The sequence below is a fragment of the Arvicola amphibius genome, chromosome 13, assembly GCF_903992535.2.
Source record: "Arvicola amphibius chromosome 13, mArvAmp1.2, whole genome shotgun sequence".
NCBI classification, from domain to species: domain Eukaryota; kingdom Metazoa; phylum Chordata; class Mammalia; order Rodentia; family Cricetidae; genus Arvicola; species Arvicola amphibius.
In genome coordinates, this window is record NC_052059.1 from 42663498 (window position 1) to 42735586 (window position 72089).

Sequence of the window (72089 nt, forward strand, 5' to 3'; positions counted from 1 at the left end):
GCACAGCCTGAGGGAAAACGAAACTCAGGTGGTGGGTAGAGGAAGTTCTTAACTGGGAATACAGTCGCAGCTTTGGTCCGTGGGTTTGAAAGTGATTCCTTTGTTGAACAGCTGAACGCTCTGGAACGGGTTATTTATCTAAACTTTAATCACATCATTTGAAAAGTGAACCTACCACTAGGATTTATCACACACAGTTGTTCTGTTGCTTCAAACGGAAAAGAACATGAAGACTATTCAGGTCCAAGAAGGTACCTCAGTGGAGAAAGCGCTGCCAAGCCTGAGAACTGAGTTTGATCCCTGTGCCCCACATGGTGAAAGAAAATGACAGACTTCCTGGAAACTGTGCTCTGACCTCCACATCTGTACAGTGGTGCATAACTCCCAACATACAGAAAGACACACACACACACACACACATACTCACAAAACACAACATATATGCACACATATACATCCGACTTACATGTACACACACACCCAACCCATACACACACACACACACACACACACAACACACACACACACACACACACAAATAAGTAAATAACTGTGATCAAATATATTCTTAAAGTAGTATCTGCTATGTGGTGCAATTTTTGAAAAGTATATTTTCTTGAAATATCATCACTATCATTATTATCTCTTCCGCTTTGTATTACAGCTATTTGTATGCTGATCTCTAATCCCTCCTCTAAGATTGTTGCCTCTCTCTTCATGACATATGCTTTAGTCCTTACTCACAATGCCTGTGAAATGAGTGTATAGATGATCTTCTCACTGTGATGCATTTAAAGACATAGAGAAAGATTGGCGAATTGGCAAGGACACTGGGACTATGACTGAAAAAAACCTCCAGGACGGGAGAGATGGTGCAGAGGTTGAGACACTTGTAGCTCTTGTAGAGGACTCAGGTTCTGTTCCCCGCACACACATGGTGGCTTCTATAACTCCAGTTCCAGGGAGTCTGGTGCTCTCTTCTACCCTCTGTGGGCAGTAGGCATATGTGTGGCACTCAGATATATAGACAAAACAACCATAAGCATATAATAATCTAAGTCCAAAAAAGAAAGTCTCCAAAGATGGAAGTAGCCAAAAGAACGGCGCTATCCTCTTCCTCCTCCATCACTGTTCTGTTGGAAGGATTATGTGATAGGTCTCCCCGTCTTCTCATTCTCTTGAGGCATGATGGGTAATCACCTCACAGCTACTACTGAAGGTGTCAGATTATTTTCTGAACAGAATAAACTTAATAACTTTTCAAGACTCAGTGGAGCCTTCCACATCTCAGTCAATCTATTGCCTAAAAAACTGGGGTTGTAGAAAGAAGGAATTCTGGAGGAATTGGTGCTTTGGGGAAACCTAGTTGGAGTCCAATGTCATGACTCATAGAATGATTCTCAGCCACTACAAAGTTTCTTTCTCTTTTTTTTCTTTTCTCATGTGTCATGAGAGCAGATGGGGGGGTTACCAAATTCATGCATTTGGAGTAGTTTGGGGGGGGGGATTCTTTTGGTTTTCACTGATGCCCCTGAATTAAATGTTGGTATCCTACATCACCACTGGCTCGTTGCCAGTATGAAGGAACTAGAGAGCACTGGTGGTCGAAGAAACCTCTATCTTATCAGCTAGCCTCACCTTTCTGCAACTCCTGCTGTGTCCCTGAGTTGGGCCCCAATCAGTGTGACCTCGGCAGTACTACTGATGTAAAGCTCTCCTTTAATACCACTGGCCTTTTTGCTTAAATACACATGGAAAGGAAACTGTATATCATTACTGTAAATGGAAAACCAATATCATTTCCTAAAAATGGAAGGGAAAAAAAGCCAACAGTGTTATTAAATTTTTGCTTGATACCACTGCTTGCCAACAGTCTAAGCCTGAGGCTAGTGTTCTCTTCATTGGAAAGGTAAATTAGCAGACATTAGGAAGGTGTTAACTTAGTACCTGAACGGTGTTGTGACCGGAAGGATCAAACGATAATTGAGAGAATTAAGTGTAATATAATGGTATATCCATGCCCCACCTCTGAAATTATCTCCACTGTCCTCCATCTTGAAGAAAAAGTCACTGTCTTAGTTTTCCGGGGATGGAATTAAAGCAAACATAGAACAAATGTGTTATCATACCACAGACAGGTTGACACATGCTGTCTTAACTCATTCTGGGGAGACACAGACAAATGTCCATTCACCCCAGGCAGGACAACAATGACAGATCAAATGAATGCTTCCATTCAGGTCTAACCTGATGGGGCAATGGGTTCAATAAGAGTTGCTTACAGGGTTTGATTTGAAGGGTTACTTACAGAAGTACATGCAACTTGAAGGAAGTAAACTATCAAAGAAAAGGCTGATTTCCCAACAATTAACTGCTTGTATATCTTCAGAGTAGAGCAGTCCTCACGAACTTCATGACAAAATATTAATGGGCTCAGTTTTGTGTCATCTCCTGTGAGTGATTTCAGCTGCTGAGACTTCAAAGAAGACAATGGTCAAGTCATGCCCAGAGGACAGCCTTCTACAATAACATACAGAGTTCTAGTCAACCAAGGGTCACAGAGTGACCAAGACTACCACCAGCAGAGGCACATGGGCTCCACTAATTCAATAAAGAATTAGGGTTACTATTTTACCCCATTTCCCCAGAAGTTTTAAGAGATATGCAGACCCTCTTTAATTTTTAACCACATCATAGGGGTAAAAAGAGTGGCCTTGGAGAAGTCCCTGCTATTTTAAGGCTCCATGACCTGTAGGTGGCAGAGCCAAACCCTAGCACCACATTCTGCTTGCCAACATGTGTTTCTTTTCCACTAGGCACCCAGTTTCTTAAAGATGCTGACTTCACCGCCTTTTGTCTTCCATTGCTTTGTAATTGAAATTTCTACAACACGTTGATTGAATTATCTGGGAACAAGCTACTGCAGGCCCTTTATGCAGTTTTCAAGTTCACTTCATTGTTCTCTCTGAGGCATCCAAGAAAGGGAAACAAACCTTGCAGCAACTCTCCCCTTTTCTACCCAACACCAAGCACGATCAGGATACTGTAATAGTAGTTGGGAAATCAGCAGGTTCTGCCATCACTAGACCAGCTACAGTGGCCAAGTGACCATCCCGTGGGGATGAATGGGGCAGGAGCCAATGCGTGCAGCGCTACAGACTTTCCCCTATGTGGTTGGAGAGGCTCACATCCCACAAGTAGTACAGCCATGGTGGCTCTCCATTGTACACAGCATTTAGCATCTTCCATTGCCTCTTGCTTTTTTAAATAAAGTGAGTATTTCATGTCCTAGACTCATGATCACTAGCCTAGAATTCAGGTCAGTTCATAGTGTGTGTGATTGTCCCATGATGTATGGGACAATCTTTCATACTCCTCTGCCCCCTTTAGCTTTACTTGGTCTTCTACAGCCAACTCAAGCTCTGTTCACAAGAGCTTTCCTAAGGGATCTTATTAGCCTTCAGTTGATTTTCTCAGTTACAAAGGAATTGAATCTTTTCACATCTTGCTTATTTTGACTTCTGTGTATAGTTTGACCTTAAACATTTTCAAGGGGGTGACTTGATGTCTGAGGGAGCTACTACCCCGTTTTGTTCTTTGCACTGACTGCTGCCTGCCCTCTTTTGCATATGAGGAGCATGACCAGTGCAAACATAGCCTAGAAATGTCTTTCCAACTAAGATACAATAGCAAAGTGCTGGTCTGTGTATGTTCCTTTGTGATAGAGTGCTTGCCTAGCATGTAGCAGGCCCTGGTTTTGATCCTTGGCCCTGGCCCTGGCAAAAATTTAACACAAATCTACAATGTTCTTCATTTTAGAAGTCAGGAAAAGGAGTTTAGGGCTATGATTATCTCTCTTGGTCTATTATATACACTCACCCCAGCAATTATACTGGAGGAAATAGTTCGTTTCTGTTGAACCCCTTGGGTTATGGGGCGAATACTCATAGACCCATCTATCAAAACTTTGCAGTTTTCTTCAGGCCTACTGGAGTCCTTTCTGTTCCCATCAGGAAGGAAGCAGGTGAGAATCCCTCACTTCTCTCTCAATTGCTCCCCTGCTTCCTTTCTCCTTCTCGGTTGTCGCCAAGATCTGTTCCCAGTGGCCTTGAGAAAATACAGAGAAGTGGGATTGCTGCCTGGGCTAATCTCCCAGCAGGAAGGTTCCAAATGAGCATCAGAGACCCTGGTAGAGAGAAGATGTGGAGTTGCCTGAGCTGTAATTGTCGTGGAGTCTTGTTGTCATGGTGACCGTGGTTGGCACAGAAAACAGAATGAAGAGAGAGAGAGGATGGGAAACAGGCCAGAAGAAGAAGGAGGGAGCAAGGGACTAGAGACAACAGGAGGAAGGAAGGGAGAGAGAAGATGCCAGGAAGGCAGATGGGAAAAGAGAGGAAGAGAAAGAAGCAAGGACCCTCCTGGAAGGTTGGAAAGTGTTTGACTTTGGGAAGAGAGCAAGAGCTAGGTGGGTAATTGCAATCACTGAGGGAGGGAAAGCAGCCGTGAGGCCAACGAAAGGGAGAGAATACAAGGGGCTCAGGCAGGAAGGAGAGGAGGAGAGATGAGTGGAAAGGACAAGAGGAGACAAAGATGAACGAAAGCTGAGGAATGAGCAAGGCCGAGCATCAGGAGGGAGGGGAGGCAGCTCTGCTCTCACAGTAATGCCTAATTATTGCCTGGTGTTTTCTGTCTCTATCTGCTCTTTGATCTCCTGTGCTGCACATTAAATATGAGCAACCAAAAGCCCGAATCTCATGTTTGAAAAAAATGACTTCAAAGCAGGGAGAGGAACAATATGGGAGGGGGGGGGCACACCTGGCATTTTGCATCTCCAGTTTCCTGGCCCAATTAGGTTAAATGCAGTCTGCAATCACCTGCCAGTCTTTGACTGCCCAACTTGTTCCTACAATCAGCTGCCAGGCTTAATGAGATCAGCAGCTCAGACCGGCCAGTCACCGAGACCCTGCCAGGGCCTGCCTGCAAGCAGACAGAGTAGATCGGGCTCTGTAGTTGTATCTTAGCAACCTCCAGGAGATCTTGAAGATATGGGTCTTGTGAATGAAGTCCATTTTCTCAGGGGTTAGGACAACCACTTCTGAAACAAAAAGTAACGTTGAGGCCTAACTCTCATCCCCTTGTCCTGAATTTCTTCTAAGTATTGAGGTCCCAGAGGCAGCCATGCCTATGTCCTTTGTGCTGTAGATTTAAACTTGGCCTGATCTACCAACAGCAATGAACTAGTTAGCACCCCAAAGTCTCCATGTTCCCTCTTGAAACGGAGGAACCAGACACTGCTCGTGTCCTCTCATGACGCTGAAGTTTCCTGCGATGATTCCAGACTTCCTGCAAAGTACCTCTGCTCAGTACTCCTCAAGGAATCCTTAGTTCCCACAAAGTTCATTTTCTCCTGGAGCCCTACTTTTCCCTAGTCCACTCTACCATTCCAGTGTGCAAGCAAGATTTCTATGTGGGGTATGAGTGTGGTTGTGTGTGTGTGTGTGTGTGTGTGTGTGTGTGTGTCTGAGCATATGTATAGAAGCCAGAAGTCCATCCACCTTGTAATGTTATTCCTAAGATAGTGTCCACTTTGTTTTGAAACAGTCTTGCCATCAGGAGGAAACTCACCCACTGATTAGGCTAGGCTGGCAGGCCAACAATCCCCTGGGATCATCCTGCCCATCTCCCCATTGCTGGGATTAAATGTCCCATTATGGCCTGGATTTTCTTCCTTTGAGCAAGTAAGTTTTGAATTTTACCCATCATCCTCTTGAAAGCTCTTATCTTACCTGGACCATGCCCACCTAACAGAGAGAAAAGAGACACTGAATAAACACATTCACACTGAGTTGAGGGAGGGATGATGAGAATGCAGAGAGCATCCCTCAGCCAAAATGCTTGGATTCAGAAGTATTTGGGATTTGCATTTTGGGGGATTTTTCAATATTTGCATATGCATAAGGACGTATCTTGGGAGACCCAAGTCAAAACATGAAATTTCACTTTTTGTTTCATTTATACCTTATACACATAGCCCAAAGGTAATTTCGCACAATATGTGTAATAATTTTGTGCCTGAAACCAAGTTTTTTTTTTTTTTGATGCGGAATTTTCTACTTAGCACACTGTATGGACATTTGGGGTTCAGAGCTCAGCCTTACGGAATTCAGATTAGGAATGCTCAGCCCATCTAAACACCCTGACAAAACAGCCAGCAAGTTGGTAGTGATTCTCCCACAAGTGGGACACTGAAGACTCAAGTGTAGACATTTGATTCCTGCAAAACAAGAGAGTGCACTGTCTGTCAATCATCTTAATTTTGGGTGCTGGGGGTTTGGTGGGAGGTTGTAGATCTTGACTGATACCTTTGGGCATTCACATCTCCTTTACCTCGTCACTCCACAGTCTTGAACTGGTTATGAAGCTCGGTGGTATTGGCTCATGCACAGCAGGCCCAGCAGCAGGAGTGAAAGTGAAATTGAGTTGCTTGTAGCAGAAAACTATGAACAGAACCCTCTCTGCTTTGAAGCATCACAGAACGCGGGTGGGGGGGATTTCTGCCTTAGGTTGCTAGCTTCTCCTTGAGGCATTGTCCCGTAGGATCCTTTGGTAGACATGTTTTATCAGGTTCTTCCTTCCAGGAGCCACATATTAGTAGCAGAGCGAGCCACCAAGCACCAGACCCCCTGGGGACCACCACCAATGACAGCTCTTTTATAGAACACAGCCCCAAAGATGTTCCATACCTAGTCTGCTAGTCTGTAAGTATGTAAGGCACACGGCAGACAACTGGGAAGAAAGAAGGCAGGGGAAAGGAGTTTCTTGTTTGTTTTTCTCCTGCTGACTGATGGGGAGAAGAAAATGCTGGAGCAGCAATGGGCTCTTCTCTTTTGGAGTGTTTTTGAAAGCAGAAGCTCTGGCAGTACCTCAGCCTCTGAGCTCATGAAGCAATAGATGAAGTCCTACCACGGCAGGTAGACTTGGGATATTTTTTCTTATATGTGTAAATTTGACACCTCAGCTGAAGCTGCACACAGACAGAATGGGGCATCTGCTCTAGCTCATGTCTTGTCACAAGCTTCTAGGCACCATCTGAATTCAGTCCAGTGCCCAAGAGCAGGGATAGATACCATCGATCACACCCTGGGACTTCCTGAGTGAGTTGGGACATAATACTCTGTGCCTCACTTTTCTCGTTGGAAAGTGGTAGCATCAACCGATCCAGGCCGTAGTCCTGTTGTAGGGAATTACTCTAAGTGCCTGGTGAATCACATATATTATTTGCATCATTAATTTCATTTGGATATCATAGACTCTCTTACAGCCCTTTTCGTAGAGAGAGAAAAGACTGCTTTCCTCCACACATGCTGAGATTCTGTCCTTTGTCACCTTTTCTATATCTGCTACCTTTGGGTTATTATTGCTGTGATGAAACATATTATTCAAAGGAACTTGGGGGAGGAAACAGTTCATTTGACTCACACTTCCACATCACTGTTCATCACTGAATGAAGTCAGGACAGGAACTTAAACAGGGCAGGAACCATGAGATAGGAACTGATGCAGAGGCCATGGAGGGTGCTGCTTACTGGCTTGTTTAGCCTGTTTTTGTCTAGACCCCAGGACAGCCAGACCAGGATGGCACTCCCACAATGGACTGGGCCCTTCCACATCAATCACTAATTTAGGACAATGCCCTACAGGCTTGCCTACAGCCAGATCTTGTAGAGACATTTTCTCAACTGAAGTTCCCTTCTCTTTGATGACTCTAGCTTGCATTAAGTTGACATCAAACTAGTCAATACATCTGCTGTTGTGACCAAGAACAACCTTCAGTTTAGTATCAAGTATTGTGCAGAAGGCAAGTGTTCTTGAGAGACTGGGAGGAAATAGTCTGTGTGGAAGCAGACCCACATTTGGGGAGCTGTCCAGACCTGTAATTGTCTTCCGGATGTCAACCTTTGTTTTCTGGAGTGTGTCAGTGCCTCAAGGACAGAGTTTGCCTGGTTTGCCCTCTGTTCCATCTCTATGCATAGAACAAGGTGGAGAGTGCCAGCACTCGTGGTGCTAATAGCATGGAACACAGACATGTGGGACACACTGTGTCCCTGGGTTCTCCTTAGGGTATACAGTTGAGTCTCCTTCCTCTGGATATCTACGGGCACATGAGTCAGGAAGGCACATATTTAAGTAGCAGTGACTACCTACTACAGCAAAACAATGGTTCTTTCTAGAGAGCAGGATTAAAACACCCTGTTGATCCGATCAGTCAACAATCAACAAGGATTTCATTCAAGAAGAGTAAGTATTTGTCCTGGGCCAGTAAATCCCATTGGGATTCCGGCTCTAAGTCTAATAGCTGCAGTTCCTCGTTCCATCTAAAGATTTAGAAATTGAAAACTAATTTTGTAATATCAAATGTGATTTCACCTCCTTCAGGGTGACATGGAAAGGGGCCAGTTCCCTGGAGTCACAGAGCATTCTACAGTGATGTGTGGGTATGTCACTTCACTGGAGATTAGAACAAGTTGGAGGTCCTAAAGGAATCCAGGAACAGCCACAACAGATCTGAAAGCCTCAGAAGACCCAGTCTATCCCTGTTTTTCCCCAGAACAGACTCTCAGCAGAGTCAAGAATGCCACAAGTTAATAAACACAGCCTCTTCCTTCTCAGTGATCACTCCTTTTTATAGGAATGGTAATTTGAAGTCTCTAATAGCACCTCAGGACACTGGGGTGAGACAAGAAGGGAAGGTATTTGTGTTCACATTTACCAGCCTGTCTTCACTGGTGACAGCAGAGCTGACAGACACCATGATGAAAGCTACCGCCCCACTCCCCTTGCCAGGCTTTGCTGCATCTTCACAGAGACTGTGACCAGTCTGGCTGCTGCTTCCAGCTTGGGCCCACTGTGTCCTTTAACTGGCTCCCGGCTGGTTTTTAAGTCTGTCCAGGAATTCCATGAATGGTGCTGAGGAAGCATTACCTCCTCAGAAGGTGGAAACCTTGGGCGTTTATTAATCAGTGTCTCCACTGTGCAGAAGACCCCTGGTGGGAAGGCTGTGGTGTCACAGGTTACAATGGAGTTAGCAGAATAGAAAAGAACAACACCTGCCATGAATGAGGATTTTCCAGTGGCTAGAGCATACAGATTGGTAGTCAGGACTCTTAACTGAACCCAGAGGAACACAATAAAGCTGGGGCCATTATTATTGCTGTCACTCAATGCAGTAGTAGTCTCTCAAAATATTTGGGTACCAGGTCTCGAATATGCACTCAGCAGGGCTCTTTCAGAAATGCCTTCCTACTGAACACTTTCAACTGTGGGAGACAGGTATTCATTCTATCCTGATTCTGAAGATGTAAAGCTGTCATTGGGAGGAGAGAGCTGACTGACTGAAGGCCATGTGGGTATTATGTCATAGGCATGCAAACAAGTCTCATGCCCGCTAGCTTGCACTGTCACAGCTGTCACAGTCTCTCTTGGACACACCATTGTAAGTGGAGGCATGTCCTCAGAGACTGGCCACACTCCTCTTACCCATCTTGCACATGGGGAAGTGTAGTCAGACATTTCGTTGAGACTGTCAGCTCCCCAGTAATGCAATGGCAATTTATTATTAATTGTGAAAGCATGGCCAATAGCTTAGGCTTGTTTCTAATTAGCTCTTACAACAAATTAACCCATTTCTATTACTCTATGTGCTTCTCCAAGGCTCATTTATCTCATCTATGTAACTGCCCATCCTGCTTGCTCTGTGTGTCATGGACTTCTTGTGTCTCCATCCTTCTTCCCAGGGTCCTCTGTGCCTAGATATCCTGCCTAGTTATTGGCCACTCAGCTTTTCATTAAGCCAATCACAGTGACACTTCTTCACAGTGTACAAAAAAGATTATTATACAACATTTCCCTCTTTTTGTCTAAAAAAGGAAATGTTTTAACTCTAACATAGTAAAACTATATACAACAATAACAATTATTAGGTAAGAATTACTTTTATACTATCTAGTCTATTTGTGTTTATCATATTTGGGGAAAATAATCCATTATTTATTCTATCTTGATGAGTCCAAAGCTCTGTACCTAATTTTTCCTCTATCATAACCAAGGAAAACTGCAACTATAACTATCTAGTCTTCTACTCCTTCAAAGACCCCCCAAAAGGATATATTAATTGAATAGACAAGAATTACAGTGTAAGCCACTTACAAATCTATAGAAATGACAGCTACCTGGATGCCAGAATGGTCATTCTAGGTTCTTCTGCAATGTTGGGGTATCCATCTTTAGCCTACAGTCTTAGAATAATTGACAGACTTTTCTGAGAAGTAGGAGAAATTTTAAGGACTGTCATACCCAACCTTGTGAAAGTATAGCAGTCACTTTTCTTTGCGCCCTGCTTGTCCATTTTGGATAGCAGCCAAAGCAAGGGCAATTTCTTGCCCAAATGGCTAATTTTAACCACAAAGAAAATAAACTCCATATGTAATTTTTTTGATGCCCACCATCTTTTTTTGAAGTTACTTGATGCTACCAGAAACAGATGTGTCTCATTGTCAAGAAAAGTCTTTTGTTAACAAAACATTTTAAATGCTATATTCTACAGGTCTTTTATTTATTACTTTACTCTGTCTTAAAGACTTTATTATTTTTAAACTATTTATTTTTTATGACAACACACTGTAACCTGTTTAGAGGCTTTTTTTTTCTTTCCCTGCTGAATCTGTTTTTCTTTTACTGCTGTTACGTTTCCTGTCTGTACAAACAAAATCTTAAACCTCTGTTCAGCTTAGCTCATGGTTTGCTTGTTGCTGCCCCAGCCCCACACTTTCAGTTCTCTGAGAGTCTAGCCTCATAGAAGAGGTACCAACAGGAGCCACATTTACTACCCCGGCTCTGGGAAGTTTCTGGGTCCACTCTGATGTAAGCATTTCTACCTAGTCTCATGCCACCAAGTAGTGTGCCACTGACTGCTCATAAACCCCATTTAAGTGCTTAGTAGCAGGGCTCTTAAGAGAGCATAACCTCTGTGTGCTGCTAGCATTGAGTCTACCTGAGAATCCATGGTCACCTGCAGCATATGACTCTGTTCTGAACTTTAGTTTTTTAAAGCTTTCTCAGGCTTTATGTGGATATGTGTGGCCAGACATGGGGTGCCATTTTTAGGTGATTTTTTTGTCCTTTTTGCCAGCTCCCAAATCACAACATAGAGACTTATTATTAATTGTCAAAGCTCACCTGAGAGTTTAAGCTTCTAACTATTTCTTATATCTTAAATTAACCCATATTTATATTAATCTGCATTCTAACATGTGGTTTTTACCTCCACCCCATTTTGTATGAGTCGGGCTGGCCTCTCTGCCCTTCTTCCCAGCATTTTCTCTGACCCTAAAAGGTTTGTTTCTAACTATCTCTTATATCTTAAATTAACCAATACTTTTATTAATCTACGTTCTACCATGTGACTTTTACTTTTATCCTATTTTGTATGCCCGACTTGTTTTGAGTCTGGTTGGCTTCTCTGCCCTTCTTCCCAGTATTTTCACTGCCTCCAAAATCCTTCCCAGCTATTGGCCACTTACCTTTTTTATCAAACCAGCCACAGTGACAATTCTTCATACAGTGTAATGGAATATTTTATCCACAACAGCTAAGTCTTTATAAGCTGCACTTCTGAAAGGACTTACAGAGTTTGCACATTGAATGTTTGCTGTAGTTGGAGTTAAGAGCCTAACAAGAGGGCCCATGATCCAAACTTTTTAATGTATCAGGATATCAACTGATGGCCACATCTCAAACCTAGCTCTTCCAGGACCTTCCCCTTATACTTCTTTATTTTATAACTTCATCAGCCACCCCATTCCCTCCAGATTTGCTCTTTAAACTTGAAATGATTGTCACCTGCCCAACCAAGTTTGCTGTTTCTCCCCAAGCACTTCAACTGTAAGCTACAGGTAGCCTTCTGTTGCCTCAGATACGCTGTGCTAGGCTGTGCTAAGCTGTGCTAACTCTCCATTCTCTCAAAAGCTGTCTACCAATTTTCCTTTTGGGAAGCACCATTTCTTTTTTTTTCTTTTCTTCTGGTCTCTGAAACTTTTAGCAGAATGTCCTGTGTCGGTCTGTATCAGCTTGCCCAGTTCTTTCTCTATCAGAAGTCCACCCCTACAGAAGGGGGTACAGGCTGTCCTCCATCTAAACATGCTCATCACTCATGGACTTAGCTAACTATGGATTAAAAATATTCAGAAGAAAAAAAAAAAACTCCACAAAGCTCTGAATTTGCTACATGCCAGTCACTCTTCTGGATGTGCAGAAACGAAGAATAGGTACCATTCTGAGCCCTCACCACACACAGGATTTTAGTCCCTCTACAGAACTTGGTATTTGGACAGTGTTTCTTTTGTGTCTTATTCATGTGCTATGTAGTTAGACCTATTATACTCGTGTATGTATAGATTTTTATGTTATCATTCTTTCATTCTTCTCCAAATCAACCCAGTGCAACAAATACCTAGTATTGATGCTGTATTAGGTACTAGAAGCAATCCACAGGTGTTTTAAAGATGCAGGAAGATGGACAGTGTTGTTTTATAGAAAGGGCTTGTGAATTTTACTTTTTTGTGGCTTTATTGTTTTTTTAGTACACATAGTGTTTTTGTCTCTGTATAAATCTGTGTGCCTTGTTTGTACAGTGCCCACAGAGGACTGAAGAATGTGTCATATCCCCTTGAAAGCCAGTGGTCTTAACCTCTGTGCCCTTTCTTCATTCCCTGTCCTATGGATTTAGGTATCTCCAGAGAAGGTTTTGGAACCAATCCCTTGCAGATCCTAAAGGATGACTGCACTTAGTTTATCTCTACTTGTAAAGGGACCGGGGTGCCTTCCTCACCATTTGGGTTTTCGTTATCATCTGATAGGAAAACACATGTAGTTCCACACATGCAGCTCCTTAGTACATGCCTACACCCCGCAGCCTGCATGATGATGTTGCCCATCTTTGACTCTGTATTTCTGATGCCACTGCTCACTCCAGCTCCAGCATGGTACACAGCAGCATTTCACTCTGAAATGATGTTTGGTGAGGCGACTTCGTAAAATGGGTACCCTGTAGGGCAGTGTTCCTTTATGGATAAGCATCCCCAGATGCTATGACCTTGTTGTCTGCTAGGGGAAGCAGAACTACCAGGCTGGCAAAGAGCAAGGGGTGTGTGGAAAGAAAGCAAGTCTGCCTGTGGCAGTGCTGGGAAGACTGAGTTGTGGCCATGAAGCCCCTCTGTTGTCTTCGGCGTTCAGCCATATCTATTTCTCCTGCCGTTTGCTCAGAGACCCTAGGTTTTCCTCCCCCGCCCCCATCACTAGATTTCCCAGTCTCTGGGGATGAGCTGGTGTCTGTTTGCTACTGAGTCTTCCCAGACAGCTGTTCTGTTTATAAGGCTCTCTGCATTCCATTTGGCATTACTAATGGCTGGGACTAATTTTTAAGCTCCTATTTGGAGATAGTGATGAGTAAATGATTCTGTTGGGGAAACTCTGGGTTTATTATCACTGGAAACAATAAATACTCTTTAGATTGATTTTCCCCTTCCCCCCTTGTCTTGATGTAGTAATAAAAACAAGTAAGTCAACCTTGGATTGTTCATTAGGGTGCTTTTTATGTAACTACTGAGAGCTCCATGAGGTTATAAAATAAATTCCAAAAAGGAATACAAAGTTCCCGGAGGAATTAGACAAAATAGTTGGTTTTTGTCATCAGGCCACCAAATTCAGATATTAGGTAGTCACAGGAGCATGATAAAGTATATACAACATTAAGGCTGCCACTGGGGAAGCATTTGGCCATTCATTCTTATCTAATATGTATTGGTATGCAAAAGCTTCATTCTATATACCATGTTAGGCTCAGCAATTTAAGTAAAGAGCTGTCTTCATAGAATAGATAAATTACTGAAAAATAAAAGACCACTGCTATAAAGGGAACAAACTAGAAACTTATAGGAAGTCTAGTGAGAATTCATGGTACTCATGCAGGTACAGTAGTCAAGTTCTTTGAGAGAAATTTTATATAAGACAGAAGTGAGAAAATCGAGTCCAAGAAAGTTCAAGTCTACTACGAGGTGGAAGCAGCTACAGGCACAGCAGGATAGGGCTCTGGTCAAAGCATATGAGCAGTGCAAAGCAGGATGAGATTAAAACTGTCTCCATGGCTAGATTCCATTGAAGACACAAGAAGGAACCTGTTCAACGTTCCCCAAAAGATTCTTCTAACGTAAGGTACTGATCCCACTTGATGCCACCTGCAGAGAACGTTGGGAGATCAACTGGAAGGATTTGCAATGCCTTTAAAATTGGTGAGTGACATAGAAACAGATTTGTGAGAGCAATTTGTGTGTTGTCCCAGGTGACTGGTTTGAGCACCTGAGTAGGAGGTGGTTCCATTTTTGCTGAAATGGGTCAGATTAGAGCGATCGATAGTGGAGGGACACTTCAAGAGTTCAGTTTCAGACATATTAAGCCGAACAAATCATGTGTCTAATTAAAAATGCCAAATGTACAGATAAACACATATGATTAAATCTCCAAGGTATGTCTTTCCTTGGAGATGAAAATGTGGAAGTTACCAGTTCCAGAGGGCATTTCATGTGAGAAGAGAGGAGGAGATCATGGAGAAAGAGAGTTGGTGGTGGCCATAGCAATTCCTTCCCTGGCACCTGCAGACAGAACATACGCGATCATAGCAGCTGAGGAGGCTGAGATGAAGCAGTCAATGGTGAAAAGGAAGTCTAGGAGACGGTGGCACCCAAAGAAGTCAAGGGAAGAACGCTGTGTGGAGGATCTGGATTGAAGGAAATCGGGTGATAGTGATGGCATAACATGAACCAGAATGTGCTGATGTGTGGATGGGCAACTGAAGTCAGAGGCAAAATGTGAATCCACAAAGCAGTTGGGCATTGGTGTGGAGCGGAAGAATGGAGCATTGACATCATGCAAAAGGAAGAACCAACCAAATTATCTACCATGCATCAGTCACACATCTCGGTTATAAAGAGTTCATTGAGATGGGTCAAGGTCAAAGTCAGCAAACGTCATATCACATTGTCTGGTGACTTGGGAGATGCTGTACAGGAATGAGAGCTGAGCAGGGGTCAAAGCTATGAAGTCAGAGCAGGAACGTTTTAGGAGACTAAGTCTGAGCCCAAATTAGACTCACAGAGCTGGAGCTTCAGTAGCCCTGAATATTGCAGCAAGGCATATAATAGCAGAGATGCAGATTCAAAGTGAAAAGGCAGTCTCAGAAGTCTAGGAAGTCTGGAGCTGGAGAGGCAGCTCAGCAATCCAGTGTGTTTGCTAACTCCTCCCAGGACTGGCATTTGGTCCCAACACCCATATCAAGTGGTTCATGGGTAAGTATAACTCTGGCTAGAAGGAAATCTGAGCCCCCTTCTCAGTCCTGCTGGCAATCGCATGCATGTACACATAGATACATAAATACACACACACATACACAAGTTTTTAAAAGAGAGTGATGGTTTGTAAGAACAGACATGAATGACGGTCAAATGTGCTGATATCAAAAGCCTTCTGCTCAAACAGTGGCTAGCCATACAGGAAAATCTCTGATGGCTTGGTCCTAGGCAGAAATTCATTGGAAAAGTAAATGGTTATTAACCTTTGCTCAGATAATCCCACGTGGGCATACCCCAAATATAACCTGGAGCCTCCTGATTAAACTTGACTTAGAACATAAGCTCACATTGTCACTCTGTTTTCTGAATTCCTTCTTTACCTAGCCCACAAAAAACAGCACCCAGTTCACATGGCCAAGCATCTGCAATCTGGGTTTCATCTTTCTCAGCACTGAAGATCCTTAGTATGACTGTGAACACATATAGTTCTTTTCATGTCACTCAGTACATACTAAAAAGAAAGCTGGAGTTGGTCTACAAAGTGAGGTTAGAGAGGAAAGTCAGGAAAGAAACATGAAAAGAGAGAGAGGGAAGGGGTGAACAGAATGTTTAGAATGCTTACTTAGAATGACAGCCTGCCTTTCCACGTCCTCTATGCAGGGCCCTTTCATGCTGCCTGACCAAAGCTGTTCTTGTTACCCACCAGTGCAGACCCACCAAGTATCTTCATGACCTTGTAGTTATTTAGTTTGTTTAAAGTCAACTTGATTAATAATAAATTTAGATGCAGTAAAAGTTTTGTTTCCATGAGTTTGGGCATATGACATAGTCAAGTTCTAGAACATTTCTCCTTTTTAATTTGTTATTAGCTCCCCTTTCAACTCCTGCTATTCAAAAGCACACATCTGGTTTCTATACTTCTAATTTTTCTTTTCCAGAGAGTTCTTTGAGTGAACTCTCACAGTATTTCTTTAAACTAGCAAACACACTTGTGTCTCTCCTACGTCAATCCGCGTGGCAATAACTGGTTCATTTTCACTGCTGACTCCCGCTCAGATATGTGGCTGCATCACAGATTTTCCTTCATTGGCTGATGGATTTGGAGTGCCTCTAGTTTAAGGCATTTATGAATGGAACCACTGTAACTGTAATATGTAAACCTTTATGTAAACATGGCTTCTCATGTAACTAACTAGGGTCTTTCCTGGATCATATGCCATTTGTTTAACGGCATAAGACCCTGCCAAACTTCTTTCCACAGTGACTGTATCAGTGACTGTATCATTTTCTAATCCATCCAACATCTGAGAGCTTCTATTTGCCTCCATAGGTTAACTGCACTTGGTGATGTTGACCTCTTGTTTCTTTTCATGGTTAGCCTTTCTGACATGTATGTAGCAATATCTAACAGGGTTTTAATTTCAGTTCTCTAATTACCTGTGACTTCAAACACCTTACAAACGTCTTTCTTGTCTGTATATATCATTGTGTGAACTGTCTATTTGAATCATTTTCTTCTTTATTTTGTGTGTGCATGTGTTTGTATGTATGCACCTCTGTGTATAGCAGGTGTGTGTGCACATATGTGTGCAGGAAGAGGGAGGCCAGAGGTCAGTGTTGGATGTCTTCTAGCATACTCCAATCTTTGAGACAGAGATTTTCATTTAACCTGGAACTCACTGACTTGGCAAGACTAGGTGGCCCAAAAGCCCTGGGGATTGTCCTGTTTTGATCTAACCCATTCTGTGATTAGAGAAACTTACTGCAGGACAAGTGCCTCTATGAGTATGTCAAAGTCAGAGAACAACTTCCAGCAGACAGTTCTCTCCCACTACTGTGCATTCTGGGGCTAAAACTCAGGTCATCACACTTGGCAGCAAGTGTCTTTATACTTATCAGTGGTGCTCAACTTTCCTATGTTGTGACCCTCTAATATAGTTCCTCACATTGTGATGACCACCCCCCAACATGCAATTCCTCACATTGTGATGACCTCTTAAACAAAAAATCATTTTTGTTCATATTTCATAACTGTCGTTTTGCTACGGTTATGAATTATAATGTAAATATCTGATATGAAGAATATCCGATATACAACCCCCATGAAAGGTTCATTCTACCCCACAAAGGGATCATGACCCACAGGTTGAGAACTGTTGAAAGCATCTCATTTGGGCCAATATTCAACGGGGTGTTGGGGATCCAACCTCAGGTCTTGTGGTCTCTCGTTAAGAACTTTATCGATAGAGACATCTCTCCAGCCTACCTTTGCTCACTTTTAAGTTTTCATTATTGAGTGTTAAGAATTCTTTATATATTGAGAGGCAAATCTCTGATCAGATATGCACTTGTAAATACTTCCTCAAAAACATTTAATTAATTTATTTAGTATTAAATTTAATATTAAATGTGCATGGATGTATGCCCTAGTACACATCTGTGCACCGTGCACACAGGTGTGCACAGGCCAGAAGAAGGCGTCAGACCCCTGGAAACTGGAGCTACAGGTGTTGTGAGCTGTCCATTTCGAGTTCAGTCTGGGAGTCAGACCTGAAGACCTAACCTTCAGCAGGAGCAGCAAGTGCTCTTACTTGCTGAACTATCTCTCCTGCATCCCCGTACCTCTAGCAAATGTCATCTTCCCCCGCTTCTCATCATCAAGCCTGGACGAATTATGAAATTCATTTCTATTTTCTAGAAACCAGGGACAGAGGTGCAGCTCCTTCTGCACACCATGCTGTTTTCTAATGTCACGGAGGTTTAGAGCACACAGCGTCTGGGGGCTCGCCTGAGAAGGATGGCACAGAGTGCTTGATGGCGCTCCTTCTACTAAGAAGTAGTTAAGTGCGGTTAAGTGGCACCAGATTGCTTCAGAAAAAGGAAACAGGTCTTTGCCAAACATGTGTGCCACAGGTCCTACAGCATGCCAAGAGCTGGTTTGGGTCAGCAAACCACAAGCTGATTGATAATTGATTCTGACCTTGATTTAATTCTCTGCAGCTTGTGCAGTGAGGGGACATTTAAAGGTGTGCATTTGCAGTTGATGGGATGACAGGAAAATAAACTGTGGACCCTGTCCGGGGACATTTAATCTCTATCTCAAAATAATTCCACTCTCTTTCTTTAGATGTGCACTTAAGAAAATTACACTCAAAGATGACTGTTGTTGTAATCACAAGTTGTATTGTCATTATACTTCGGATTTTGTCAACAATGCATTCGCTTTCTCTCCTGTTCCACGAGGACCTACACAGTACCCTCTAACGAACATCTTCATCTACAGAACCCAGAGCTCTTGCTATCAAACCCTCTAAAGGAAACATTGTCTGTCGCTGATTTATGGAGCTACAAGTTAGCATTTCTTTAACCATTAGATTTTTTTTTTTTTTTTTGAGATAGGGTTTCTCTGTAGTTTTTTTTTAGAGCCTGTCCTGGAACTAGCTCTTGTAGACCAGGCTGGCCTCGAACTCACAGAGATCCGCCTGCCTCTGCCTCCCGAGTGCTGGGATTAAAGGCGTGCGCCACCACCGCCCGGCTTCTTTAACCATTAGAATTTGAAACAGCCTATTTTGCAGAAGAGAGAAATTGGTCTCTTTGCAAAGGCTAATTAAGTTCTGAATAAGGATTTGGAGGGTAGGTGCTGCACTCCAATATTGGCCCAAGACTAAGAACAGGACAAATAGGACTTGCTGGGCTATAAATTAAAAACAATAACAACATAGAGGAAGCAAAGTGGGTGGGACAGTTAGGGGCTAGGGAAGAAGTCTTAAAAGGTACGGGGAGGTGTGCAGAGTGAATATTACCCAAATACCGTGATAAATATAAGAAAATTTCAAAAATAATAAAATGTTATATTTTTAAAGCAACTTTATAGATGCAACTTAGGAGAAAATGAAAATAAACAAAATCAATTTCTGGGAGTGGAGCGTGCTCTAGCTTTGCCTCCAGAATTCTCCAGAATGCTTTTATTGGGCAACACATGGGCTGTGCATTGAGACTAGAGGGTCGTCAGAATAATGACAGAATTCTTGGGGACTCTCAAACAACTCCAGGAAATTCTATTTTCTTCACTCCACTTCACTAGCTGAAGTAGATATAAAATTTTTTAAAGCTTTTCAATAATGAGGTTTATACAAAAAGTATCTTAAGTAACACCCAGTGAAGCTGTTAAGTACATGAGGCATGGGACTGGAATATCTATTTCAACTTGCCACAGCTGCTCATCTTATGAGCTGTATGACCTTGGGACGGTGAAGTAAGCAGAAGCACCTCAATTTACTGTTTTTGCAACAGGACCTATGCGTAGGTATTCTAGAAAGTCCAGTATACCAGTACCGGCAGAGTCCTTGATGTAGCTCAAATACTTTATCAGCATTTATTAAACAACTAAAATAAATGCTTGGTTAAATGGAAACTTTAATCTCCAGAAATTATGTCTCTGGGTGTGTGGTTGATCAAGAATTTTTCTGCATTAAACAGGTCCAAAGGAGCCAAAGGGAGAGGAACTTGAAAGAGACACAATTGTCTCAATTTCCCCATCGTAATCAGAGATTTTTGAGGGGGGTGTTTGCTGCCACCTGTAGTCCAGCTACACACTCCCCAACCACAAGCTGCTGTTAGATACTTTTTTTTACCACTGTGGCAAAATATCTGAGTAGAAGAAATTTGATGGAGGAAGGAAGGGTTCAGTTAAGCAGATGTTTTAAGAGTGTAGTCAGCTCATCCCGGCAGGGAAGGCATGACGGTGGAAGTGGAAGGCTGCTTGCTCATATCTGCATAGACTAGGAGACAGAGAAGGGGGAATGTTACTCTAGTTATCTTTTTGTTCTTTTTAGTCAGTTCCAATCTCCAACCTATGGGGTGGTTCTGCCCATGTTCAGGGTTGGTCTTCCTCATTCTCCTTCTGCTTTCCCAAAAGGCCCGTGGGGTCAGACCCAAAGATACATCTCACTTACCCTAGGTTCCATCAAACACACTTGATAATAAATATCAGCCATCATACTGGGTCTGGCAAAAATTAGAATTATTTATAGTTACATCATCTAGTGAAGTGTTCCCTGTCGCTGACCCCCTGGCTTACAGGGTCAGAAAGATGTGTTGCTTCTTTCTGTCTTCCTTCTCCGGCTACAGAAACCCACACCCGTTTGTGTTCTCTGTTGATATTATAACCCAGATTCTCCACCTTAAATGCTCCTCTACCCATGTGGCTCCCAGCGTTGATGAAGTTGAGACAGATACACAAACAGACCCTCTCATATATTATTGAATAGGAAATTCAATTAATATAACTCTCCCAGGAACCTTAATGATATTCTTAACCAGTGAGTTTACTTCCAAGAAGCAAACTCAAAGGCACAGACACAAGGAAGGTGTTCCTAGCAGGGAGCAGATCTTATGAACCACAAAGAAAGTAAGTATTCTACGTGCTGGGAATGTTCTGGGGAAACACAAATGTATTGGAAACAAGAGACAGTAAGTGGGTGCTTCGTGTCTGAAGGTCTGTTTCCAGATAAATCTGCCAGCATGGTGGCTGTTCAAGCTTGGAAGGAGGCAGGGTCATAGGACCATGTGTTATACAGCACCAGGGCTTCCCAATACAGCTACAGTTGCTTGTGAGAGCCTAGCGCAGCCAGAGTCACCCGATGATGAGCCTCACCATGGGAATGGAGTCTGTGACTTATAGGACTCAGTGGGATGCCAGTAGAGTAGGCCCTGAAGTTTTCATTCTGGCCTGTCCCTCTTACCACGAGTCTACATGAGAAATTGTCCTAAAAGTAAAAATTTCCATATAAACATTAGGAATTATTATCTATATCCACAGGATTCCTGAGTTCTTTAATCTTCTTAGGTTAGATTCTCAGACACCCTGGGGTTTCCTTAATTTTTTGTCATATTTCAAGATAACCAATCTTCAATCACTTTAATTTAAACAAATGAGTGATTTGGCAGCTACATTTTTAAAGGGAGAGCAGTTCAAATCAAGCAGGGAACCCCCAAATCAATAATGGTAGCATTCCAAGGTGCTGAGAGTTGGGGTGTGTTTTTTTAGTTTGCTTGTTAACATACAAAGGAGAACCACACTGAACCCATGAATTGTGCAGAGAGGCAAGCTCTCCTTACCGTATCCTATTTGAGGGGCATAAGCTGAGCCTCTTATCTCAGATTAGGTTCTGTTTTTATGGAAGAACAAAGATTTGAACCCATATCATTCAACCAAAGGCCACTGTGTTTTCTCAAAACTGCCATTGTCAGATTCTGGACCATTGATGTGGGTATGTTTCTAGTAATATAAATAATTTATTCATTCTGTCAATCACAGTACAGCATGGTTGCCTGGTGGTTATTTCCTCAACAGTATTTGCTTGTTTACATCGAAAGGTATGTTTGTATGTTGGTCTCATTCTCTTGCATGAGTGCTCTGAGCTCTAAAGTTAAAGGTAGATTGTCTAGATTTGAAGGTAGCATAGGATAGCATGTAAGAGGTATTAGCTACCAATCTGTTGCTATGTTAAAATATCCTAACAAAACCAAATTATTTTGCTTGCAGTTTAAGACAAGTCCATCATAAAGCATGGCTGTAAGACAGGAGACTGGCCTTCTAGTCAAAGAGTAGACCACATCTAGTCAAGTACCACATCTCACCTGCACTCAGGAAACAGAAAGGGAGGGAGGGAAAGGGAGATGGAAAGAAAGGAAAGGGAGGGAGGGGCAGGCTATAGACCTTTAAAGCTGGTCCCTACTCACCTATTTCCTTCAGCAAGGCTCTTCCTCCTAACCATTCTATCGTCACCCCAAACAGCAGCACTAGCTGGAAACCCAGTGTTCAAATACAGCCTATCTATGGGGATCATTTCTCAAACCACTACAGTCATGGAGTGTGATGTTGAGACTCTATCTACTGAAATGATGGTTCTATCGCGCCTGGAACTTTAGACTTCCTTTTGTTACCCTAGGAAACATGAACAATGGTTTAGAACTCTCATATTCCATTTGTCACAGGATCCTATTTTGATGTTCTCTCTTAGTGGATCATAGTCTGTTCTTGGCTCAGGATCTCCCTGACACCTACTCATCCTGCCCACAAAAATCCCTTTCTATGCCTTTTCTTAAGACTTAGGAGGATGTTAAGCTTTGGTGAAACTCAACTGTATACCCCAGGAAATTACTCCAAGGAGTGAATCATGTCTGCTGCAAGAAGATCTTCAAGGTTTTTCAATCCATGTTGCCTGAATCTCTTCAATATGATGCAATCGTAACTTGGAAAAACTATGAACTTTGGAACAGGGGGTATGGCTTAGGGGAAAAGTAGGCCTAGCACACCCAAGGGTCTGATTGTGATCCCCAAACTGTAAACATTTCATCGTAATCTTCATTTATGTAAGAGAATCCAGTCATTCTCCACTTTAGTTGGCCTATGCTCCTCTGACCTCCTGCTTCTATGGGAAAGATATCATTTCTGGGTCTATCTGATTGCAGTGGTCACACCAACAAGGGGGTCTTCTCAGGGGAATATTGTGACAGCATGTTAACAATTAACTTGGAGGGGGCTGGAGTCACCAAGGAGGCAAGCCTCCAGACACACAATAATGTGACATTATTAAGCCTTGGAGCATGCTGGTGGGGGATTATTAATTGCGTTAGACTGGGAAGACAACTCCTAAAAGCAGGCAGCACCATGTCCTAGACTGGGATCTTGGATTGCATAAGGAGAAGTAAAATGAAACTAAGCACAGGCTCTATTGTTCTCTTCTTGTCTGTGGAAGATCACCCACCTCAAGCCTCTACTACCTTTATGTTCTCATAATGATGAACTGTGTCCCAGAACTGTGAGCTAAAATAAACCCTTCCTTAAGTTCTTTCTGTCAGGATAGCTACCACAGCAACAGAAAAGCAGCAGAGATAACTGGAAATCATATTCCATAGGGTCCCTGGTCACCTTCTTCAGAATCTCTATCTCCATAGTGTCTTTGAGCTGGAATGAGTAGAAGAGAGTTTGCCAACTTTTATTAAAGGCATCTGTATATCTAAGGCTTAAGGTGGGAAGAGGGCCAAGAAGAAAGATAAGGTCCTTGACTTATAGCACCGAAGTCTAGGGAGGGAACAATGAGAAACCCAATGACAACTTAAGGTAGTGAGTTGTGAGATTGTCCTGTGCTAGACTTAACATCCTCCGGAGCATACAGGCCTACCAAGATCGATATCTTTATTTGCCTGTGCTCTGAAATTAACTAGTTACTGCGATGCCTGGAATATAGTAGACACTAAACACATGTTTATTTAAGGAAAGAATGAATGAGCCTAAAAACCTGCACCTCAGACATAGTGATCCCATTACAATTCCGCTAACATATGTTAAAACAAGTTATATGCTATATACTATATTTTGGCACTCTCATGAATATTTATCCTCCTAACAACAATTCTAAGCAAGTATTTTATAGAGGAAGAAATTAAAACACAGGGCTAGGGATGTAGCTCAGTATTAAAGTTCCCATTTTTCATGTGAGGCCCTAGCATCCATCAATCCCCATTACAACAAAAAACAGAAGAAAGAAAAAGAACTCAGTGACTTCAGTGGCTTGCCAAATACTATGCCTGAAGTGGAGGGGAATGCATGAAGTGGAGGGGAATTTTGAACTCATTGTAATTCAATGTTCCTTTCAATATACCTATGTTTTTCCTTCCATTTCACATATAGTTGTTGCCCTTGTCTTGCTTGTACTGTGTTCTCTCTTTCCTTCTCCTCATAAGACAGTTCTCTGTTGGACCTATGAGTTTCACTCTCGTGGTTCTGTACCATCAAGAAAGTTCATTGACATTTGGCCCCAGAAATTCTAAACAGACTTCCAAGGCCAACACTGCTAGGTAGCTAGGTAGTAAGGGCCAAACAAATAGGAGCAGAACCCAGCTCTATTGGTCTCTTATAACAAAAGTGCATTAATAAATTTAATTAGCATTGACCTGAAAAAGGTCTCAACAATAACCTGGGTATTAGGATAAAATGTAACAAAGCATAAGCAAGAAATTAATAATAGTAATAATAATAATAAGCCTTCATTACTGCTTTCTTTGGAGAGGCTGTTATTCATCTCTGGGGTGGAGAAGTCTGAGGAGGTTTACATCTCCCAGGATTCTCCATGCCTTCTTTAAGCCAGACTAAGGGATCCTGAGTCTCATTTGGTGTGCCAACTTGTAGGTAAATGTGTAGGTGAGCTGCATTTGATCCCAGTTAGGATTATATGGTGGAATAAGTGGTCAAGGGTGGCATAGGGTAGATTTGGGCTCTAGTGAGTATTTGTAAAGATGAAGCCAAAGACTAGAGGAGGCAACAAGCCCTCAGAAATATCAACTATTGCTTTTCTGGATGAACTTGTATGTTTCTGAGATGATGGTAGGCAGACTCAACTCTAGTTTTTGTTTAGAAAAAAAATCTTGTCTCAGTTAGTCAGCTGATTTAGAGCAATATATCTGATCCACTCGGAACCTGAATGACCAGGTATAAAATAAAAGAGGGAAGATGATCCAAGTCATGGGATTGTATAAGGCTAGAAAGGAAAGGTATAAATTCAGGAAGCTCAACATGTTACTCAAGAAAACTCTGTGGCAATAAGAATACTCTAGGCTGAGCAGTGGTGGTGCACACTTTTAATCCTAGGAGGCAGAGCCGGGGATCTCGTAATTAAAGGTACAGCCTGGTCTATAGAGCAAGTTACAGGACAACCAAGACTGTTACACAGAGAAAACCCTGTGTCGAAAAAAACAAAACACACAAAAAATGAAAAGAATATCTAGATTCTATCCTCTAGTAGTCATGGTAACTGATTTTCACTTCCCATGACCAGAACTGACTAAGATACCGGGCAAGAATGTGAAAATCGTTCTGATTCTCTCTAGATCACTGTGGGGTGAAAGTCACCAACATTATTATCCAACGAAATCCTTTCCCCAAAGACCATATTTTTACCTGATTTGTGTCAGACTTTGATGGGTTTAGAGGGAGGGCCCATAAGTATGCATAGAATCCAGCCCTTGCCCTGAGTGAGATCCTCTATACAGTGGGGAACTAAACAACTTTCTTAAACCTCCCTTTGTGCCCATTTCCCATGACAGCACAGGGGGATATTTGAGAGGTATGTAGACTTCCTTGTATCATCTTCCATGTGCTTCAGCTACTTGCCAGATCGGCTCTAAAGAACAAGACTGATCCAAACCCCTTAGTTTCCCCTCTGTTGTAAATACTCTATGGCTTCCCCTATGTATCTGACATCAGAGGCTCGGTTTCTCAGAAACCCAGAAGAGTGTGACAGGGCAGAAGTGTTCTGGGAAAGATGGTGACAGATACTTTCAGATTTTGTCTCCAACTCTGCAGCGACGTATTAGGTTTTAGGATAAAGTGCCCCTACAAGCTAATGTGTTAATCCTGGGCCCTGGGCTGGCGGTACTTTTTTGAGAAGTTGTGGAAGCTTTGAGGAATTAGGACACTGGACGTAGTTCTTTAGGGACATCCAATCCCTGCCTGATTTCCTTCCTGTCACAAGAGTTTCCAGAGTCCTGGGTATCCACCTTGTAATCTGTTCTGCTCCATCATGCTGTCCTTGCCATGATGGCTTGAACCTCCTGAAATCATAAACACAAATATAAATATTCCCTCCTCCTTAAAGTGGTCTGTTAAACATTTTGTCCCAGACATGAGAAAATGACCAGTGTGGCAGGCTTTTGGGATGGAAGGGGACACTAAGAATGAAAAGGTGACACTCTCGTGGGAAGGGTCCTTTCATGTGCACTTAGAAAATGCATACTTTGGTCACAAAATCAAAGAGAAACTCAGAAATCTCAGACAGTGGGAGAAAAACCTAATGGTGCATGAAAGGGGAGATGGGAACTGACGGAGAGTACAACTACACCCCTAAACTATTGTGAATTCCTACAACCTGTTAGCTTTTTAAGTCTTGATCCCACTGCTTTGAAAACAAATGCATTCTGAGGACAATATTTTGGACAGTGTGTGTGTGTGGTGTGTGTGTGTGTGTGTGTGTGTGTGTGTGTGTGTGTGAGAGAGAGAGAGAGAGAGAGAGAGAGAGAGAGAGAAACCTCACATACCCACCTTTGCTCCTGTGATCCTGTCTCTGTATCCACTGCAAACCTCGAGCTCTTCTCTGGAATGATGACTCCATGAGAAAGATCACGGAAGGAGCTTTCATAGAGAGCTCTGGCATGTTTGCTCTGTCTTACCCTTGACCTGCCGGATGAACTTGGAGGAGGTAGCCCCTAGCAGCTGCCCCAGCTGGGGAGGTCTTCCCTCCTTCCCCAAATGCCTTCCTCGGCTGCTTGATGGTGCCTGAAATTGTACCATAATAACCTAATTCCTTTAGCTTTGGCTGCAATTCCCCTGTTAAAATGCAAATACTCTGGGGAGAGTCAAGTTATTAAACTTTATTAGACTTTTATATCTCATGGTAAATTTATCGATCAGACCCTTCTCCTTAGAAATGGCTAGGATAAGGAAGAAAGATGGAGGCAGTTTAGAGATCCCAGGCTCTGGGGGAATAAGGTCACTTAGAAGGCCATGGGTGGAGGAGCACAGGCTTAGGAAGGATTGATGGAGGGTTGAAAGCTCAGAGAGCAGACACTTTCCATGTGCTCTGGTGTGTAGGGCCATAACTGAGAGTGCCTGTGGTTGAAGATGGGGTCATAGGATCATTTTTCAGTCAAGATGGAACTCTTAATTCACCTTAGGACCCTTCCTGGCCTTGGACTGGTCCAAGAAAACTGTGCTGTGAGCCTTGAGCACTGTCAAGAGAGCTTTTGCACATGCTCTGAACCCCTTGACCTGGTTCAGTGTCCCTGGATCTGCAGATAGTCACCTAAAGTCTGTGGGTGAACCTGAGTAGTAGTCCATTATGTCTTTCTATTTTTTGTGGCACTTATCCAGCTCCCTTGGTGTAGAGGTGACCCCTAGGCTTAATTCTCTAACCCTGTCACAGACGGGATGCTGAAGCCCCATTTGTTGTCTATCCATTGCCCAGACTGTGGTAAGAAATGGATTAGCAGAGAAAGCTTGGTTTAAAGACACATTGGGGTTTTGAGAACAATATTATTTTATGTGTTTTCAAAACACTTTGTTCTGCCTTCAGATTTATGGGATGGCCTTTATTACTTCAATAAAATATTTAAAACAAAAAGAGGAGAGGAAGCCCGAGGTTATCAGACTCCATTTCTCTGGAGCCAGCCCATGAGCAAACACCCCTCAATCTCATCCCTGCAGAGACCCCAAGGGCCTTGACTGCCACAAGATTGAAGAGTTATGCAAGGCTATACTTCAGACTGAAGCTTTATTTAATAAATGGAGTTTTGGGGCCAGAGAAAGAGAGGGAAAACATGGTTGGATTCTATCAGAGGGATCTTTTATTCATTGCTGTTGTTCATTGATTCATTGTAGTATGTGTTTATACTTTCCTTTTTTGTTGCAATCAAAACACATATAGCATTTTAAATGGGACAGAATGTGGTTTCTATACTTAATACTGGCAATGAAATAGGAGTTGTGTGGGCAGACTAATTAACAGGATGCTTAGGTTCTGAAACATAGATGCCACCACTGATGGAGCTTTGGGGGAGTGGTGCCACCCATAGACCACACACATTTTCAGTCATTCATGGGTGATCACGGAATGGCTATCATCCATGAGTATTAGGCATCCATGTTCTTCTGAGAAGCAAGAGGAGTAGAGGAAAGTGGCTTCTTCTGAATCTAAGATCCAGTAGAAAAACTGGTTTTAGTGGCCTGAAAACTTTACATGTTTAGGAAGACAAGAAGAATCCATAAGTGTCTTCTCCTCATTTCTTAAGTAGCTAATTGAATTTCCAAATGCCAAGGTCATAGGAACCTGCACTGGGTGGTAGGTGGCCAATTGTGCCTTCTTCACAGATGCTGAGGCTGTGTGCTACAGGTGCTGGGTCCTTATAATTTTCCTGATGTTATCAAATTCTCCTTCCTGCCCAGTGGATTTTTTTCCTCCTGCTCTAAAGGCAAATGCCTCTGTTGAAAGGGTTGATCCCAAGAAGATTATGAGAAAAATCCAGCTGGCTCCATCCAAGTTCATATTTAGACATCTTTTCCTCTCCTCCTTGCCTTTTTTTGCGGGGAGAAGGTGCTGGGGGGGGTTCATCTAGTATCGTTGCAGGCATTTTTCTCGGCATCTATCCTGTGGTCTTTCTCCTTGAGAAGTGTATTAGTTACTTCTTGGGCATCTTTGATAAATGACTCTGACAAAAGCTACTTCGGGGAGGAAGCATTTATTTCAGCTCAGGGAGGGTGTAGTCTATGAGAGAGAGGAAGGCCTGGCACAGGAGCTTGAGGTGGTGAGTCATGTTATATTTGCAGAGATGGGTGATTGCTCATGCTTGGCTAGCTTGGCCCTTTAAAAAAATGAGTTGACTTATTTATATGTGTGATGTTTCACCTGCATGCATGTCTGTATGCACCACATGCGTGCAGTGCCCATGGAGGTCAGAAGAGGGTATTGGGAACCCAACTCAGGTCCTCTGCAACAGCAACAAGAGATCTTAACCACTGAAGCATTGCTCTTGCCCCTGTTTGCTCCTTTTTATACGGCCTAAGATTCAAACCCAGGGAATGCTGCTGCCCACTTTTAGGGCAAGTGTTCTCAGCTCCATTAATCTAGCTAACCCCCTTACAAACATGACCAGAGACTAAACTAATCTAGATAATTACTTGCATATGTGCGTGGGTACTTGTCTCCTAGGCTATTCTATATCTTCTCAAGTTTTTATCATCTTGGTTCCCTGAGATGAAACTCCCTTATTGCAGAGTTGTTTGTCAAGTACAAGGACATTATCCTCTACTGTGCATTGCCAAGACTTTCTGAGTCAAGGATCATTGACTATGCACACATTTGTAGATGAGAAATAATTGCCGGGAGAGATCGAGTCTCACACGATCATATTTAATGGAATAAAACAGAGAGTTGCATGATTTCATGCTCAAGAGTGATAACCATTGCTGAGTCAAGGTTGGGTCTGATGAGTAGTTATAGAGGTTTGTACTCGGGTAAGCTCTTTATGCGAGAGGGTGGGGTATTCTAAGCAAGTACACAGATAAACAAACGGATCATTGTATTGTCACTGTACATATTTTATTTCTGACTTCAGCATCATACTACCTGATTGCTTCTCTCTGCTTACCCACAGATACCTATTTGGAGAAATGTGCCATTAATAAAGTAGAGAATGTCTTCGGACAGTGATTTGGGGAAGTATGAAGGGAAATACTGCTATTTAAGATTGTGCCAGATTGCAATTCTTTTGAAATTGGTTGTTCGAACAGTACTTTCAGACTCCTGGATGCCCTTTGGCTCTGCCTCAGGCTGCCCACTTAAGAAACCACTCTATCATCCTTGTGATTGTATTTGTGCAAAAACTGGGCTCAAAGGTCCTTTTTAAATTAAAAGGGTTTTAAAGAACCAAGACACTGGGGGAATAGACATCTGTATTTTTGGCTTCTGGTTCTTTTTACCTAGAAGAGAAGGTCATAGCCAATTTGGGGGTAAACTTTGATAATCTTCGAGAGAAGGTCAATGTCCAATGCCACTTGATACTTCAGATGGAAGTCACAGAATGTGTGCTGGCTAGCTTTGTGTCAACTTGACATGAGCTAGAACCATTTTGGAATAGGGAATCTCAGTTGAGAAAACGCTCCCACTACATTGGCCTATGGGCAAGCCTGTGGTATATTTAATTGGTTGATGGTTGATGTGGGAGTGTCCAACTCACCCTGGGCTGTGCCATCCCTGGATTGGTGGTCCTGGGTGCTCTAAGAAAGCATGTTAACCAAACCAAGGGGTGTTTCATCACAACTTTAACCTGGTAATTACAGTTCCCAACTGTCCATGTTAGACAGGTCTCCCATCTTTTCTATCTTTGCATGTATGTGTATGTTGATTCTGGGAGGTATACTAAACAGTAATATATCTAGATATTTGCTTTAGTTTCATACCTACTCTCTGTACATATATTCTATAAAACTATGACTAAAATCAATCATGTCAATCATAGCAAGTTCTACATAAATGTCCATTTCATTTCTCAGTCATGGGTGATAGGAGAAACTTGATAGGTCTACTTAATTCAAAATTCACACTCTTTCCCATCCACTACTAGCTGTCACTCTAGATGAGCGACAGTGTGTTGTGACCACCACGCTCAACTTTGGAGATAGAGATAAGTGGTGTGGGGAGTTCTTCTGTCTATGTGCTGCTTTATTGGTTAATGAATAAAGAAGCTGTTTGGGCCTATGACAGGGCAGAATAGAGCTAGGCAGGAAAACTAAACTGAATTCTGGGAGAAAGAAGGCAGAGTCAGAGGGATGCCATGTAGCTGCTGAAGGAGTAAGACACAAGCCACCAGCCAGAACCTTACCGGTAAACCATGAAACTCATGGTAAAATATAAAATAAGAGAAATGGGTTAATTTAAGATGTAAGAGCTAGCTAGAAATATGGTTAAGTTATTGGTCAAGCAATTTTTAATTGTTATAGTTTCTGTGCAATTATTTGGGGTCTGGGCAGCTGGGAAATGAATGAGCAGTCACTGCCTACAACTGGGCCTGGTACTCATTCCATCTTTTTTACTGAAGACTTTGGGATTGCTGTCTAGAATTTCTTATATTTCTATGTTCTTCAAATGGGGATAATTCCTACCCTTGGGAGGTATTATGGGAATTTGAGAAATTGTTTGTGGAAAGAGCTGCCTTGTAAACTGCTTTCTCTCTCATGTCAATTCATATGAAAGAGGCCTAAAACTTAGTATTTCCGGATGTAGCCTGTAACTGTATGTGAGGCAAGGCCTTTGACTGGGGCAGCTAGGTTAAAAAGGGGTCATTTGAATGGGTCTAATCCAATATGATTGGTGTCCTTATAAAAGGAGATTATGATGCACGTGCCTGAGTATACACACACACACACATGCACACACAATCCACACACACACATACAGAGTGAGAGAGAAAGAGGGAAAGAGAGAGCGAGAGAGAGAGAGAGAGAGAGAGAGAGACTTTAAAGAGAAAACACTGCTTGCACCTTGCTTTCAGAATTTCAGCCTTCAGAATGTTGAAAAGATAAATCCTTGTTGTTTTAACCACCCAGCCTGTGGTACTTTGTTATGGCAGCCAGAGTAGATTAACACAGTGTCTGAAACCCCTGGCAAAAAACCAAGAGTGAAGCCTGCAACTCCAGCAGCTGCCTTCCTCTCCAGGCCCTCCCTCCTCCTTCCCTCTGTGGTCATTTCTCTTTCCCTTCCTCTTCTCTTCCCTCTGCCCTTCTTTTCATGTCTTTCCTCCATCTTCCCTTGCTTTACTCTAACAACATAGGTTCCCAGTCTCTCAGCAGGAGGCAAGAGGCCTGCAGTGGGGAAATATTCTAAGGGGTATTGATGCCCATATAAAAGAAAGGAGAACCGCTCTGGCATTTTTCCCTATGCTGGCAGAAGTCACAGCAGAATAACTATCAGGTGAGTCACAGGGCTGCTCCTGGTGGTAAGCACCTCTTTGAGGATTATGGGGTTTAACTGAATTGGGATGGGGAGAACACAGGCTTGGAGTGGTAAATCTCTCACTGTACTGGAAAAGCAAGAACTACTCTATGTGTTGAGGGGGGAGTATTGGAGAGATGAATCTGTCCTTCTTCCTTCTACGGTTAGAATCCAGGCTTCTGGAAAAGCCTTTGGCTTTGTTCCCATTATCTGTCTCCTTACATCCAAAGACAGGGCAGAGCTGGCAAGAGGGCATGTAAAATGCCCAGGAGGAGATGCCCTGAGTCCATTATGCAGCTCCTCCCATTGGAAAGTTAGGATAGTCTTCGGCAATCGACTTCCCTTCCAGAAAAGACACTTTCTTCCACCAGAAAAAAAAAAAATGAGTGTAATCAGTCTGGCTGGCTGATTTCGCGCTTCGAGATTTCCTGGATGAGAGGCTCTGTGTAAACTGGGGGCTCTGTTGTTTTTGTACCTGGCTGCTGGACCAAGAGAGCAGGGAAATGGGAAGGCGAAGCTAGAATGACTCCTTGGCAGGCAGTCTCCTTGCCTCTCAATCATGCCCAATGCTGCTGCAGAGCTCAGCAGACAGCGGCTGCGGGAAGGAGTGTGGGACAGGCCAGACCTGAAGCCAGAGGGAGAAGGATGTAAGCAATAAGAGATCTGATGGTCAGCTGGACCAGCAGCCCTTGCCTTTCTGCTGCTGTTTCATTGCCTTCCGTGTGAGCCTTCGGACCCTACTGTCATTTATGGAGCTCAGGTTATGGGATTGCCAGAATTCCCTTTTAGCAACTAATAGAGGGCATCCAGGTCAGTAGAAGGGCCACCAAGGAGAGGAAGAGGCAACCAAGAAGATGAGGGGAAAAGAGGAACGGAGGAGGGGAGAGGACGGCGAGCAGAAGCCAGCTCCTCATCTGGAGTCAGTAGAGGGCATCTTCCTGATTCATGTCCTGCTGCCTTCCAGACCACTTCAAGCAGGAAGAAGTGGCAGTTGTACAGACAGACTGGGGCTCTCCCATCCAACTACAGGGCCGGAACTCCTTTCCTGGCCTTTCCAGGTGATCTCTAGTCTAGGATGCTATTAAGAAAAGAATAGAATATTGTCTCCAAACAGAATGCCTCTGCAAAGGGTAGAAACAAGTCAAGGCCTTGAACTTGTTTCATTCTTTCCTTGTTTTTGATCTTGGAGACAGGAAAAATTCTACCGATTGGAGGGGCTTCCTGGATGATGCAAGAGTCCTTTTCCGCCTCTCCTGCCTTGCCACCAGACTTGAAATGCCACTGCAGGGAGTGATGTCTGCTGGCTGCTTAATATGCAGGAGGAAGGAGCCATAAAGTCAAGTGTCTATAGTATTTAATGCGACTATCAGAGAAAGGCTGGTACTCCTAGCCTCTGCGCCTCATTACACACGATTGGCGAAGGTGCCACCTGGCACTGCAGACAGGATTGAGGCATATGTGTGCATACGAGGAGACCTCACACATTTGCCATTCCTCTGTATAAACACTCATGCACATACACACAATTACAAGTCACAGCTGACCACAGAATGGTAGCTGAGGTCTTCCAATCACTATTAAACGTGATTGTCACAGCAGCTGCGTCTCAAGGATTTCCCTTTCCTGGGACCAGACACCTTCTCTGGACCAAGAGATCCAGTAGTTAATTCCAGATATCACAAAAGACTGTGGCAGAACCCAAATGATAGTTTTTCCACCCAATCTCATCATGCATAATAGCAATCATTCCAGCAGAACTGCCATGGTGCAAGTGGCTGGTTTCTGGTCTCCTGCATGCTTAGGCAGACTTGGTCCTCACCTTGGCCATCATCATTATTCCTGTCCCTGGAGTAGGGAGATCTCTGCCCAACTGCTAACGTCTACTCATCACAGAACTTAGTTTCTGTTCTCCAGCAGGTCCCTTTTCTCTAGAAAAATCTGAAAATGCTAACTTGGGAGAGGCCAGAAGATGGTAGCAAAGGATGAAGGCAGTGTTTCTCACTGTGACCTAGGAATGGAAGGGGTGAGTGGCCTGCTCTTCTTGGTTGTGCTCTGTGAAGGACTAAATCATAACTTCCATTTATTGACCACAGAATCTTCTCTATTCTTTTAAGCTCAGAAGCCATCTCCGGGCAGGTGTAACTCCTGGTGGCTAGTGTCTCCCGAGTCCTGGGGTTAAAGGTGTGTGCCACCACTCCCTGGCCTCTACTGGCTTAGCTTTGCTCTCTGCTCTTCAGGCAAGCTTTATTTATTAAAATAAATATATTCAAAAATATATTTTATATATAAAATAAATATACAAATAATATGCCACTATAGAGTAATATTCCACGATTATGATGTCATACCATTGTGACATCCATTGGCGCTAGGTAGTTGGGTCCAGAGCAGTCAACGACTTCCCTTTAACTATGCATGGACCCAGTACTTCATTGCTGTTACAACCAGGATTTGCCAAAATGTATAGGAAAAAAAATGTTCACAAAAAATCTGTGTGGATTCTGACAATTTTGGTCAGAATTGGATAAACATTGGACAATCCAATGATAAGAAGTAATTTTTTTCAATATACAAGAAACATATGGAGGGAGATGTAGTGATATTTTATTTGTATTTTAATAAATAAAGCTAGCCTGAAGATCAGAGTGCAAAGCTAAGCCAGTAGAGGCCAGGGAGTGGTGGCACACACCTTTAACCCCAGGACTTGGGAGACAGAGGCAGAACTCTGTGAGTTCAAGGCTACCTTGGGCTACACAAGATGGATCCAGAAACAGATTCTGGTCATGGTGGCTCACACCTTCAATTCCAGTGTTTGGGTGCCACACACCTTTAATCCCAGTACTAGGGAGTTAGAGACAGGAGCAATATGGCTGGTTGGAAAGGGGAAGAGACAGGAACACCCTGGAGTGTGGAGTCTGGGGTTTGGTGGAGGCACAGTGCAGTCTAGGCAGTCTGAGGATCGTCCCTTCAGTCTGAGCATTGGTAGAGATAAAAAGGTCTCTCTAGTGGCTTGCTGCTCTGCTTCTCTGATCTTCAGCTTGAACCCCTGTATCTGTCTCTGTGTTTTCATTATTTGTACTGTAGGTGGAGGGGATGAACCCCCAACAACTTCTCACCTTTAAATAGACTATCTTTTTCTTCCTTCGATTCTAGATGAAGATACCCAGAGATTATACGCCTCCCAGGTCTAAGCTGTTTGCTCACACTCAGCCTGCACACCAAATATGAATATGGAAGGAAACTCAAGGATCATTAGTTGGTCCTGATGGCTAAGAGCTTTTTTTTTTTTTTTTTTTTTTTTTTTTTTTTTTTGGTTTTTCGAGACAGGGTTTCTCTGTGGCTTTGGAGCCTGTCCTGGAACTAGCTCTTGTAGACCAGGCTGGTCTCGAACTCACAGAGTTCCGCCTGCCTCTGCCTCCCAAGTGCTGGGATTAAAGGCGTGCGCCACCACCGCCCGGCCTGGCTAAGAGCTTTTTATAGAGATTTCTAGACACATTCCTGGACTTTTGAGCCCATGTACTTTGGAAGGGCACCTAGGACATTCTTTACTGTTATTTTTATATACTTTTTGGTCATTTCACCCAAAACTTTTAGATCATATCCACCCCTACTTTTCCTCCAAATCCTCCCTGATCCCTCTACATCCCACTTCTAACTTCATGTCCTCCTCCTCCTCCTCTTCTCCATTGAGTACAATTAGTGATGCCAATATACACAAGGGTGCAGGGCGCTCTCCACTGTAGCATGGACAGCCTACCATGGGCCACACCTCTGATGAAAACTTTACTTCTGTCTTAGGGTTTCTCTTACTCTGAAGAGACACCGTGACCACGGAAGCTCCTATAAAGGAAAAACGTTTAATTAGGATGGCTTACATTTTTACAGGTTTAATCCATTATCATCATGGTGTGGCATGGTGGTGTGCAGGCAGACATGGTGCTGGAAAAGTAGCTCAGAGCACTGCATCTTGACTCGCGGGCAACAGGAAGTGGTCTGAGACACTGGGCATGGCTTAAGCAAATATGAGATCTTAAAGCCCAGCCCCACAGTGACACATTTCCTCCAAGAAGGCCACACCTACTCCAACAAATCCACACCTCTGAATAGTGCCCCTCTCTGGGTTCTCTTTTTTTTTTAATTTTTTTTCGAGACAGGGTTTCTCTGTGGCTTTGGAGCCTGTCCTGGAACTAGCTCTTGTAGACCAGGCTGGTCTCAAACTCACAGAGATCCGCCTGCCTCTGCCTCCCGAGTGCTAGGATTAAAGGCGTGCGTCACCACCGCCCGGCCTCTGGTTTCTTTCTTTTTTTTTTTAATTTCTCTGGGTTCTCATAGGGGCAATTACATTCAAACTACCACACCATCACTGTCGATAGCTCCTCAGCCAGGGGTAGGACCTTGTCAGGCCTCCAACCCCAATGATGGAGCATAGGTTGGCTTGACCTTACGCAGGTCTCACACAGCAACCACAGCTGCTAACAGTTCATGTGTGTACAGCCCTTCTAGGCATGTTGATTATAATGATCTTTCCTAACTTCTGGCTCTTTCAGTCTTCTGTTTCTTATAATGTTCCCTGAACCTTTCTGGGTATAGGGGAGCAGTGATATAAGTATCACATTTAAGACTGAGTATTCTTTAGTTTCTGATTCTCTACATTTTGAGTAGTTATGAATTTCTGGTGATTAGTACAGAGTGTATTCTTTCTATTCCCTGAGAAGAGACACTCTCTTGACATTTCAAATACAAGGAAAATAAGGCCATAGGTGGGACTCGTTCAAACTATATAAATGTTAGCAAGAACATTGTTTTGTTGTTGATCCCTTGCCTATTTCAATCTGTCACCTTAATAACAATTAAAGACAGAGTTTTCATTATGTAGCCCAAGCTGGTGTTGAACTCACAGAGATCTGCCTGGTTCTTCCTCTTGAATGTGGGTATTGAAGACATGAACCATTAGCGGGGCAGTTGGGAATGCAAGACTTTAATCCCAGTCCCAGGAGGCAGAAGTAGGCTGATCTCTGAGTTCTAGGCCAGCCTGGTTTACAGAGTGAGTGCCAGAGTAGCCTGGGCTACACAGAGAAACCCTGATTCAGATAGATAGATAGATAGATAGATAGATAGATAGATAGATAGATAGATAGATAAGAAAGAAAAGAAATGCACCATCATCTTTGGCCTTTAATAACAAAGCTTTACTTATATGCAGGACTCTATGCTTAAGTGCCCACTAAAGGCATAGTAACTTGAAGGTAGCAATACCTAATGCTCATTGCTTTGGACAAAGAAGGACTGTTGCAATATGTGCACAAGACACAGGAGGAGGTAAGCTTGAACGTGAATGTATTCCAGTGAGCTTAGCTTGCTCCTCCTGCTCACCCATATGTCTGCAGCAACTTTGACGGTTACCCTTTTTCCTTCCTTCAGTCCCTTGGGTCATTTATCAGCATGTATCCACCCTCCTGTGTGTCACATCTGGTCTTGTGTCTTGCTCTTCATGACCCTTGGAGACCTTCCCTCCTCTAGAACACAATCGTGGAGTTTTTAAGCACCCTTCTTAACCTCCACACAGAGCCATTTCTCCTGCTTTGTGTGGTCATTCTGGACCTTGTCACATACAGCTTTCCCACTTGCCCCTCGTCCTCATTTGCGACTGCTTTATCACTGACAAGATGGGACACTGAAACTGAATAATGAATCTGAGACATAAGTGAAGCCCGACTGAAGAATGAAATGGCAGAAGAATCATTGCTCCAAAGATGTACTAGGATATGTCTGAAGACTCTGAAATGGTGGCTTTTGAGACCCAGAGACTCAACCCTTTAATTCTGCTGTGGTTTTTGCCAAAGGGACTAACATTATTTCCCCTTGTCCTGTCTCTTTAGCTCCCTTTACAACCATACTTCTTCATCACCGGCGCGTCCTTCCTACACATTTTCTGCCAATGATGCAAATTATAGATACAGATGGCAATGCATGGGGGGGAAAGAAAAAAAAAAACTTCCCCTAAGTTCCTGGCTGTATTTCATCCAAATTTCCTATATACCTCTGCTAGCAAGAAGGCACCTTTCAAGCTCTGTGCATCAGGTTTTGGTGCACCGGTCTCTCTGTAGTGAGCTCCTTGTTACTGTCACATTTTATTTGCGTCTCAGCAGAAGATGTTTTGGCTTCCTTTCCTTTAATGTAACTCCTTGGTCTTACCACCCCTAGGCAGTTTGGGGGTGGGGTGACAACTGTAAAAGTTAGTTCTGGCCCAAAGCCCCTCCCAAACCAGATGCTTAATGTATAGCTGATATGTATGAGGAGTCAAAGGCCAAGGCTAGCTGTCACCGAGAGATGTAGCCAAGCAACCTTGGTGCTAACCAACAGATTGGAGCTTATAGAGTCTTGGTTCGCTCCAATGCCAGCTGCTCAGAATTTGGCCTTGGCTAGAGGAATGGTTTGATTTGGTTAGAGGAAAAGATAGACAGGGAAAGAGAAAGGATTGGGCAGGGATATGGGATATACTGAGATAGGGAGGGAGAGGGCAAGAGTGAGAGATGAAAAGATACAGGCGCCTGTCATTAAGGATAATATCTAAAGAATGACCTGGGAGTCTTATTCTCCCATAGGTTAAATTGTAACAGCTAATCCGTTTTCACAAAACATTTTCGAACTTGCTTGACTTGGTTTTGGTTGGTGAATGTATCTTCTGGGATGTCAAAATTTTCCTTCTTGAAAGCCATCAAAATCTATCTCTCCCATGGTCCAGAAGTCAAGCATCCCCTCTCTTACTCGCTGGCAGGCCACTACACACTGCCCTGCAGCATGCATCTGGGATGGAATTTTGTGAGAAAGGGCCAGAAACACAATCATGTATAGAACATTGTGGCAAAGAACAGAATGGGGAGGAATGCAGGTTGAAGAGGGAGGTCGGACTGAGCCTTTCAACTTGGTGATGTGACATATTTGGTGTCAGCTTTGTGGCCAATATGAATAACACTATTTTCTAGTTTCTTCCAAGTATTCTTAGGAGATGGGTGAGGAGCGGTTCAAAAATCCTTTCTGAAAATGAGATGGCGTGGTGTTTAGATGATCTAGGAAAGCCAGTCGGGTGGCACAGATCAGAGGAAACTGCTTGGCAGTGTACCATGCTGTACATTGACAGTGACAGAGCTGAATGACTCAAGGTGTTGGATACTAGGCAACGCCTGGCATCTAAAATACCATTCCTGAACTTTTCCTACTCGCCAATTCACTCTACCCACACTATATCAAGTGTTTTCTCTGTGCCCGCTTCTCTAACCAGGTACCCCGCCAAGTGGCTAGAATGGCTGAAAGCAGTTGCAGCACGGTCAAGGGCTCAGATGAACCCTTCTCTCTGCGGCACGTAAGACTGCATAGCATCCTAGCGGCCAAAATGGGGTGCTTAGGAGCTGTCATTTCCTTTTGCTCAGCCAATTTGTCTATATCAGAAGTGAGCCGTCAGAATCTCTTAAATTCATGGAAAGGTGTCTGAACCCAGAACACACTTGGCATATGGCTAGCAGGGCACACGCTTTGAGCTGGGTGCCTCATCCCTGGTTGAGATCGATCATCAACAGCCAAGTCTCAAACACTACAATTTGCAAATCTCCTGCTTTTGTGGTTTGTCTCCTCCCTCGGGTGAGTCCCAGGTCTGGCTCTGCCTGAAAAGTACCAGGTGTGTTTGGTCCGGGGCTGATGAGATGTCTCTTTCGGTTTGGTTTTGAAAAGCTCGACGAGAAGAACACTGGGGATAAGCCCATTGTAGTGCCAGATTAAGATATTCTGCAATAGAGAGGTGTGTGTGTGTGTGTGTGTGTGTGTGTGTGTGTGTGTGTGTGTGTGTGATACAGAAATAATTCGAAGATAGAAAGGTGCCTGGGGACTTAGACACACACATAATCACTCTCAAAGAAATACACATTTGGAAAAAGATAATGCTACTTAAAATTCACATAAACAGCTAGATGAAATGGATCTTTGCACGCTGGTGAATTTCTTGTTGACCACACATTAAATGAACCCCCTTTGTACATGGATGATCCCATCTTCCAATGCAGAAGCTGCCTGCAATTACATTATGATTTTCCACTAGCGATATTAAAATAACCCATTCTATCACCACCATCTTAGACTACCACCTAGAGTAGAGATGGGTGTCTCTATGCCTTCAGCCAGCAGCCACACTAGCGGCAAAATCAGCCATGTAGAAAGTAACTCTGAGGAGTTTCTTTGGTGGTAACTGAAGGAGCTGCCATAGCTTCTCCACAGCCCCCAAGCAGAAGTGGCATCCGGGACCTGTTTTTAGTTTCTAGGAGAAACAAGGGACACCCTTCAGCAGCTAGAGCTTAGGGATGGCAGTAAGGGGGTTTCCCCATGATTACCACACTCACCAGTGGAGGTGAGTATAATTCAGCCTTGCGTCTCTGGACAGCCTGGAGATCTTGTGAGCAACAGCTGTTTTTTGGTAAAGCGTTCTTCCGTTAAATCAGCAAAATTGGTTTGCCCTTGTTCTCAATTAATATGATTGATGCAGAAATAGGTATGAGAGATGATCAAAGACAGTGGTTCAGGGAAATGGAGGCTGGCTTTGAATTCAATTTTTTCTGGTCTTGGTAATTGTGAGGGAAGTAAACTCCCAGGTTTTATTTCAGTACAGAATTCTGGCAGTGGCTTTCAATGATGTAGCCTATCAAATTATTATCTATGGTGATCTGCACTAATGTATCTATTAAAGGGGATTCAAGGAACCCAGTTACCTGGAACAGCTTAAATGACAAAACACGAACTGCTGTTGCATGAGCAAGGCTCTTTACATAATGTTAAAATTGAAATAGATGTTGCAGCTAATTTCCAAGCTTAAACTATACCCTAAAAAACAGAAACTTTTTCAGAATCTGCTAAAAGACTCCAGTTTACTCCATGTTTATGTTGAGGTGACCAGTCATCTTCAGAAACTGATCCCATCGGTGTCGAGAACTCAGAGCTTTATTGTAGATCTCAGATAAAAGCTAAGACAGTGTTTCACCAACAGTGACACTCCAAAACATGCAATGGGGGTATACAGGGTGGTTCAGATAAATCAAAATACCCTTAATCCTTATTCTCCCACACCCCATTTTTCATGCATGTGTTATATGAATATGTGCAGCACTTGCCTGTGAGTTGTGTGTTGAAAGGAGGCCGCTTGTTTGTTTCCGGCTCAGCCCCAAAATAATCACACAGAAACTATATTATTTCAATGATGTCTAGCCAATAGCTTAAGCATATTTCTGGCTAACTCATATCCAAAACTAACCCATCTCTATTAATCTGTGTATCGCCACGTGGCTGTAGCTTACCGGGTAAAGTTCCATCCAGCGTCTGTCTCTGGCAGGGACTACATGGCTTACCCCTCACTCTGCCTCCTTTCTCCCAGCATTCAGTTTAGTTTTCCCTGCCTAGGTCTGTTCTACCCTATCAGGGCAAGACAGTTTCTTCACTAAATAATGGTATTCACAGCATACAGAGGGAAATCCCACATCAGTTGTGTGCATGTATGATACAGGCTAGAGCTCTATGTTGGTTATCTGCCTTGATCACTCTTCATTTTATCTTTTAGGATGGGGTTTTCACTGAGTTTGGTCCTCACTGATTCAACTAGACTGGCAGACTAGATGGCTCCCATGATCCTCCTGTATTCACCTCCCCAGCACTGGAATTACAAGCGTATTCCTCCGTGCCTGGCTTCTCACATGGGTTCTGGGAATCCAAACTCAGCCACTCACACTGCTAGGCAAACATTTTACTGAGCGAGCATCTTTTAATCATCAAGATTCCCCCTCCTTTCTTGTCTGAGTATGATGAGCCTACTATAATTAAAGACTCTGAAACAAATGACTTATTTCCTCTATTTACTGATAACACAAGCTGATAGAATTTGGGGGAGCAAATGAAGCTTGGAACCGGGAGAGACACATATATATCATAATGAGAGGAGCAGGTGAGGTGATAATGCCCTGACTTCCCATCTCAGCTGGATTTAGGTGAACTCAGTGGACTGACTATACAGGCACAGTTTAGCTTAGCTCTGTGATCTTGTAAACCACTCAGAAGAGACACTTTCCTAGGTAATTACCAGTCACCACCACCCCCAAAAAAACAAAACAGAGGCAGGCAGGAGAAACTCAAAACCAGTTTTTAGCTAGAGGTCAAAAGTTAGACCCTGGACCCTGAAGGTAAAGTATAAATGGCAGCCTAACCTGTTTTGCTCCCATCAACCTGCCTTTGGGGGCAATTTGTATTTCTGTATTGCTCCAGCTGCTTGGGTAACACTGTATTGTTTCCTCTGGTCTTTCTACTTGACTGTGTAAGTGGTGTAGAAACATGATCTGGAGAAAGCAATGGTGGGCTGTGAGAAACTTGATCAGGCAGCGACTCCGATGGGACTTGTTGCCCTAGGTCCTGTTTCTTGATTGCCACAAATTAACATAAACTGTTCCCCATGGGAACCTGTGCATCCAAGTGTTGTTCCTATATTTCAATACGAAGAAAAACAACAAAGTTAAGAGTTTGCATTCACCTAGCAGGGATAACAATATACCCTGTGCCCTTTCTTCAGGGTTATGGTAAATCCCTATCAATAATTTTGCTCTTCCCACTAAATATCATCTTGATCATTGGTGGCACATATCTGTCAGAGTGATGGAACCAACGACAATTCAGGGGTTTCCTGTGTCAGACACATGGGGCATATTCCCACAATCCACAAAGCATCACGTTTGCCCTCGCTGTCTCTAACGGAGATACATAGTGCTTGGAAGGCTTTGAGAGATGACATGTGAGTGGTTCAGATACATCTCTCTCATTCATACATTGGCTGGCAATTTTAGATATCTCCTTGGTTATCAAATCTGAGTTACAGCATTGCCACTTGGCTTTTATAACTCTGAAGATCCAGGGAGATTAAAATGTCAAAGATATATAAGATGCTTTAGGATCTCCATAGAAAACCTTGAATGCAAAATTTCAGCTTTGGGACTCAGGATCTTGGAGCACTTCCATATTATTTTTTAAGCAGAGAATTTCCTCCTCCCTTTGGCAAACTTGTTACCTTGTTATAATCATCCATGGGACATGCTGTAATATGCCCATACTCACTGGTTCTTATGCAGTCAATCAAACCATACATTGTATTAGTATGAACACACAGTTCTGGAAACATGAAGTGGCATATAAGAGATCTTAATAAAAAATCTCTGCCTGTACCTCTTGCAAAAAATTTCCTTTTATATTTTCTGTGTTCTGTGTACCTATTGCTGTCAGACTGTCACATTCCACATCTACACCTGTGGTGTCCTGATCACTTGACCCAGGAGTAAAGAAGATGTGTGTGTGTGTGTGTGTGTGTCTGTAATGTGTGTGTGTGTCTGTAATGTGTGTGTGTGTCTGTAATGTGTGTGTGTGTGTATGTATGTATGTATGGGGGGCGTAATCTTCAAAAGTTATCCATTGGAGATTGGTTCTGGTGAGCAATGACCAAATGAAAAATCTTCACAACCAGAGGGACAGGAGCGGGTAAGCAAAAGCCTTAACAAAATATACCTTATTGAGGAATCAAGAGGTCCTGTCCTTAGTTGCAATATTCAAGTGTGATGATATATTGCAAGTTATATTGTGTGATTCATCAGAATCAAAAGGTGGCAGAATGGCCTATGCTGTTCTCAGCAAACTCAGTGATCCCATACTTCAAATGTAGTTTAAACAAGTGACCATTAGCACAGACTGCCTTACTAAAAGCAACTTCAAGTTTGGTTGTGGATGTCCCTCCTCCAAAAATCCTGCTTCCCCACTAGATTCTATTTCATATTTCTATTGGGAAATATGGTGATAGTCACTACTATTCAGAAGCAATTGCCATGGCCTCGTGTGCTTCAGGGAGCCTTGTCTTAAAATGCATACTGGACCACATGGGGTTGTAAATAAAGGAAATAACCAGGTTGCATGATCCAATTCAACTCAACAAATATTTAAAGTTAGAACCCAGCCATTTCTTCAAGGCATGTAGGCCTTTGGCTGATAGACAAAGCAATTAGCGAACAAACTTTATTTGTGTATGATGAAGAAAAGGACAAGAATTACTGTACAGTAGTAATAAGTGTATCTCATATGCCAGTGCCTGTTTAACTCTTTATGTGTGCACAAGTGTGCACATCCATACAGTCTTAATCTAGAAAGAATTTAAGGTGGCTCCATGAATATATGTACAGAGAGGTGAAATAAATGTAAAATATTTAGATGAAGAAAGTGGTAGGAAGAAAATATCAAAACAGCAAAAAAATAAGACGTCACAAGTGTTTAGTGCACGCAATGTGTACTATATATTTAGTGTAGGTGGAAATAAAATTGACTTTACATTATCTAGCATCCTATCAAAGAAGGAATACAAAGAAGAAAAAACGCTAAATTTTTATTTATTATTTTTATTTATTTATTTATTTGGTTTTTCGAGACAGGGTTTCTTCTGTAGCTTTTGGAGACTGTCCCGGAACTAGCTCTTGTAGCCCAGGTTGGCCTCGAACTCACAGAGATCTGCCTACCTCTGCCTCCCGAGTACTGTGATTAAAGGCGTCCGCCACTACCGCCCGGCTAAAACGCTAAATTTTTCAAGAAAATAACTGAGCCTCTAAGGTCAGGGAAGAAGGTAGGCTGCCTGCAGGTCTTCACCTCTTCCTGTTTTCTCCCAGTCCCATTCATAGCTCTAAGCAGACCACCTGGTGCAATCTTCCTAACTCCTCCCCAAACCCTGACTCCAGCAGGTCACAGAGGCCTTCCACTCCTGACCTCCCTCTCTCTACCCCTTGCTTTGCCCCAGCCTCCAACTCCAGCAGACACTCACTAAGAGCCCACAGGCCACTCTGACCAATCCAGCAAGTAGGCTAGTTGCAAATCTCCCTTCCCACAAGCCCAGTCCTCCAATCTCATTCCCAGGCCTGCATCAGATCTTCTGTTGTGGCTTCTCCTCACTTTTCTGTCCCCATTTTCAGGGAACTAAGGAGGTTCTGGTGGAATTCCATACTTCCTTCCTGTGGAGCTCCTCAGCCTTCACCCAACTAGCCCATCCCCATTCCTAAGTATCAGCTCCCAATTCCCAGAAAAACATTTTGCCTGGAGCTTCCAGTGGCTCAAAAAAGAATTTTTTTCAAAGGTAACACACAGACACCACAATCTCCAAAGAAAGGAAACAGAAACCAAGAAAAAAAAAACACATACTCAACAAAGATGGGACCAGATATCAGCATCTACAACTAAAGTCTTCCCAAACCCAGATTCAAAGATTCCAACATAAAAACACAATAATAGCATAATATGTCTCCACTAGAGCTCAGCAACATAGCTAAAGCACAAGAAAAAGACCATAAAATGGCCTTTATAAATATGACAAAGAGCTTTAAAAAGGAAATGAATAAATTTCTTAAAGAAATCAATGACAAAACAAGTAGTAGAAAGAAAGAAATAAAAGAGTTAAAGACCTGAAAGTGGAAATAGAATCAATAAAAACCTAAACTGGGGGAAATCTGAAAATGAAAAACTTAGGGACTTGAACAGGAACCTCAGAGGCAAAGCTTACCCCAAAAGGACACAAGAGTTGGAAGAGAAAATCTTAGGTATCAAAAACGCCATAGAAGTAATGGATACCTTAGTCAAAGAAAATTTAAATCTAAAATCTCATGGAACAAAACATTTAGGAAATCTGGGACAGTATGAAAAGAACAAATCTAATAATAATGGCATATGGGAAGGATAAGAAAATATTTTCAATAAAATCATAGAAGAAGTGTCCTAACCTAAAGATGGGGATACCTATTCAAGGTATTAGAAGCAGAAGGATGATGCAGAACACCAAATAGTCTGGACTAGAAAAATAAAGTACCCTCAATGTGTAATAGTCAAAACAGTAAATATGCAGAATATGGAAAGAATATTAAGAGGTTCAAGGGAAAAAGATCACCTAATATATAAAGGCAGACCTCTTAGAATTACTCCAGACTTCTCCATGGCAACTCTAAAAGGCAGAAGAGACTGGGCAGATGTGTCACAGACTCTAAGAGATCACAAATCCCAGCCCAGGCTACTATACCTAGCAAAACATTCAATCACAGTAGATGGAGAAAATAAGATATTCTATGGAAAATGATATTTAAGCAATATCTATCTTCAAACCCAGCCCTATAAAAGGTGTTAGAATAAAAACTCTAACCTAAATATGTTAACTAGACCTAAGAGAATAAGTACAGAGGATCCATAATCACAGACAGACCAGACAATCAAAAGAGAGGAGGCATAAAAACACACACACACATGCACACATACACACACACAAGCACCCACCACTACCACCAGCAAAAACAGCAAGAAAATAATAAGAATCAACAAACACTGCTTGTTGATACCTTCCAATATCAATGGTCGCAATTCACTACTAAAAATCACAGACTAACAGAATGGATGCGAAAACAGAACCAATTCTCTGCGTCTAAGAAACACACCTTAACATCAATGATAGACACCATCTCAGGGTAAAAGAACAGAAAAAGATATTTCAAGAAAATGGACCCAAGAAGCAAGCTGGTGGAATCATTTCCATATCTGATAAAATAGAATTCAAACCAAAACCAATCGGAAGTTACAGGGAATGACACTACATAGTCATCAAAGAAAATTCCACTAAGAGAACATTGAAATTCTTAGCATCTATGTACCAAACACAAGAGCACTCAAGTTTGTGAAAGAAATACTACCACAGCTTAAATTGCATATTGAACCTCACACACTGATAGTCCGAGACCTCAACACCGATAGACAGGTCATCCAGACAAAAACTACATAGAGAAATGGTGGAACTAATTGACATTATAAACCAAATAAATATAACAGATATTTTCAGAATATTTCATGCAAATACAAAAGAATTTATGTTCTTCTCAGCACCTCATGGAACTTACTCCAAAATTGTCCATACACTTTGACACACAGCAAGTCTCAACAGATACAAGAAAATTGAAATGATACACTACATCCTATTTGAGCCTTACAGATGAAAGCTGAATTATCAATAACAACAGAAACAACAAAAAACTAACAAACTCATGGAAACTGAACAACTTTCTATTGAATGAAAAATGGGTCAAGACAAAAATTAAGAAAAAAATTAAAGACTTTCTGGAATTGAATACAAATTAGAACACAAACTTATACAGAACACAATGAAGGAAGTTCTAAGAGGCAAGTTCATAGCGCTAAGCAATCATACAAAACACTGGAAAGATCTCATACTAGTAACTTAATAACACAGCTGGAAACTATAAAAAATAATAAGAGAATAAATGAAAAGAAAAGAAAAGAAAGAATACTCCAAAGGAGTAGATAGTAAGAAATAAACTCATGGATCAATAAAATAGAAACAAACAAACAAACAAACAAAAACAACTTAATCAATGAAGCAAAGAGCTGGTTCTTTGATAAAACATGAAATATTGACAAATCTTATGCAAATTCAGTAAAAGGCAGAAAAAAAATCCTAATCAACAAGTTTAGAAAAGAAAATGTGGGCATGCCAACAGATACTGAGCATATCCAGAGGAGTATAAGGACATAATTTAAAAACCTGTACTACATCACATTTGACAATCTAAAATAAATGATAATTTTATTGATACAAGCTACTTACCAAGGTTAAATTAAGATCAGACAAGCAATTTAAATGTACCTAATACCCCTAGTGAAATAGAAACAGTCATCAAGTCTTCCTACCAAAAAATACCCAGAGTCAAATGGTTTTAATGGAGAATTTTACTAGACTTTCAAAAAAGAGTTGATGCCAATATATTGTTCCACAAAATAGAAACAGAAGAAACTTTGCCCAATTTTTTATGCTGGCATAGTTATCTGATACTCAAACCACATAAAGATCCAACAAAGAAAGAGAATTGCAGACAAAGTTCTCTTATGAGCATACATGCAAAAGTTCTCAATAAAATGCTTACGAACTGAATCAAAAAGGTCATCCACCATGATCAAGTAGGTTTCATCCCAGAGATGTTGGGATGGTTCAGCACATGTAAATCAACAAACTCAATCCACCGTATAAACAAACTTGCTGAACAAAAAACTATATCTCGTCAGATGTAGAAGAGACCTTTGACAAAATCCAATACCAAAGGGGTCCCATAGTCATCTCCAAATAAGCCAAGCTGTTTCCAAGATGATAGGTTGCTCTCTACAAACTGATGGCAAGCCGCATTGCTGAAGACAATACTTTACATAATTGATTGAACTTAGAGAAGTCCAACTGATGCCTACATATAGCCTTCATCCCAATATTCTAGAATCTTTGGTACAGAAAGGCACTCTGCAGGTTTTAAAAAAGAGAAACATCAAGCTAGCCACAAAACCTTTGATCTAAAATGGTGTTCTGCTTGCAAGATATGCTAGGGCAATAGTGGCATAAACCAATATCTGATTTCACTTAAGACCAGCTCCATGAGCAGTAACCCATACCTGACACTGCTTTGGTGACCAAGAACCTGACATTAGATAGCCCGGGGACCCTGAATAAAACGAATACTTTTTTAAAAAAGTTCTTTAAAGAAAGTAACAATAAGATTACTCTTAATGACCTTCTGTAATACTCATAGATCTGTGCCTTGCTTAGCCATCATCAGAGAAGATTCCTCCTGCAGAAAAGGGGAGTAAATACAGAGACCGATAGCCAGATATTACACAGAAAGTGAGAGACCTTCTGACACTCAGCCCAAATAGTATATCCTCATCAAGTCCTTCCCCTCAGGGCTCAGCGAACCACATGGAAGAGGCGGCACAAAGAGTATAAAAGACGGGATGGAAGGCAAAACAAACAAACAAAAAACCAAGACTCACTTAATCAACATTCATATGAATATGAATTCATAGAGACTGAGACCGTGTTCACAGGTCTGCATTGGTCTTTGCCAGGTTCTCTGCCTTTATATTATGGCTTCCAGTTTAATGTTTTCTACGGGATTCCTCAGTTTGTGAATGAGTTGGTCTCTGATTCTGTGCCTTTCCTTGGATTCTTTTTCTTTCGCTTCTTCATCTAATTCTGATGTTTGAGTTCTTGTATCATCTTATCTTATCATATTATTATATTTTAGAAGCCAGGTTGTTTTTTAATGAATGACAGGAAGGGAGTGGATCTGGATAGGAGGGCAGATGGGGAGAATCTGGGAGGAGTGGAGGGAGGGAAAACTATAATCATGCTATATTAAAAATAATGTATTTTCAATAAACGGGGGAAAAAGAAAATACATGAGTAGGCTGGGGGAAGGGAAGTTAACAGATATTTAGCAACCGTTCCATTTTTTACAACACAGCCTACGGAAAAGGTATCGATTCGAATTTTTGAAATTAGAAACGTGGTGTTGAAATGTTTAAAATAAACATTTTAAGCTGCTTTCATTGCTGATAAGTCTAACCCAGATCTTTAACGCTGAAGCCCACCCTCCCTCCATTATTGCATACGGCCTTCACGTATCTAGGAGTGTCTATTCCTGAGAAAATAAGTGCAAGGAAACACTCTCTCCTCTCTTCCAGTGATGTCTTCCAACAGCCAAGGCCACATTTCCTCAGAAACCACACCAGCTTGCCCATATTCCCGATAATCATCTGACTTTTGCAGGGCACTCAGAGTGAAGGTCACTGTTTTCAGCTGCCTCTTCTTAGCGGAGGTGCCGCTATCGCCATCTCGATGGAGGGAAGGAAAGATAATAAGTAGTAGAGACATTTCTACAGAAAGTTTCAAGTAAGTTAATTTTTTAAAAAGATAAATACTGAAGGAGTATGGTAAAGTGTATTTTTCTCTTCTAAAAATGTCATGAAGAGGCTTTCTCTTCAATTGCTCGTAATTACTAGCCTCCCTAGAAGTGAATTACCCTATATTAATTAACTTTATTTATTGCTGTTGGCAGAGTGACTGTACAGTAAATCAAGCAATTAACAACCTCCTATATTGCACTCAGAAGAGAGGTAACGAGATGCCAAACAGATTAACTTCTTTTCCCTATGTTCCACCCAGTGTCTTTCTTTTCAGCATGTTGACCTTTGTGCTGTTACTATTATGGGAATTTGGTCAGCATGGGTGGAGTTTTGAGGTCCCATTAAGGGCAAAGATGTGGGCACAGCAGCTTGGACGAGCAAAGTTTTCAGTGGGAGGAGCTAAACTCCTTAATTCCTGAGGATAAAGCATATGACACACCTTGGCACACAAATGGGAATGATCATGGCTCTCATGGTTTCTTTGCTCAGAAGTGTCAGTTAATACATCTTATGTTAGTGATGATGTCAGGATGACCTTCCGGTTTCTAACTGCTCAGATTGCTGATAGAAACGCTGGGATATCTAGAAATCCTCTGCTGGATTGATCAAATCTGTACTAAGTGATCCTGATGGAGACGTATGTGGTTTTAAGAAGAAAGAAATCACTCAGTTTCTGGACAGGCCCCGCTCAGTTGGATGCACAGGGTCTTTATGCTCATATTCTAATTCAGTAAGGTGCCTAAGTCATCCAGTGGCACCCTCACTTGCAATAGCTGTATGAATGCCCACGGTTTTCCTCTTGACCCAACAAACACAGTAGTTCAAAGTCAAGTACAAGTATGACATAGAATTGTCATACCTGCTGAACTTTGCATTGCTTTATTAAAAATGTTAAAAATCCTACTATCTGTTCCTTTTTCTATGCTTACCTTTCTCTAGATACCTTGCTGCTAGTGTGTTTTGTTTTCTTGAGGGAAGGGACTCTGTCTCTGAGCATCTGACTATTTGCATTTTATAAAGTAGTGATTATGCAAGACCCAGCAGTTCAGAGATCACTTTTTATGCTAGTGAGTGTGCTTTGTCTTCATAATTAGTGAAGCCCCATCTTTGAATTTTTATCCTGGCCAAGTGGCCATGAACTGAGTTGGCTCTTCAGACACCAGTCTTCTCTCCTGTGCTTGCTCAATTCTTGGCTTCACATAGGATGGCTCTTCTACTCTCAGAGCTCCAGGACCATGAATCTTATTAGTCTGAAGAACATCCACACAAAATATCAGAAAGCTACAGATACAACTCTGCGTTGTATAAGTGTTCAGAGCTGAGTTTGAGTCTTTAGAACCCACATAAAGCAGAGGTCTTCTGAAATTCCGGTGTTGCTATGATGAGACAGGAGGCACCATGTGAAAACATGTGTACTCAGACATGACAGTTCGAACCTTAGATATTATTGCTTCTTATATTTCCGTTTTGACCAGAGTCTTGTAGATTAACATAGCAGAAAACTCTTATCTCATAGATCATGATTCAGAAGTCCATCCTGCAGAGCTAACACCAAGGTGACAAGGCCATGTTTCCTTCATACCTTGCTAACTGTGTTTTTTAATATAATGGACAAATATGTCCACACAATAGGACATTGTGTAGCAATAAAAAATGAACTAAGTTCCACTATGTGTAATATAATGATACAATGTTATGTAAATATTGCTTACATTCTAAGAGACTGGAACTTTTGCTGGACCTCATAGCCAGAGTTAGTAATATACCATGAGGTCACTTAAGTCTCAAGGCTGCTGTCTTACTGTGTCCTCAACTTATTTAACCTGCCGCCATAAGCACAATGTACGAACTCATCTTACTTGCATTGGTCTTCTCATGAAATCAATGTTTATAACCTAAGATAATATAAAGAAGTAGAGTTAGAAATTGACATCAGGCACACAAAACTTATGGATTCTAGGCCATCAATGTTCCACTCAACTGTATATTGGAGATTCTGAGGCACACTGAGTTCAAGAGTGCTTTTTATTTTTATTGTTTAAGACTACAGGGAAGAGTGTTCATATAGTAGCCAATCCTCCATTGAGATCACAATTGAATTTTTTCCAAAACCCATTCTTCTAGGACATTCTTAACAAATACAATATTAAAATCCATCGTCAACCTATTCCTATAGTGTAAAATGTAGTTAAATGTAGAGAAAAAGAATATGTATGTATATGTACACACATATGTACACACATATAAAGTATATGATATATAATTCACACGCACATAGAATACAACATACATATATAGCATATAAAATACGTGTAAACATACATAACATATAATAAAAGTACATGCATATGCAATATATATTATATGTATATAATATATAACATAATAAAAGTACATGCATATATATCATAAAATATCCGCACACTTTTTAAAATCGTATAAAATATATTTACACAAAACATATATAATGTATTATATTTGCACATGCATACATAGCATCACTTTTGGATTCCATTTCAGGTGGTAAGTTTAAAACTGCAAAAAGTTCCTTTTTCTGACTTTAACAGGAAAATGTCCCTAATCGTACATTTTTGGTTTTGGTTCTTTTCGGTCAGAGTCTTGCTGTGTTGCCCCGGTTGGCTCAAACTTTGAATCTCCCTTTTCTAGGATTACAGATTCATGCTGCCATGCCCAATTCCCATACTGCCTTAGTTGACTGATAGATTAGTATATTTTCAAAATTTTAAAACTAAAATGTTTGAATATAATTTAGATTATATTCCATGAGTTTGATAAAAATTGTTTATCAATTATAAGTCACTACCAGTTTTTAAAATTTGAATTCATTTGCTGGAACTAGATATCATTATTATTTAGAGAATGCCATGTGCAGCAATTGCTTGATATTTTTGTTTATTGTGTGATAAAACTTTATGTTTATAAGTTCTAAAGAAATATGTTTTGCATAAATAGTATAGTTTAATGGTAATATAATAAAATTCCATTATTTCTACTTAATATCTCTTGTCCAAACTTTTTATTTGTTTTAATATTAAAAGGGTGACCCTTATTGTTTTAAAATATTAATTTGACATATTGGTAGATTTCCTCTGTTTTTTCTTGTTTCTGTCTCATTGATTTTTGTCTTAGATATCTTGGTAGCATTCATCATGCCTTGCTTTATATTTCAGACTAGGCTATAAATAGTCTGACTCAATTATTGCACGTTCTGCTTTTATTTACAGAACTTAAAAAGCTCAGTCTTAATTCATCCCTTTATACTTGTGGCTTCCTGTCTTTCTTGGACATCTTTCATTATGTGTGCTGTATTTACATGGAAAATCAGGAACCAATGTGATCGATCACTTTATGATAGATAGAAGGTCTTACAGGTGCTTCAAAGATCTTTCCAGGACAATGTCATTAAAGTAATATGGCTAAAACACCTGTGGCAACTTGATGTTTTTATGTAGGTTCTTTATTTTAGCTACTATTTTTAAAATTCTATAATCTGATATTACAATTTGGAAGTGTTTCAAAGAGTGTTTCCAATTCTATACTCTGGTACTGTGGGATGTAGGAGGAGGCTGCTTGTTCATCCTGGCTGTCCAGAACCAAAATAACCACACAGAAACAGTGTTTTATATTAATTAAAAACTGCTTGGCCCATTAACTCTAACTTCTTATTGGCTAACTCTTACATTTAATTTAGCCCATTTCTAGTAATCTACATGGTGTAGGAGATTCTTTTGTTTGTGTGTTTCTTTCATTGGTTGAATAAAAAGACTGTCTTGACCTTTTGATAGGGCAGCCCTTAGGTTGGTGGAGTAGACAGAACAGAATGCTGGGAAGAAGGGAAGTGTGGCAGACACCATGAATCTCTGGCCTGAGAGGGACGTAGGTTAGAATTTTGCTGGTAAGCCACAGTTACGTGGTGATACACAGATTATTAGAAATGGGTTAATCAAGTTGTGAGAATTAGCCAATAAGAGGCTAGAAATAATGGGCCAGCACTGTTTAAATGAATACAATTTCTGTGTGGTTATTTCAGGGTTAAGATAGCTAGGTGGGATGGGGCCTGCTCCTATTACTACAGAATGGTGCCCTGCTCCTTTTACAACATCGATGTATCACCATGAGGGCATGGCCTACCAGAAAAGTTACAGCAATCTGTCTGTGGTGGTGGCTCCATGGCTTCTCTCCACCTCTGCCTTATTACTCCCAGCATTCAGCTTAGTTTCCCCCATCTAGCTCTGTTCCCCTATAGCTCTGCTATAGGCCCAAAGCAGTTTCATTATTCATCAAGGGTATTCAAACATATAGAGGGGAATCAGTGGGATAATGCTCTTGTACCCTGTAAAGATTTGTCACTTGTGTTAGTTCAATAAAATGCTGATTGGCCAGTAGCCAAGCAGGAAGTATAGCTGGGATGACCAGAACAGGAGAATTCTGGAAAGAAAAAAGTCTGTCTACAGTCACTAGCCAGACAGAGAAAAAGCAAGATAAGTTGGCCTCACTGAGTAAGGTACCAAGCCATGTGGCTAAATATAGATAAGAATTATTTGTTAATTTAAGTTGTAACAGCTAATCAGTAATAAGTCTGAGATAATAGGCTAACAATTGTATAACTAATATAAGTTTCTGTGTGCTTTGTTGGGACTGAAAAGCTTCAGAACCAGGCAGAATAGAAACTTCTGTCTACATTTTTGGCTTATAACAACAAATAAAGAGGTATGAGGCTTTCAACCTCTTAGGGAGAGAGTTTGAAACATTTCACTTGTCCTATTTTTTTCTCCTTTACTTTAGTAGTCTTTGATGATGCAGTTTTTACTGTTTTATACTTACTAATAAAACCATAGCAATACTATCAGCTTCAATTTGAAATATATTAAATAAGCTCTTAAACAAGGTTAAGGATCTTAAGACTAATTTCTGTTTTAATGTTTAGAGTACTTAACATTCTTTCTGCCATGCAGTTGTCTCCTTCATTAGTTCTAGAATCTTTTCAACATGGCATTTTTTTAAAGAAGTACATATGGTCATTAGTATTTTCTAGACACATATATTTGCCAAGAAAACTTGAATGCTTTAATTCATTTCTTTATACATTTTCTTGACATTCTTCAAGTTTTTCTCATTACCTTTTGGTTTTGTTGTTATTTAAAAAAGAATTCTGAGGCCCATAAGATTATTCTTTCAATGACTGCATGGATTAAAGCTCTTGGCAGTAAGAAGTAAAGGACAATTCTTACAAACTTAAGAAAACAAGATTGACTGAAAGAATTATGTTACAAAATCAAAAGAAGAAATGAAATCCAGGCTTTATGAAGGTCAGAAACTAAGATAATTACAGCTGCTTCCTGGATATTTCTAGAGGGTTTACCTCAAAGACTCCCATCAATATACTGTTTTCTAGTCAGGCATCCTTTCCTGAGACACAACACCAGAGTGGCCACCACCACAATATCAACAACTCTGGCCCTCATTGTTCAGCCTCTGATAGGCTGGGGATCACCAAGGCACACTTGAGAATCTCCAGAAGTTAAAAAAAAGAACTGAAGGACAGTTTCGCTGGTACCTACTGGAACACCTTAATCCTTAAAAAGTAATTTTATTATTTATTTGAGAGTTTTATACAATGTATTTTGAATAATATTCATACCACATTACTCCTTCTAACTCTTCTTTGATCCATCCTCACCTCACTTGCCACAACTTTCTATTCTCTTAAAAAAAAATCCACTAACTACAATTTGTGCTCCTCATATATTCCTGTATGAGGTACCCCCATAGAGCATATTCACCGTACCAGGAGACACACCAGTGAAGAAAAATCTTCTTCCCCCATAGTTTCCACAGCTGCTTGGATCTGAGTGGAAGCTTATAAACTCTTCCCTTCTCTAGACGACAATGTTGACTTAATTGTTTATTTGGATCTTGTGAAGGTGCCCACAGAGGCTGTGTGCTATAATCACTTCCTGCACATAGGCCATTGCTTCATATTCATTCTAGTCCCTGACTTCTGCCCTTCCAATCTTTCTGCTCTGCCTCTTCCATGATGGTTCTTGAGCCTTGGAAAAGAAATGTGATATAGATGTTCCATTTGCGATTGAACACTCGACTGATACTGATTCTCCATGCTTTGATCAATGTGGGTTCCTGCATTTAACTTTGTTCCCTGCACAAAGAACTTTCTCTGATAAGATCTGAGAATTATACTTCTATGGGAAGAGATACAAATTCAGTGAGCAGTTTGATATTAAATCCATTTAACAAAGTATTAGTAGTAGGTTCATTCTTGGCATATTAGTTCTCCAAATCTTGGCAAGACTTACATAACCAAACACAGGTTTCTTCCTACAGAGTGGTCCTTCAATTCAAGCAGTTGGTTACTCTCATACTGCTAATGACACTATTGTACCTATGAATGTGTCTTGGGACACTGTTCATTATTATAGTTCAGTTTTCACAACTGGGTAAGTCTATTGAGTTTTCCTCCATTATTTTCCATAGGATAGGACCTTCCAGTACTATGAAATCTAACCATCAGTGAAGAAGCTTTCTGGCCATTACCAACTTTATTTTCCATGACCTGTGACTAATGAGTGTAGTGTCTTCAACAATGGGGTCTTACTCTAGTGGGGATTAAATGCCAATGACAATAGCCTGTTTTTGTTTAAGGGTCTCCCAGACACCTCTAATCAACAACCTGAGTGGTATTATCCCACCTCTCAGGGATGACTTTTATTTGTCAACCAAAGGCTAATGAGATGATCATGATATCTTGAACATATTAACTACACCTAAACTCTTTTAATGAATATATATATATATATATATATATATATATATATACAATTGTTAGCCTATTAGCTCAGACTTATTACATATATATGTATATATCCATTTAAATATATAAATATATTATATACATATATATATATATTTCCCATGAAGATTATATCCATATATGTCTCTTAGAGTCCTCTTTGTTGCCTAATTTATCTGTGATTATGAATTATTGTAGGCTGGTTCTTTCTTTCTTTCTTTCTTTCTTTCTTTCTTTCTTTCTTTTACTTTATGTCTAAAATCCACTTATGAGTAAATACATGTAATCTTTGTCTTTCTGGGTCTGGGTTACCTCACTCAACATGATTCTCAATTCATCCATTTGCCCACAAACTGCCAGTAGCCAGGCAGGAAGTATAGGTGGGGCAACAAGACTAGGAGAATTCTGGGTAGAGAAAAGGCTGCAGTCACCACCAAGATGGAGAAAGCAAGATGAAAATGCTTCACTGAGAAAAGGTACCAAGCCATGTGGCTAAACATACGTAAGAATTATGGGTTAATTTAAGTTGTAAGAGATAGTTAATAGTAAGCCTGAGCTAATAGGCCAACCAGTTTATAATTAAAATAAGCCTCTGTGTGTTTCTTAGGGAGTGAATGGCTACAGGACCAGGTGGTACAGGAACTCCCTTTATAGAAAAGTATGAGAGTTTTTAATAAAATGAATTTGAAATACTACAGCATAAAGAAATTTGGCAAAAATGAAAGAAGAAATATATGAGGGGAAAGAAAATAGATTTCCCAATAATGAAAAACAAAGTGCAAACAAAACAGATAAATGTATGAAATAAAATTTTAAAAATAGTTTATAAAACATGATAAAGTGAAAATATTGCTGAAAGTATGGTAAAAAGACAAAAATTATAGATAATAGGCAAAAAGAAAAAGAAACCAATGTAATATTGGAGTGGCTTTGTCCTGAATCCTTGTAAACTGAAATGTGCCCATTATATCATGGTGTGTTAGAGTTGTTGATTCTGAGCACTCTTGTCTTTCCTGTGGTTTATGCTGCTATTATACCTGGGTTGGATATTGGTCTGATATTCAAAAGAACCATATTTACTTTTTAGTGTTCCTTGTTTTCATTCTTTGGTTTGCACTCTGATCAGTGTGTTAGGGCAACAGCCTATTACACAGGCATAAGATGTACAAAGGAAGGCATTTCTAATAACTAGACTTGCCCTGAGAGCAGTAAGTTTCCTGAAGAATTACATTAGTATCTGTGATAGAAATTCCTATTCATGAAAATTGTGAAAGTAGCATATTTACAATTGTACTGCAGTCTAAAAAATTATAAGGATAAACAGACTTTTGTTTCTGCTCTGCAAAAATTTAATAATCACATAGAATCTGTTTTTCCTTTCTTTCTTTTTTTCCTAAAAGGCATTGATTCCTCTCTAAAGTCCACATGATAACAAAGCAAGAAAAAGGCCTGCAACCCCTGCTTTGATTGTGTGTGTCCCTTTTATTTTAGGTTAGAATTCTATTTGTCCCTTCATAGGCCACATTCATCACTCAGAGAGTCTCAGCCTACATAATCTACTTCATTCTGCTTCAGACTGAAGGCACAGAGATAACTCAGTCTCAAACCTGCAGCTATCTGGGATTTGAAGAATAGTCAAACCTGGATGAACAGACCAACCTTCAGAGATGGGTAATTATTCATGGTGGTGAGGCTGCTTTGTGGAGTAGAAGTAGTCAGCTTGTAGGATCCATATTGTTTCCCTCAAATAATGACATCATTAACAACTTCTCATACTATGTTGCAGAACCATAACTGAGATACTCATCAACCAGACTCTGCACCATAACCAGAACATCTTAATCATACATATCATTTACCTCCTTCCCAGATCCTTCTCTACTTAAACCTATGTCACCTGCCCAAGATGAACTTGGAGTCACTGGACCTCCGTATTTGGTCTTCTCTCTTGGTGCATTAATTTAATCTCCTCTGCCTGCTGTTCACCATTTCATGTCTCTGTAATTGGTAAATTGGCACAGGTGACTGAGCTTAGTTTGTTGGGGCTGCCAAAACCAAGGCCTTGGCCCTAAAACTTGGATTATAAGAAGGAGAATCTTGGGGAAAGGTAATTCCAATCTCCTAAGTACCTCCTTAGTGCAGCGGTTAGGATGTCAGTTTCATATTTCTGAGCTTTGCCATACATTTAATGACTCCATCTGTATTTATTATCCACTCATTTTGTACAGGCACTATATTAAGATGATAGGATACTAAAACACAGAGAGAAAAGTCGGATGAAAGGAAAATGTAGAAAGGTACCACCAACCCAAGCAATTTTACACCTGTACCTAGTCCTACCTTTCTTTACTTATTCCATAAGCAAGATACAGTTACATGTATAAAGAATTGCATAGTAAGAACTTATCCCTCAAAAGCTTATGGTAAAATTAGAAGCAAAGCTAACATACCAAACAGTAATGTTCTATTATAAAAACCTTAACTATACTATCACATGGAAAGCCCCAGAGCAGTTCATGGTTGTCAGCTGGATTCTACGGAAAATTAATTTCATGAGGCTAAATGTCAATGTGTCTCAAGTGATCAGAGGAAGCTCAGTGGGGAGCATAAGTCCTGAGCTTAAGAGAAATCTCAGAATCACATCCTCAGTGGAGGATGACAATTTCAAACCCTCCCAAGTCTTCGTGGGAACATCCTCCTCTCTAGATGAGCTGTTGGGGAAGGGATGGCATTTTCCCTCATGTTTGGTAGAACATGCTGGAGTTTAAAATAGGAGTCTCCAAGATGGTCTGTGGGTGATGTGAACAGCAACGTAAGCAGCCTTGTTATTATTAGGAACAGATCGTTTTAGGTTAGTGGGTATGAATGTTCTATAAAAAATGCAGAGTCTGAGTCACACTACGGGCATCTAATTTCAGGTAGGTGCCCTTTGCCAATATATAAAGTCTAGCAATTCTCTAATTATGCCAAGGACCCTCTCCTACTTAGAGCCGACTAGTGAGACAGAAAGAGAAAGTTGTCTTTTTGTCTTTGTATAGGGCAAGTGTCTGTGTGATTCATTTCCAGAATAAGTTAAGGTAAATCAAGATCAAAGCTATCGGTCTAGTGATATTAAATGGATCACCTTCCAAAAGGGCACAATTATATGTGTTCTTCTCCTAAGGCTGACTAGGTGCTGAGAGACATACTGCTTTTCCAAAATAAAAATCTCCTTTGCCAATCAGATTATATGATGTCTGGAATTACACCATCATTGACTCATTTCTTTCATTTTCTCTCTCCCTAGGTTCTTTGATGTGTAAGCAAGTAATTCATGCTGAACAGCTAGTGGGAAGTCAGACCTGCATGTAATGGCTGATTTGGGGAGGGAAAGTAAAAGGCACCATGAAAGCAATATGCCACAGCCCACAGGATCACATTCTCTCACAATATACCTATTTGTAAAACATCATACCAAGTTAGCCTAAGAAGGGAAAAATGCAGTGTCTAGCACAGTTTACAACCCTGAGACTTACTATGCTGTACAAAGGGGATGGGTTCTATCTCCTACTCTGGAAAGACAAAGAGGAGTGAAGGCTGGGACCTCTCCAAGAACTCCCTTTTCTGTGCACGCTTTCTTTACTTGTGCAGGGAGCTGTGCATACCTACACCTGTTTCTCTATGAGTATCTGTTGGTGGAGGCTGTTTCATTTGTTCCTGGTTGCCCTGACCTGAAATAACCACACAGTAACTATATTATTTGTAATACTGTTTGGCCAATAGCTTAAATGTATTTCTAGCTAGCTCTTACATCTTAAATTACCCATTTATTTTATTTTATATTTTACCACGAGGCTCATAGTTTACTAGTAAAGTTCCTCGGCCACCTGTCTCCTTTGGTAGCAGCTACATGGTGTCTTCTTTCTCTCCCTCTTCCTCCAGCATTCAGTTTATTTTTCCCGCCTAGCTCTATTGTGCCCTATCACAGGCCAAAGCAGCTTCTCTATTCATTAACCAATAAAAGTAACACGTATACAGAAGGACTTTCCACATCAAGTATCTATGTGTACATCCTCCAAAAATCAGGGGCTATTCCTTCATTATCCTTCATCATCCCACTGACTAATAACTATCAGGGCAGCCATTCAGACTAACACAATCCCTATCAGTTAAATCCCAAGAAATTCAACATGTCCTCACAGAGGTTGGGGAAAAGAGAGGCATGAAGAAAATAAAGGAAAGAAAGCCCAGCAAATACTTGGAAATGGAAAAATCAAAATATCAAGAAATATTTTTTCTATCAAAGAAGATCATAGAAATTTTCATACAAGTGTTCAGAAAGTCTTCCATGATATGAGGATAATCTACTTCCAACCACGAACAATCACTTCTGTCTGAACCATGATGGCAGCCTCTAACATCACAGTCAGGAGAACCCAAGAACTGGGTGTGACTTTCTGAAGATGGACCAGAGATTCAGTTACACAAAGCAGCCAGAACATAGAAAATAGAACAAGAGCTTCCAAGTAACCAGGGAAGTATAACTCCAAGTACTGGAATACTACAAGATTAATAGGTGGTCAGATCTAAAAACAAAACAAAACAAAGCACATCTCAAGAGTAACAGAACAGAGAATCTGGGGAGGACTGGAGGGGTAAAATAATGGAGACAAACAAACAGGCTGACTAAGATTAAATAATCCCTAGAATGAGTTCTCATTAGAATGAGCAGCACATGGATGAACGAGTGAATGAAGACATCAAAGCCAAAGTCTTGTCCATGGAGTGAGGTAACACGGTATGTAAAGGAAAATAAAATAAAGTTATGTCTTTTAGTTCAACTTGTTCCTCAGAATTGTTCCTGAAGGCAACCTTGCTCTCAGGGAGGGAACTCAAGGACAAGGCAGAGACTCAATTACTCCCAGTGCTGCATTTGTATAACTTAATCTTGAGCTCCACCAATAAACTCAGGTGAGGGTCTCATTGTTTCTGCAGGCTCTGCCAGAACCCAGCCAGGCTTCAGCCTAGCCAGATCTGATGAGTGTCTTTGGGATTCTAAGTTTGGACAGCCCCTAGACAGGAACTGAGCCTGTACTGAGCCCCAAGAAATGATAGAAAAGAGCAAATTGACAGATTGCTGCAGAGGTTTCTCGCTGCACTGAACTGACCAGATGTCTTGAGATTACAACAGAGCTCCGCACCAGGAGAAGAGTCCGAAGATGGGTTTTTGGAAACATCGGCAATTTGAGTAGATTAAAACAGAGGCCATCAGGAATTTCACTGCCTGTGTCTAGTTGGGTAGCTTGGTTTCTAGCAGTTAAGCTTTAGGAGACATGGTTAGAGAAGGAACTGGTCATTCGCAGAGGCACAAGGCTCACTAGGAACCATCCATCTGGTACTCTGTGCTCAGTAATGTTTAGTGAAATCCCTTTGATTTTCAGTATATGTGTACCACGTTAATACAGTGAACTCGTATGTAGACTGCCTTCTATAGAGCCACCCTCCTTTTTCCAAACTTGCTTCTACTCAAGAACTTGAGTTTTCAAGAGTAGCCTCCCCACTCCCGATTGAGTTGTTCTAGAATAAGTGGGCAGAAGCACATAGGCGGATGCATTTGTGGCCCATCTCCTTCTCTGAGCTAAGTGTGTGATTCCAACACTTGGTCAGAATTCTCAGGTCCTGCCAGATACAGCATTTTTCAAGTTCCGGGCTCATCACCCCCGACCTCTTTAAGGCTATGCGGGCTCTGTTGTTTCTTCTTTGGGGTTGCTGAACATTTGCGTTGATTCTCCTAAATCCTAACGACGTCTTTGTAAATAGTTCTCACCTGCAGTTCTCCTTGTCTTTTTTTTTTTTTTCAGAAGTCATCTCTTTCTCAGCCTACCTTGTACAGACAACCACCATCGACCCATTTTCCATTCTCTTTAGAGTCTGTCCCGCCTACTGAGCACAGCCCTGCCCAAGGAGTGACTGTCAAGGACAAAAGGCCCAGTAAAAACCACTCATGCCATATAGATGCACACCTTACTTCACTAAATAATAAAGTACTCATACCTGACTACCGTAAGTGACCACTGTTCCTTACATTATCTTCTGGTGTTTTCCTGAAGGATTTTCCTCACCTGGAGCCTAGTTCTTAACCCAGCTTCCTCGCAGAGCTGCAGGTAGGATAGCTGCATGGTTACCAGTTGGGAAGTGGCAGAAACAAAATTTAAATCCTGGACCTCTGGCTCCAGGTTCAGGGCCCTTTCTACCAAAGTGTGCCACTGGCTAGCACTGTCATTACACAGGTGACGGCCACCACTGCGATGGGACTCTCGGGAGTTGTCAGCTGCTGTGTGACATTGATTCTTCCGAGGAGAGATGTAGAAATCGAAGGACTTCTTGCTCTCCTGAAAATTTAGAGTGTTTTGTAGTTTCCCCCAGATAGATGACAAGGGGGGAAGAGAGAATTAGTGACCGGGGGGATAACGTGCACCAAGCAACCAGGGACAGTCGTCATCGTCGCTGTTGTTTAGACTGCGGAGGATGGAGACTCAAGAGATTAATTCTCAAAACAACCCGATGAGGTGATGAGGTGTTGACAGTTATTTCCATGATACGGATGGTGGCTATGGAGGTCAATAATAGCTCAAGGAATTTAGAAAGTCAAAAATCTGAATTCGTCTAGTCTCAAAGCCTGCCGTGTTGGTCTTTGGCCTTTGGCCTTGTGGAAAGACAAAAAAATGATTTAGGAAAATATTTCTATGTTCTTTTTCTAGCACAGTCTTCAAACAATACCCAGGCAATCACAAAAGGGCTATTTCCAAGTAGCAAATGGGAGTTAGTCGTGACTTCCTGTCTAAGCTGAGCCAGCTTCTCCCACAGAAACTCCTGGAAGGAGGGGCCCGTGCCTCCTTTGGTTTTCTTGTCTGTAGCAAATTCTGGGCCCCTCATAGTGAAAGATACTTGTTACTACTCACAGTTGGGGTTCTGTGCACACTTGGCCTTTTCTGCTGATTAATAATTAAAAAGAGGTGGATGGTAAACCTCCTGCTAGTGATAATTACCTAATTCCTAAGGGGGAGGAGGAGCTTTCCTGGCTCTATAAATATTGAACAAGATCCTTTCATCTCTGTAAGGCACTGCAGCCTTTGACCACATCTTAGGAAGTTGTTTCATGGTCCCCCTTTATCCTGGTGGCTCAATAGCCTAGGGCACCTGGGGCCACAGACTCCACCCATCAGTCGGGTAGAGTGGGGCAAACTGTGAGCACAAACCCAGAAATGCATTCAGGGTGTGGATGGTGTACGTACCACCACTTCTGTGCCACGGTCCTTTAACAGAGTCCGCCATCAAGAGCTTATCAATGTCTGTCCTTTTAATTGTTTAGTCATTGTTTCTACTGCTGGAGTCACGTACACACCCACAATAGTGTTTGGACCTGCAGCTTGCGATAAATGAGTCAGAGCCGCTAACTTCTTAAAATAAATAATGTAGCTCAATAAATAAGTGAAAGTCTACCGTGTCTTCAGCAGCTCTGGCAGCTCATTCATCTCACGTCTCCTCAGCGTGTCAAGTTGTGCCCTGCCGCCAGGACTTCCCCAGGCTGATGGCCTTTTCCGGTCCTGTCACAACAAACAGCCTTTTGTGGGAGAGAGATGTTTCAAGTGCTTCCTCTGCGCCTTTGCAATCACTCAGAGGAGTCATCGAAACAACAGGCAATTTGTAGGGTAGCCCAGAGTGCAGCAGGCAGGCGGGGAGTCTGGGCCAGCTCCAGCCCCTCTGCTGACGCTGGGTGCAGGTGCACAGGGAGAGGATGAGCCAAGAGGCAAGGCACAGCTTGTAGGCAGGACAAATTGTAGGTCGAAGGGTTTGTGGCTGGGTTGGTGTCCCGGACCCTACACCGAAAGTCTTGCCTGGTTATAGGTGATGGCCAGTTCAGGCTCCATATCCTCTATTGCTAGGAGTCTTAGCCAGGGTCAGCCTCATAGATTCCTGGGAGTCTCCATTGCTCTAGGTTTTGAGCTCATCCTAGAGATGCCCCCAAAATTCTAGTTGTCTCTCCTGGTACCCTGTTCCTCTATCCTCTGCCTACCCAATCTCTCCTGTTCCCATTTCTATTCTCCTTTCCAAGACCCTGCCCACATCATCTGGCAATGTTCATTTTATTTCCCCTTTATAGTAAGCTTCATACAACACCCTGCCCCTTGAGCCCTCCTGGTTATTTAACTTCTCTGGGTCTGTTGGTCGTAGCATGGTCCTCCTTTACTTTATGGCTAATATTAATTTATGAGTGAACTCACACCATGTTTGTCTTTCTGGGCCTGGATTACCTCAATCAGGATGATATTTTCTAGTTCCATCCATCTGTCAGCAAATTTCCCAATGTCATGTTTTTAACAGCTAAGTGGTACTCCATTATGTAAATGTACCCCATTTTCTTTACCCATTCTTCAGTTGCGGGGCATCTAGGTTGTTTCCAGTTTCCGGCAATTATGAATAAAGCTGCTATGCACATATTTGTGCAAGTGTCCTTGTGAATGGTGTAGTGTCCTATGGGGATATGCCCAGGAGTGGTATAGCTGGGTCTTGGGGCAGGTCGATTCCCAATTTTCTGAGAAACTGCCATATTGATTTCCAAAATAGCTGTCCAAGTTTGTACTCCTACCAGCAGTGGAGGAGTGTTCCTTTGTTCCACAACCAGGATGGCACAGAAATTGTGGATGTTATCAACTGATCACTGGCACAATTGGAGACCCATACCCTGAGACGGAGCTCCTCACTGAGGGCCACGACCAAGAAACAGGATACCCCAGAGACATAGGATAGGCCCAAACAGGAACAGCAAAAATAAATAGATCAATAAATTTAATGTAATCACTTCTAACCTTATTCTGCTGTACTCAGATTGGTGCCTAGTCCAACTGTTGTCACTCAGAAACTGATGGGAACAGATTCAGGGTCCCACAGCCAACATTAGGTGGAGCTCAGGGAATCCTGCAGATGAGGGGGAAGAAGGATTGTAGGACTCAGTGATATCAAGGACACCATAAGAAAACCCAAAGAACCAACTAACCTGGTCTCGGGGTTCACAGAGACTGCATCAACCACCAGAGACCCTGCAAGGGACCAACCTAAGCCCTCTGCATTCGTGATACAGTTGTGTAACTTGGTCTTCACATGGGATCCTAACAGTGAGAGTGGGGGATATCTCTGACCCTGTTGCCTGATTTGGCACTCATTCCGACTGCCGGACTGCCTCAACTAACCTTGGTGGAGGAGAGGGTGCCTGGTCTCACTGTAGCTTGATATACCATGGTTGGTTGATCCCCATAGGATGCCTGCCTGTGTCTGAAGAGAAACAGTGAAGGAGGAGTGGATGGGGGAAGGTGTGTTAAGAAGAGGTAAGGGGAAAAGCTTGGTAAGGATGTAAAAACAAGAAAATAATAATAATAAAGAGGCAAGAGACAGGGAGGGAAGGATACAGGAGGAGATCTGGGTACAAAGCATAGAATTCTGGGAGAAATAAGAAAAGCTACAGTTGCCAGTGTGTTAGCCAGGGTTTCTACAGAGAGATAAACCAATGTGAAAACAAAGAATATTAGTTCTAACCACACACACACACACACACACACACACACACACACACACACAGGGAGAGAGAGAGAGAGAGAGAGAGAGAGAGAGAGAGAGAGAGAGAGAGAGAGAGAGAGAGAGAGAGAGAGAGAGAGAGAGTAGGGAAATTGTCTCATGTTGATGGCTGATGAATTCTATAACATCTACAAGACAGAGATCTTCTGACAGTGGTGGTATAGCTTAATCCAAGTACAAAGGTCTAAAACCTTCAGGAATCTTTACTTGAGTCTTGAAGTTCGAAGGGCAGAGAGTTTCTGATGCCCAAGTGCATGATGGGTGTAGGAGAGACTTTTCAGCTCCAATAGAAAAAAAAGCAAATACCTCTTTTTCTCTTTTTCTTGTTTTATCTAGCCTACAAGTTGATTGGATGGCACACATCTTACAGAAATTTAGTTCATTTAGCCAGTTGACCAACAAGCCAGTGCCTCCCAAAATACCTTTACAGACACATCCAAAATTAATATTTGATTAATTTTCTGGACATCTCTTAATCCAGTCAAGTAGATGGCTAAAATTAACTCTTTTATCCTTCATACCAACCTGAAAAAGTAGTGGAAAGGGAAGACACCGCAGCCATGTGGAAATTAGCGTCATATAAGGGCAGAGTAAAAAACTCAAGTTCAGAGTTGACTGCCTGAGGCCAGGTGCTTCCCATTTGGAACTTTTGGAGACAGATGGCAGCCAGCTACTCAAGGACCAGGGACTATGTGCTGGCCATCATACTCCTTGGATGCTTACACTGGTAGAGGGGGGCACCTGGTCATCTCTTAAATTTAAGATTCCTGGAGCTTTAGCCTGGTATATTCCATCTCTAAACCTGTCAGAGACGAGCTTAGGAACACATGTCCATAAAAAAAAAATTCCATTTGAAAAACCCACTGCCATCCTTTCCCAAGACAATCGCTTTCCCACTCATGCCCAACAGAGAGGAAAAGATGAAAGGTTTCCCAGCTGCCCTTTGAGAAGCATAGCAGGGCAGGGCAGACAGATGTCGGTTGGGCCAGAAAATTCACCCCTACTCCAAAGAGGGCTGTTCTTATCAGTGCAAAACCCAGCCGGTCGGGCACCACAATCCAATTAAAGTAATTGTTGCCTAAATGGCCCTTGAAGAAGGGACATAGTCGCTAAGGGCGGGGAACAGCCTCCTTCAAGTAAACCGGATGGCTGGGAAATGCACGAAACAATTTCTATAGATGGAAAATGAACACAATGAATCCGCGTGCGGCAGGAAATCTTATGAGAAAATAAGACTTTGGGAGGATTTATTGAAAGACATAATTGCAACAAGTATATTGATTTTACATAGATAAGAAAACAAATGTTGGCAGGGATTGAATTTGGTTTATTACATTTATTTCCCCACAGAGTTAATGCATTTAAAGACATGGTTTATTTTTCAAATGGAGAAACATTGTTTTCAGAGGCCTTTATTAGGTTCGTGCCAATTCCCCCGACTTCCCTTTCCAAGAAAATTGGTTTGTAAATGGGGGTTGGGGGTGTGGAGGTCCTCTCTTTCTGGGACATTCTGGAACCAGACACTGGCGGTGCTTTCCAGACAAGAAAGAGCCACTTTCTGCATTTCCTCTTTCCTTCAGACACCCAGAGAACAGATGGGAAGGAGTGAGGTGCGGGGAGACACCAGGACACTAAGCACTTACCGTCCTTTCCACACACACCTAGCTCAGCCATACATAGGAAATACAGGACAGTGACCACTTCACCATTTAGAACCACCCCCCCACACACACACACAAGGAAGCAGAAACCACAGGTTCTAATCTTTGGCTTCTATTCTGAAATCCCTCTAGATAGATTCTGTGGTATTGATGGGTTGAAGTTCACAAGAATTATTATGTTGGATTTACAATTGGGCAACTTCGTCATTATTGGGTTTATTCTTTCTAAAACCCCATAGCGTAATCATGATTCCTGATTTACAATCCAGATGTCAGGCTTCAGAGATTAAAATATATGATGGATTGCATTTTCTAATACCAAAATCTGTGAGTTTAAATTCTCCTTTATCTCAGCAATTGAGTTTTGGGACAAGGGGCAAGCTGGGGACTCTATTCCTTCGTGGTTTGCATTCAAAGGAGCTAAGATCCATTGGCTCTAACAAGAATGGCCCCTTAAGCCCAGGACCCATATATACAAGTAAATATGGGAAGCAGTAGAGAGGAAGGGACCTAGGTGTAAAGGATGGGTCCCTCTCTGGGGGACTCTGACCCTGGTTCCTAATGCTCCATCTCAATGGCATGAAATGTCTTGGGCTGGTTCTCCCAACAACTATCCTCATGCCTTCTTCTTCCCATTTTGATGGAGCTCAGGCATGTGGGAACATACTTGCATGTACATATGTGAAATGTGTGGAGATATGTCATGAGTACCTTGCTGATGTGGGATTTTCCTCTGTATGTTATGAAATATGTCTCATTACCATTGGTTAATAAAGAAGCTGCTTTGGGCCAATGACTTAGTACAGCAAAGCCAGTTGGGAAAATTTGAACAGAGATATATAGAGAGAGTAGGCAGAGTCAGGGAAATACCATGTAGCTTCAGGATTCTTGCTGGTAAGCCACACTCATATGGTGATACACAGATTAATAGAAATGGGTTAATTTAAGATGTAAGAGTTGACTAAAAACACACTTAAGCTACTGGCTAAACAATATTTTAAATAATATAGTTTTGGTGTGATTATTTCAGGTCTGGGCAGCCGGGAATAAACGTGCAATCTCCGTCTACAGAATGGTACCCAGCGTGGGGCTAACCCGCGTGACAAGTGACACACGTCAGGTCCAGGTGCTTGTATGCCCACTCAGGGTTAGAAGAAAGTAGCTGAGTGCATGTCTGCCACTCAATACCATGACCTGGGGTACCAGTCTTGCACAGCAAGCACTTCTAGCCCCTGAGCAAGCTCACCAACCGGTTTTTGCATGACCCAGAGAAAATACAAGCTTTCCTAAAGTCAGCCAGTCACCAGAAGGTTTGCTATCAGATGTGGTGATGCCTCATTGCAAACTGAGCCCTTCTCATAACCTTTGAGGTGATCTCAGTGAGAGCTGAAAGCATTAGCCCCACCCTCCTGGAGCCTACAGAAACACCTCTCAAGTGTTTCTGCTCCTCTTCCTCTGATAGCTTTGGCCATGTAAATTATTCAGCATTAATCCTGCTTGCTCCTAAATCTCCCTACAGCTTTTCCCGGGTAACTAATACTTGTCTTAATCACATCCCCGAGACACAGCTTTATATGCCACTTGCAACAACACGTTCAATTATGATTGATTGGAATTTAAGTTCTGATTTCTCTTAGAACATAATCAGTCCTGAATGGGAAATTTTTACAGTGACAATTAAAATAATGAAAGTGAACTTTAAATGACATTCAAACAGTGTCACCTGGGAGTAACTCACAACACTGCCCTCCCTGCTGCATTGTGGGAGCTCAGCTATTCAGCAGGTCTCTGCCTGGTGCTATTGATACCCGAAGAGTAGTTGCAGGGGCCAGGGTTAACCCTTCACTGACAGCCTTATTAAAACACACTGCACGTTGCCCGCTGCTTAATAGTGTGTTCCTCTGGGCTGATTTCTATTTACATCTAAAAGGCATGTTAATTGTGCAAATGTGTAAACAGCCACCAAATAGCTCCATCAAGGGAAACTCTCTGCTTTGGGAATTCTGTTCCAGGAACCAGGCAGAGATGAGAAAGTTCTTTGTAAACAGTAGACTTGGGCCCTTTGAATACCGCTGATCTGAAAAATCAGCCCAACCTTGATGCTCCCCACCAGGCAGTGGCTCCAGAAAAGCAAACATAGTGTCTCTAGCTGGGAACTCAGTCCTCAGTAGCATCTTGCTGCTTCCGCGGAGCACATATGTGACAGGTGACCTTGAGTAGTACTTCTGTCTGATCTCATACACACAATGAAAGAAAACAATACCCAATAAGGAAAGAAATTATGCTAACAGCAAGACTCTTATACTGGCTTGTATTTTCAGAGAAGGGACAGCAAGACACATGTGTGTAGCTGGTATCAGAGGCATCTAAAATCTAGTTCCATCTGACTCCATCTCCAGTTAATCACCCATTGCCTCTCATTACATATCAGACTTCTGTTTGTGTCTTGTTTGAATTCACAGTCTCTAGTTAACCTGAGATGCCCTCACCGCTGTGGGCTCTCTTCTTCCCAGATAACCATCCTTAAGTTGAGCTTGTTGTATCCATCTTCAGGTTGTCAACATCCATGACAATGTCATGCCAGCGCCCCCTGCTCCTCATTGGGCAACCCTAGACATTGTATCTAATCTCACAGTGCATAAAGATGTTAACAGCATTGTTATATTGGAGCCCAAAAGTACCAAACCTTGAAAATCTGTTTTATTTTTAATGAAATACCAGTCGGACAATGATAAAGATGATTCGTGAGATAGAAAGTTGGCAGGACAGGTTTGGCTTGTGGAATCCTTTAAAGCAAGTTTGAGTTCACACTCTTTATTTCACAGCCGAAAAGCTGAAGTGCAGATGTTCTACTGCTCAACACCCTTGTTTCGAACCATTCATTCCTGTGTACTGTCAATAAGGACCATATTCTATTCTTTGCTTGTAGGTGACACTGTTCTCAGGATCCTGGTCAATATCTGTTCTAGTTCCTATGGAAATAAATTATCTTCATCACAAATCAGAGAATTCTATAAAAAAGATGTTACTCCATTTTCTAGTGTAAAAACAATGTACTTGAAGCTGAGTAGTCAATAAAACAAAAATGTTATTTATTTATTTATTTATTTATTTGGTTCATTCTTATGAGTCAGAGACATATGAGATCATGGCGCCAACATCTGCTCAGTTTCTGGTGGGAAACCCTCGATGAATGGGATCAAATGGAGAGGAGCAGCAAGTAGGAAGGAAGGGAGGGAGGGAGGGAGGGAGGGAGGGAGGGAGGGAGAGAGAGAGAGAGAGAGAGAGAGAGAGGGAGAGAGAGAGAGAGAGAGAGAGAGAGAGAGAGAGAGAGAGATGCATTATTTCATATTCATAGTCTGGAGAAACCTACCTTGATCCCCCCAGTACAGTGGTTCTCAACCTTCCTAATGTTGTGACCCTTTAATACAACTGTCATGTTGTGGTGATGCACAACCATAAAATTATTTTCATTGCTACTTCATAACGAATTTTGCTACTTTTAGGAATAGTAATGTAAATATTTTTGGAGGTAGAGGTTTACCAAAGTGGTCACAACCCACAGGCTGAGAATCACTGCACTAGGACCTAATTTGCTCTTGTAAGATTTAATCCAGTCTCCAGAGAACTAACCCAGTCTTGAAGAAAGACTATTCTGGTCATAAGGAAAGTATGCTAATCACTTCCTACTAGGCCCCACCTCCTGAAGTTACTATGCTTGACACCCCTTCTTTCATTCTCTTTTATGTTTATGAATAATCTGTCTGCATACATTTCTGTGCATTGCATGCATCTGCCTGCATATATGTCTGTGCATTGCCTGCATATGCCTGCATGTATGTCTGTCCATTGCGTGCACGTATGCCTGTGAATTGCCTGTGTGTGTGTGTCTGTGCATTGCATGCATGTGTGTTTGTGCACTGAATGCATGTATGTTTGTACACTGCATGCATGCACCACCACCACATTGAATCCTTGTTCTGAAAACCAGGTTTCCAGAAGATAAACCTTTGGAGGAATTAATTGTATGCCAAGCACAGAAAGGGCCGTTGGCAAAGATCTAGCTATAGTGTAAGGAAATGTGCATTGGATTTCTAGGACCAGTCATCAGAAGCTCTACCAGTAATAGACTGAAAGTACATGGACAAACCACTTTCCCGACATTGTTAGAATAGTAGAAAAATACTTGACGCTATGCTATTTATCCTGA